Source organism: Myotis daubentonii, chromosome 5, assembly GCF_963259705.1.
Source record: "Myotis daubentonii chromosome 5, mMyoDau2.1, whole genome shotgun sequence".
Lineage (NCBI taxonomy): Eukaryota > Metazoa > Chordata > Mammalia > Chiroptera > Vespertilionidae > Myotis > Myotis daubentonii.
The window spans coordinates 26,524,597-26,592,499 of NC_081844.1; the positions used below are offsets into that span (position 1 = coordinate 26,524,597).

General features: G+C 52.6%; 5 protein-coding genes across 17 annotated transcripts in view; 4 read left to right on the forward strand and 1 right to left on the reverse strand.

Moving 5' to 3' along the window:
* Positions 1-715: 715 nt before the first annotated feature.
* Positions 716-4,487, forward strand: ACP5 (acid phosphatase 5, tartrate resistant). 5 transcript variants are annotated; one of them, XM_059696708.1, is made up of 6 exons: positions 718-1,043; positions 2,039-2,129; positions 2,366-2,626; positions 2,827-2,954; positions 3,079-3,424; positions 3,809-4,487. In XM_059696708.1, the coding sequence occupies exons 3-6, from the start codon at positions 2,366-2,368 to the stop codon at positions 4,058-4,060; spliced, it is 987 nt and encodes a 328-aa protein (XP_059552691.1). In that variant the 5' UTR covers positions 718-1,043; positions 2,039-2,129; the 3' UTR covers positions 4,061-4,487. The 5 variants fall into 5 exon arrangements, with proteins under 5 accessions (XP_059552693.1, XP_059552691.1, XP_059552690.1 ...); XM_059696707.1 differs by lacking the exon at positions 718-1,043 and adding an exon at positions 1,093-1,258; XM_059696709.1 differs by lacking the exon at positions 718-1,043 and adding an exon at positions 1,844-1,867.
* A 6,541-nt stretch (positions 4,488-11,028) lies between these two features.
* ELOF1 (elongation factor 1) lies at positions 11,029-16,969 on the forward strand. 6 transcript variants are annotated; one of them, XM_059696714.1, is made up of 5 exons: positions 11,065-11,122; positions 11,741-11,782; positions 15,748-15,881; positions 16,007-16,077; positions 16,330-16,969. In XM_059696714.1, the coding sequence occupies exons 3-5, from the start codon at positions 15,766-15,768 to the stop codon at positions 16,392-16,394; spliced, it is 252 nt and encodes an 83-aa protein (XP_059552697.1). In that variant the 5' UTR covers positions 11,065-11,122; positions 11,741-11,782; positions 15,748-15,765; the 3' UTR covers positions 16,395-16,969. The 6 variants fall into 6 exon arrangements, with proteins under 6 accessions (XP_059552696.1, XP_059552697.1, XP_059552699.1 ...); XM_059696716.1 differs by having other exon boundaries at positions 11,741-11,778; XM_059696713.1 differs by lacking the exon at positions 11,741-11,782 and having other exon boundaries at positions 11,029-11,122.
* A 3,531-nt stretch (positions 16,970-20,500) lies between these two features.
* CNN1 (calponin 1) lies at positions 20,501-27,199 on the reverse strand. Its single transcript, XM_059696718.1, has 7 exons — positions 27,036-27,199; positions 24,937-25,058; positions 22,418-22,484; positions 22,184-22,321; positions 21,915-22,025; positions 21,338-21,484; positions 20,501-21,257 (listed from the first exon to the last, which is right to left on the reverse strand). The coding sequence occupies exons 1-7, from the start codon at positions 27,096-27,098 to the stop codon at positions 21,012-21,014; spliced, it is 894 nt and encodes a 297-aa protein (XP_059552701.1). The 5' UTR covers positions 27,099-27,199; the 3' UTR covers positions 20,501-21,011.
* A 12,202-nt stretch (positions 27,200-39,401) lies between these two features.
* ECSIT (ECSIT signaling integrator) lies at positions 39,402-57,121 on the forward strand. Of its 4 annotated transcripts, none has more exons than XM_059696723.1 (9): positions 39,402-39,529; positions 40,118-40,257; positions 46,350-46,468; positions 50,871-51,288; positions 51,651-51,874; positions 55,790-55,847; positions 55,956-56,104; positions 56,258-56,363; positions 56,780-57,121. In XM_059696723.1, exons 3-9 carry the CDS (start codon positions 46,373-46,375, stop codon positions 57,028-57,030), a joined length of 1,302 nt encoding a protein of 433 aa, XP_059552706.1. In that variant the 5' UTR covers positions 39,402-39,529; positions 40,118-40,257; positions 46,350-46,372; the 3' UTR covers positions 57,031-57,121. The 4 variants fall into 4 exon arrangements, with proteins under 4 accessions (XP_059552706.1, XP_059552707.1, XP_059552705.1 ...); XM_059696722.1 differs by lacking the exon at positions 39,402-39,529 and adding an exon at positions 39,804-39,906 and having other exon boundaries at positions 40,118-40,292; XM_059696721.1 differs by lacking the exon at positions 39,402-39,529 and adding an exon at positions 39,805-39,906.
* A 139-nt stretch (positions 57,122-57,260) lies between these two features.
* Positions 57,261-67,903, forward strand: part of ZNF653 (zinc finger protein 653) — a 16,705-nt gene continuing 6,062 nt past the window's right edge. Inside the window, exons 1-3 of the mRNA XM_059696720.1 lie at positions 57,261-57,874; positions 63,190-63,233; positions 65,262-65,477. Of these exons, the coding sequence (XP_059552703.1) occupies positions 57,582-57,874; positions 63,190-63,233; positions 65,262-65,477 (553 nt within the window). The 5' untranslated portion in view covers positions 57,261-57,581. The remainder of the gene's footprint in view (positions 57,875-63,189; positions 63,234-65,261; positions 65,478-67,903) is intronic.

Here is a 67,903-nt window from a genome sequence, read left to right on the forward strand (position 1 = left end):
GATGAGAGTCAATAACTTTTGAGCCCTGTCCACACTCGAAAGGAGGCTGGGCCCTAGCTGGTTTGGCTCAGTGGATAGAGCATCAGACTTTGGACTGAAGGGTCCGGAGTCCCATTCTGGTCAAGAGCACATGCCCGGGTTGCCGCCTGGCTCTCCCCTGGGGGGGGGGGGGAGGAGCGGGGGGAGGGGGGGGGAAGAAGGTGCATAAGGCAGCCGATCAATGATTCTCATCATTGATGTTTCTATCTCTCCCTCTCCCTTCCTCTCTGAAATCAATAAAAATATTTTAAAAAAAGAAAAGAGGCTGGGCCCTGGCAGGTTTGGTTCAGTGGATAGAGCAACGGCCTACAGACTGAAGGGTCCCAGGTTCCATTCCAGCCAAGGGCACATGCCTGGGTTGGGGCTCGATCCCCAGTGGGGGGCGCGCAGGAGGCAGCCGATCAAGGATTCTCTCTCCTCATTGATGTTTCTATCTCTCTCTCCCTCTCCGTTCCTCTCTGAAATCAATAAAAATATATTTTAAACAAAAGGAGGCTGGAAGGACTGAGTTCTGGCTCCCGGAGGGGCCTTTGACTGACATGACCAGGAATTCTTTCTAAGGAAGATTTGACTCATTTGCCCTCACGCCCATTTTAAAGACCAGAAGACTGAGGGTGGAGACTTCCTTACTAGACGGTGGCCCAGCCCAGGCCGAGGCCCCACCCAGCGCTATGGCGCCCCAAGTGTGAAGGCAGGTGGGGGAGCGGGGAGGAAGCCGGCCCGCAGCCGCCGTCCGGCCCCCATCGTGTTTGCGCTGCCGGCGCCGTGCGGCGGGGCGGGCGGGGCGGCCGGGCAGGATTCCGGACGGGGCTCACCCGGCCAGGTGCGTGCGCGGGGCCCCAGACGACACCTGGGCCCGCCCGGGGCCGCGGGCCGGGTGGCCGGGAGGCTGGGCCGCCGCCCCCTGAACGCGGGGCAGCCCCCCACGGCGAGCGCCCCCACTTCTGCAGCGCGGCTCCCCCGGCGCCTGGCGTTGACCTTGACCCGGGCTCAGCCAACCACAGGTGAGACCCGCCCTGCAGGTGTGGACCTGCGGGCCGACTCCCTTGGGAGGGGTCTCCCCGGGTCCTGGTGACCCACTTCCTGTTGCCCTGGGCTGCGGCGGGGACGGCCAGCCGCGCGGGGTGACCCAGGGGCCCTGTGCACCCTGCGGGGCTGCAAGCAGCAGCCCGAGTGTGCAGGTACAGATCCGGCCAGAAGAGGGAGGCCGGGAGTGAGGGTAAGTCAGCCCGGCCACACGTGCAGGGGCCCCGGCGCCTGTCCCAGGGGCTGGAGTTGCTGGGAGAGCCTCCCCGCCCGGCCCGGCTGCGGGGGTGAGGGTTAGGAGCCCGAGGTCACATGCAGCGCCATCAGCTGCCTGCGCCTGGGTTCCTCCTGCAGGAATGGGGGCGGGAGGGGAGGGGAGGGGAGGGGAGGAAGGTGTGGGCAGGACTTCCTGGAAAAGGGCAACCCTGCTGTTGGGGGGCAAAGGGGGGTGGCCCTGGGACACACACTCAGATGTTATCAAACACACCACACACACCACACACACAACTCACGTTAGAGACAGTGCAGGCACACACCACCACCCAGGCACAAAACAGGGACTCCCAAGCCATCCCGCCACAGCTTCTGGCACCTCACAGACACCTGGGCCTCGCCTGCTGGGGGACACGGGACTCCCAGGCACACGGCAGACGTGTGACCTCGGCAGCTCAGACACACCCAGACAGGGCAGGACGCGGACACCCAGACACGGGCAGGACGCGGACACCCAGAGGTGTCTGGCTGGGGCACACACAGCGGGCAGTAGCGGCACCTCGGGCCCGCAGCACAGACAAGCTCCCGGGTCAGAGGCCGTGACGGCGGTGGTAGGTGGGGCTACACTGTGTGCCAGACCCCCACCCATCCACCGCCCGTGGCTGGGGAACTCCAATGCTCACATGACCCAAGGGGAGGGCTTCTGGAACAGCCCTGGAGAAACTGCCTCATCCTCACGAATGATCCATTTCCGCCCCAGAGAATAAAGGCTCGGTGGCCTGGCCAGTCCTGCCCTGTAACGCAACTGCCCCTTGGACTGTGCCAAGTGGCTGGCCAGTGCCTCCGCCAGGGTGAGTGCTGGGTCCCGGATGAGGGAGGGCAGAATGGGCCTGCTTGGCCACCCCTCCTGGCCCCTGGCCGGATGCCACCTACCCGCTCACCCTCCCAGCCAACTTTGCCCTGAAGTCCAGGGAACTAGGGCACCCGGGGGGGTTCCCGCTGGGCCACAGCAGGGCAAGGGGGTGTCTCAAGAGCCTACTGCCCACGCCTCAGCCAGGTCCCCAGACACCTGTCTCTCGCCTCCCAGATGGACACAAGGACGGTGCTGCTCATCCTGCAAGCCTTGCTGGTGCTGCCCCTGGCTGATGGCACTGCCCCCATCCTGCGCTTTGTGGCTGTGGGTGACTGGGGCGGGGTCCCCAATGCCCCATTCTACACAGCCCGGGAAACGGCCAACGCCAAGGAGATTGCCAGGACGGCGAAGATCCTAGGCACAGACTTCATCCTGTCGCTGGGGGACAATTTCTACTTCACCGGCGTGCATGATGCCTACGACAAGCGGTTCCAGGTGTGTGGCACTGGAGTGGGGGCGGGGGGCACGTGGAGAAGCCGTGGTCAACTTTTCGACTCTGAAGGAGGCAGAGGGAAGCCGACACCTGTGGGGACCTAGGGCTCTCGGGGTCTCTCTTGTCCTCGGCTCCTGAGTTGGTGGGGGCATTGGGGTGGCTGCTTGACCCTGGAGTGGGGGTGCCTTTCTGTCTGCTGCAGGAGACCTTTGAGGATGTGTTCTCTGACCCCTCCCTCCGCAATGTGCCCTGGTACGTGCTGGCTGGCAACCATGACCATCTGGGCAACGTCTCGGCACAAATCGCCTACTCCAGGATCTCCAAGCGCTGGTGAGCCTGCTCCCCACCCATCCCCCAAGCCTCGCTCAGGGGCACGGAGGGGCCCACTGGCCTGAGCGGACCCTGGGGCCTCTCCACCCGACGTGTGTGCGCCCCACCCCTGTGCCCTCCGCAGGAACTTCCCCAGCCCTTACTACCGCCTGCGCTTCAAGATCCCACAGTCCAATGTGACCGTGGCCATCTTCATGCTGGACACCGTGACGCTGTGCGGCAACTCGGACGACTTCCTCAGCCAGCAGCCGCAGAGGCCCCGCGACCCACAGATGGCCCGCACGCAGCTGTCCTGGCTCAAGAAGCAGCTGGCGGCGGCCAAGGAGGACTACGTGCTGGTGGCCGGCCACTACCCGGTCTGGTCCATTGCTGAGCACGGGCCCACCCACTGCCTGGTCCGCCAGCTGCAGCCACTGCTGGCCACGTACAAGGTCACCGCCTACCTGAGTGGCCACGACCACAACCTACAGGTGAGGGGCCTGCAGGTGGGGTCGGGTGGGGAGCCAGGTCAGGGGCCACCTCCCCAGTGGATGTGCCATTGGGACCCTCCTGCTGATTGGGGTTCTCCCAAATGTCACTCGCCCTCAAACTCTATGGTCTTTAACCAGGGAAACAGCCCACAGTTCCCCAAAGGCTATCATAATAGCTACCAGTTGCCAGTCGCTTACTCAGTGCAGACTTGTGAAGTAAGATCAGTACACTCCTACAGGCGGGGAAACTGAGGCCCACGGGGGGTTATGTTGCTTGCCCAAAGTGACTGGAGACCCTGGACTCAAGAGCGGTGGGCACAAAGCCCGTGGTCGGCCTCACTGAGGGGCTGGGGGCTCCCCTGACCCCGAGTCCTCCATCCACAGTACCTTGAGGATGAGAACGGCATCGGCTACATACTGAGCGGGGCTGGCAACTTCATGGACCCCTCGAAGAGGCACTTTCGCAAGGTTCCCAGCGGCTACCTGCGCTTCCACTACGGGGTGGAGGACTCCCTGGGTGGCTTCACCTACGTGGAGATCAGCCCCAAAGAGATGAGCATCACCTACATCGAGGCCTCGGGCAAGTCCCTCTTCAAGACCAAACTGCCCAGGCAAGCCCGGCTCGAGCACTCGTGAGGGGCCGGAGGCAGAGAGACCTCCCTGCCCGGGGGGTGGCGGGCCCCCCTGAGACCCCCGCCCCTGGGCAGGACTTCTCAGGGGCCTGTGGTTCTGCTGAGTGGGAACCACGCTCTTGAACCTGACATCCTTCCGTTGCTGCCAAATATTCAATAAAAGAATAGACGTGCCCTGGCCGGTGTGGCTCAGTTGGTTGAGCGTCGTCTCATGCACCAAAAGGTCGCCAGCTCCGTTCCTGGTTAGGGCCCATGCTGGGGGTTGCCTGTCCCGGTGGGGGAGCATGCAGGAGGCAGCCGATGAATGTTTATCTCTCATCAATGTTTCCTTCTCTGTCACTTCCTTCCCCCCACTCCCTTCCTCTTCCTTCCTCTTTCTCTAAAAAAAAAAAAAAAAAAATTGTTACCAATAAAAACATTAAAAACAAAAATAGATGGAAGACTGCAAATGTCCCATTCCTGACCCTGGCGAGTTGCATCACCTGGGTTCTAGAGTGTCTGCTCCCCACCCCTTGCTGGCCTGTAACTCCATCTCTCAACCCCATCCACAGCCAGCTGGCCCCCTACATGGATATGATTTTAAGGAAGGCCTGAACAGGGTGCACCATTCCCTTCCTCCTCTTCTCCACAGATACGCTTCTCCTAAACTCTAAGGGACCCCACAGGACTTGCAACCAGGGGAGCAACTAGCAGCAGCTCGTCCCAGGCTAACCCCCTGCACCTGTCTCAGTCCCCTTTTCTCTGCCTTCCCAGTGAGCCTTGCAAAAGTGCCTCCTCCAGCCCTTCCTTGTTTCACTGTCTTGGGTGTGCTTTTGCTGCGGTCAATAAATTCTTACTTGCTTTGCTGCACACAAAAAAAAAAAGACCAAACGGGGAAAAAAATGGTACAAAACAAGCCTTCCTCTCCCAGCCACCTCCCTAGGGACAGCCACCCCCGTCACTGGTGCCTCCACCAGCAAAATATCCCTCTTTATGCAAGACAACACCGTGCCCACACAGTTCTGCACTGCTTTCTAGTTAACCATGACTCTTCTTTCTACTTAACCACAATTCAACTGTCCGTAACAGAACACTCATTTTGTTCATTTCAACATGAAACTGCTGATAAGGTCATATGCCTCTAAAACCTAAAGTGTATAGCAAGGAGAAGTCGCCCGCCCTCCTCCCTGTCTTTCCTGCCCCCTCTCCTAAAAAGAAACAACTTTTTATAAAGGTTTTGTTTCCTTCCGTATGTCTCTATGCAAATAAAGGCAAATGTGAATGTTTTTGTCTCCCTTCTCACTGATCTGCACCTGGCTGTTTTGTGTGTGTGTTGTTTTTTTTTTAAACCAACTTTATTTAGGTGGAATTGACGCATTTAAAAGCATACAGTTCCAGTAGGGCTGGTGTAGCTCAGTGGTTAAGCATCCGCCCAAGAAATAAAGAGGTTATCGGTTTCCGAGTCAGGGCACATGCCTGGGTTTGGGGCTTGATCCCCAGTAGGGGGCCTGCAGGAGGCAGGATCTCATCGATATTTCTGTCTCTCTATCCCTCTCCCTTCCTCTCTCTAAAAAAAATAAATTAAAGCATACAATACCATAAACACCTACCACAATTTAGATACAGGAATAAGCATGTCCCATATCCCAAAGGTTTTCTCTGCACTTTCCTGTCCCTGCCTGTTACACCTGGAGATCTGCCTATCTGCTCTCCGTGGCTTCCGGCTCTTTCTGCGGCTACGGAGGCCCAACTGTGTGCCTGATCCACTGCCTATCTGACCAGTCATCTCCTGAGCTAAGGGTTGCCAGGATCACATCCAGTTGCTCTCCTCGAACAACGCAATGACCCTGCCCCTGTTTCCTGCATGAGCAGATGTGTTTGTAGAATAAACAAGACACATTCCGAAGAGCAGGGCTGCTGTTCTTTTTTGGTTTGTTCTTGTTCTTTTTCTGCTGCTGTTCCTTTTAACAGGCATGGAGCTTCCACCTAGGTCACCGGTTCCTTGCTGGGGCCCCGGTGAAATCTCCAATCTTTTCCTTTTACCAACCTAGCTGTGGAACTGTATGCATTCCTCGACCCGGGCTTTTGCACATCTGTGCAAATATATATGTAAAAAAAAAGTTTAGAAGTGGAATTGTTTGAGGGCCTGTTTCTTTTTCTTTTTAAAGAGGATTTAAAAAGCATTTTTGATTGATTGATTGATTGATTGGTTTTAGGGAGAGGGAGAGAGAGTGGAAGGGAAGGAAGGAGAGAGAAACATCAATTTGTTGTTCCAGTCATCTATGCAGTCGCTGGTTGCTTCTTGTATGCCCTGCCCTGAGATCGAACCCACAACACTGGTGTATTAGGACGACCCTAGCCATTGAGCTACCCGGCAGGGCTCAGGCCTGTTTCTTATGGTGAGTGCTGAAAGCCGAAGGCTGCAGAGAAGCCCAGTTCCCCTTTGGGGAGAGTTGAGTAACAGCCACCCAGAGACAGCCGGAGCCATCCAGCTCCAGGCCAGTCACCGAAACTGCTTTGGTCCGCCCCCAACTGCTGCTTCAGCTACTGCAGGGCAGGGACGCCAACAGCCTCCAGCGGCTCTCAGCCTTCTGGCCCTTTAAATACAGCTCCTCATGTTGTGACCCAACCATACAATTATTTTCGTTGCTACTTCATAACTGTAATGTTGCTACTGTTATGAATCGTCATGTAAATATCTGATATGCAGGATGGTCTTAGGCGACCCCTGTGAAAGGGTCGTTTGACCGCCAAAGGGGTCTCGACCCACAGGTTGAGAACCGCTGGCCCTAGAAAAAAGGTAACTGAGGTCACTGCTGGGAGAGGACCTCGGGGAAGGGGCACCTCCCATGGGCTACTTAAGAGTTGTCCATAGTGTTGAATTTGTTACAAGATACACGTGTTACTGATAAAATTAAGCAAAGCGACCTTACCCAAAGACCAGCCCTAAGTACTTCCCAACTGAGTTTACCCAGCTGGCATTATTACCAGACAAGCTTTATGCCAAAAAAAAAAAAAAATCACTTCCAATCCTGACCCGCGAGGGAAGGGCCATAATCAACCTTGCTTCTCAGAGGACCTTACAGAAACTGAACGGATTACATGCCCAAGGTCATGCCTAGGAGTTGGCAGACTCTCAATCTTAACCGCGACTGTCCCAGCGGCTCACAGCCACCCTGCCTCTTCCACTGACTCAGAGGCTCTGGGCAGGAAGGGGTCTGAATCAGAGGTCAGCCCAGTGTCCTGTTGGCAGGGCCTGAAGCGTGGAATTAGCCCGATGTCCTGGTTCACAGGGCCCAGAGCTTGGAAAGGAGAAGTGACACATCAAAGCTGACACAGGGAGTGAGTGGCAGGGGTGCGGGTGCCCCCTCCTCCACAACAGCCAAGTACTTCTACCGAGCACCAAGACCAAGCCCTCTGCAGAGAGCCGGGGACGGGGGGCACCCAAAAGAACAAGGCAGGGCAGACAGTCACGCTCAGGGAGCTTCCGTCCGGCTCCGGGAACAATGCCAATCAGCACACAGCCATGGTTAGAAAGATGCCTTCTCATCTGCAAGGGTTAAGATGACAGAGCTCCAAGGGCAGTTACAGAAACTACTCTTTTCAGTCTTCTTAAGAAACCACTTCTGCCGAAACCGGTTTGGCTCAGTGGATAGAGCATCGGCCTGCGGACTGAAAGGTCCCAGGTTCGATTCCGGTCAAGGGCATGTACCTGGGTTGCGGGCACATCCCCAGTAGGAGATGTGCAGGAGGCAGCTGATCAATGTTTCTCTCTCATCGATGTTTCTAACTTTCTATCTCTCTCCCTTCCTCTCTGTAAAATATCAATAAAATATATTAAAAAAAAAAAAAAAAGAAAGAAACCACTTCTGACTCAATCATCCCGGATGTTATCAGGCCCCTCTCCACGCTGCACGCAGAGTGCCAGGACGGGCTCCATCACCCTCAAGCAGCAACAGGTTGTCTCCAGAGAGCCAGGCCACACCCACCCCCTCACCAGCTTCCAACAATCATGAATCAGAAGGTGAGAGACCTGCCTGACCACACAGCAAAACGTACCGTCATCAAAACAGCACAACGCTGCCCTGCCTAAATTAAGCACAGCTCTCAGGTGGTGTGGCTCAGAAGCTGAGTGTTGACCCAGAAACCAGGAGTTTACCAGTTCAATTGGTTTGATTCCAGGTCAGGGCACATGCCCGGGTTTCGGGCTCAATCCCCAGCAAGGGTATGTGCAGGAGGCAGTCGATCAATGATGTTCCTCTCTCCCTCTCCCTCTCTCTCTAAAACTAAAAAATATATATTTTAAAAATATTAAAAAATATAAAAACCAGCATGACATTGGCTTCAGGAAAATGTCCAGAGGGAATCCAGAAATTCCAAGAACACACAAGAAGGTGGTATTGCTACTTTACAGAAAATGTATAATTTGCCTTGTTGATTTGCCCGGAAGACAGAGCCTGAACCCTACTTCCAACCATATACTAGAATAAATGCCAGAGGGATCACATATTTCAGTGTAAAAATAAAAGAGTAGAAGATGAAAATGAGTATTCCCACAAAGATCTGAATGAGACGATTCATAGTAGTTCTATTCATCATTGTCCCAAAATTGGAAACATCCCAAATGTCCAGCAGTAGTTGAAAGGATAAACAGGCTGGTATCCTATATAATAAAGAGATAATATGCAAATTCACCGTCACACTCTCACACAAGGTGGCCACCCCCATGTGGTCACAAGATGGCTGCCCTCATGTCATCACAAGATGGCCATCAGGGGAGGGCAGTTGGGGGCAATTGGGCCAGCAGGGGAGGGCAGTTGGGGGTGATCGGGCTAGCAGGGGAGCACTTAGGCGTCGATCAGGCTGATAGGGGAGTGGTTAGGGGGCGATCAGGCAGGCAGGCAGGCGAGCGGGTGGGAGCCAGCAGTCCTGGATTGTGAGAGGGATGTCCGACATCCCCCGAGGGGTCGCAGATTGGAGAGGGTGCAGGCTGGGCTGAGGGACAACCCCCGCCCCCAGTGCAAGAATTTCGTGCACCAGGCCTCTAGTATCTTCATAAGGGAATACAACTCAACGTAGAAAGGAACAAACTGCTGATAGATACAACATAGACTCGAAGGTAGTAAACTGAGTAAAAGAAGCCAAATCAAAAGGCTACGTATTGTATTATTCTGTTTATGTGACTTTCTGAAAAAACATAAAGCTATAGGAAATAAAAACAGATCAGTTGGTGCCAGGGGCTAGGGCAGCCGTGGGCAAACTACGGCCCGCGGGCCGGATCCGGCCCATTTGAAATGAATAAAACTAAAAAAAAAAAAAGACCGTACCCTTTTATGTAATGATGTTTACTTTGAATTTATATTAGTTCACACAAACACTCCATCCATGCTTTTGTTCCGGCCCTCCGGTCCAGTTTAAGAACCCATTGTGGCCCTCAAGTCAAAAAGTTTGCCCACCCCTGGGCTAGGGGCAGGGAAGGAACTGACTACAAGGAAACAGGAGGAAACTTCTTGGGGTGATAGAAACGTTCACTATCTTTTTTAAAAATATATATTTTATTGATTTTTTACAGAGAGGAAGAGAGAGGGACAGAGAGTGAGAAACATCGATCAGCCGCTTCCTGCACACCTCCTACTGGGGATGTGCCCGCAACCAAGGTACATGCCCTTGACCAGAATCGAACCTGGGACCTTTTAGTCCGCAGGCCAACGCTCTATCCACTGAGCCAAACCAGTTAGGGCTCACTATCTTGATTGTATAGTTTCACGTGTATATGCATATGTCAAGACATAAAATGTCAGTTTAAATACATGCAGCTTATGGTCTGTCGATTATCTTAAATAATAAAAGGCTAATATGCAAATTGTCCCCTCCATGGGGAGTTCGGCCAGGGGGCAGGGCCAGCCAGCCAACTGCCTGCAGCCTCTCCCCCCAGCCAGCTCTGCTCCAGATCAGCCCCCCACCCACCCCATAGGGGCTGGCAGGCCAACCTCCCATGCCCTCCCGCCCCCAGCCCCATCCACCTGACCCCACCTGTGCACGAATCCGTGCACCGGGCCTCTAGTATCTCAATAAAGCTGTGAAGGAAGGGAAGGAGGCAGGGAAAAACTACCCTTCCGCAAATAGAGCATTGTCCATATGCCATGGCAGAGTGGCACCACGAATTATGTAGCTACTGAAAACAAGCGCTATTTGTATGTGTACTGACCATTCAGTGGAAATAGCAAGTTGCAAGGCAGCGGGTCGTTGTACGACCCCACCTGTGTGTGTTCAGGTTTGTAACCTGCACTGAGAAGGGGGCTTCCAGAAAGGCACTTCCCGGGGTAACACTGCCCCCTCGTGGAAACCTTGGAGATAGGTCCATTTGACATACATATTGCAAGTTATTTTCCTGAACACTCCAATGAAACAGTCCTTATCAAGGTCACCGATGATCAAACATCAAACGCAGAACTGTAGCAAGATCCAAAGGTTCTTGTTAAAGTTGGAGAACAGCGTCTTACAAGCTCCCCCCTCCCCCTGATCCAGCCATGCCAGTGTTTGCAATCCCTTAGCTCCGGGATATTTTATTTTGTTTTATTTTTTATAGCAAAGGTGGAAATTGATTGAAGAAAAGCATAGACTCCCACGTGGGGAGGGGGAAAGAGTCCCCAGCACCGGGATAGTTTACTGTGTCCCACGTGGGGAGAGCTGGGTGGGCTGCGAGGGGCTGGGGCTTGAATCTGAAAGGCAAGTGAACCAACCCCAGGAAGATACTGCGACCGAGGACAGGAGACCTTTCCAGCTCAGGGCCGGCCGGGCCCAACGCCCCCGAAACGCGGGAAATGCAGAGAAGTAGTACTCGCTCGCGCTCGAACCCACGCGCAGGCGCACTGCGGACCTCCCGTGGGTTCCCCTCCCCTCCCCTCCCCATGAGAGTACGCATGCGCACAGAGATGTTGGAGGAGGAGGCGGGTCCTGCTTATTGGGCTATCCCGCTGCGGGTGGGCGGGACGTGAGGGGAGAAGAGGTTCCGCTTCCGCTCAGAGACGGAAGTCACTGTCTCCCGGGTGAACGAGGCTGTCGCAAGGAGGGAAGGCTCGTGCAGGTGACGGTTCTCGCGGGAGGGCGTTGGAGTCGGGCGGGCAGGGTGCTCTTCGACTCGGGGCCGCTCACGGGGTACCGGAGGAGGCGCCGAGGGCCCGGGGGTGGGAGCGTGGCCCGTCAGGGTGCTTGAGTCCCCCGGGTCCTAGCCGGCTGAGCGCGCTGCTCGGAGGCGCCGCCAAAGCCTGGGTAAGCCTGGAGGGACCGCCCACCCTCCGCCTCTAGAGTCTCGGCGGGATCGGAGGCCGACCCCCCACCCCATCCCTCCGTCGGCGCGTTTGGTCGTCGTCACCGAAGGACCGGCCGAGACCCCTGGGGCTCTGGCAGTTCAGCCCCCTGTCCTGTGGTGGGGTGGGTGGGTTACTGTAGTCACCGGGTAAAATGAGATGCGGGGGGGTCGGGGGGCGGGGGAACATCTGTAGCTTCTGGTTCGGAGACTCATTTATTCATCCAACACGTAGTTACTGAGCGCTTAATGCGCACCGGTCACTGCGCCTGCTGGGCTTCAGCAGCGGGCAGATTACGGCCCGGCCCCCCCAGAACTGACATCCCAGCGCGGGTGGATCTGGGCGAGGCCCAGAAACCAGCCTTTTCTGAGGGCGCCCGGGTGGTTCTGTTGCAGGTGGTACCCAGGGCTGGACTTTGGGGGAAACTGCCCTGGTAGGTGAGAGCATGGGCTGCAGAACCGACCGCACCTTCCTGAAGTCTGCAGGGCCTCGTGGGGTCTGGCTGCTGCTCTTCCGCTTCTGTCGCATCTCATACCCATCTCCCCGCATCTCATACCCATCTCCCCGCTGTCCGCCGAGCTTCAGCTGTACCAGCCTGTCTCTCTCTCTCGCTCTCTCGGCGTCTGCCTCGCAGCCTTTGCAGTTGCTGCTCCCTCTGCCTGGACTGCCTTGCGTGGTGCCTTCTGGTCATCCAGGTCTCATCGGAAGTGACCTACCAGCGGGTCCTTCCCGTTCTGCCCTCATCTGAAGCAGCCCCCTTTCCGGGAGTGTTTCACCTGCCCTGGGGTTAACCTTGCAGGGCTTAGCAATATTTGGAGTCATTTCCCTCATTAGTTAACTTGTTCAGGGTCTGTCTTCGTCCACGACCATAAAAGTTCCACACGAGCAGAAACCTTGCCTGCCTTGATTGCAGCGTTGTGTGGTGTGGTGTGGTGTGGTGTCGGGCCTGGCATTCGTTTGTTCACTCATTGGCTCAGTAAGTATCTGTTGAGCGCCAGCTCTGTGCCATGAACCGTTCGCAGCTCTGAGGATACGAAGAAAAGCCGAAAGTCCCTGCCCTCCTGGGATTTGCATGTGGAGATGCAGGGAGACCAGTGAGGAGGCTGTTGTGATCATCCAGGCCACAGGTGACCGGGACTCTGGACTCAGACCAGGACGGTGGCCCTGGAGGTGGTGAGAGGTGGTCAGGTTCTGAATGTGTTTTAGAGGAGCAGCAGCAACAGGATCAGATAAGAGCTGGGTGTAAGAGAGAGAGAGAGGGATCGAGGATGAGTCCGGGGTTTTTGGAAAGATGGATTTGCTGTCTGCGGAGATGGGGAAGACCGGGAGAGAGCAGGTTGAGGTGTTGGGAGCTCAGTTTTCGACAGGTTGCCTTTAAATGTTTGTTAGCATCAGATGGAGGTGTGACCAAGACAGATAGAGGGGCGAGTCTGTGGGTCAAAGGACACAGCAAGGCCAGAGAGGCAGGTGGCATCCGTGTAGAAGGGGCATCTGAAGCCTTGAGGCTGGGTGAGATCGGCATGGAGGTGACTGTCGGCAGAGGGAGTGGCCCAAAGATGGAGCTGGTGGGCTCCTCATTAGAGAATTGGGGTCGAGGGAGGTCAGTGAAAGGAACTGTCAGGGAATCAGGGGTGTAAGAGTGCAGGTCTGAGGGTCCCACGGGAAGGGCAGGAAGAGAAAACCAGTTTGTCCAGTGCCCTGAGGGGTGGGGACTGCCCCAGCGTGAGGCAGGTGGTAGAGAGAGAATGGGAGGGAGACAGACAGCTCTACTAGAAACGCCCGCAGAGAAGGAGGTGTTTTGTTTTGTGGTGGTTTGTTTGTTTTTTAATGATGGGAGTGTGTTTGTTAATGATCTAGTAGAGACACAAATTGTTTTTTTGTGGACCTGGGACATTCGGACATTCGTCCAAGGCAAAGGAGGGAAGCCGCATGGGTGGTCCTGGGGACTTGCTGGTGTTCTCTGCCAGCTGTTTTTGTTTACTCAGTCACTTGGACGCATCCTCAGTTAAGATTGAGGATGTTGCCACAGCGTGGATGGACCTAGAGCAGCAGTTCTCAACCTGTGGGTCGCGACCCCTTTGGGGGTTGAACAACCCTTTCATGGGGTTGCCTAAGACCATCGGAAAACACATATATTACATATTGTTTTTGTGATTAATCACTATGCTTTAATGATGTTCAATTTGTAACAATGAAAATACATTTTGCATGTCAGATATTTACGATTCATAACAGTAGCAAAATTACAGTTATGAAGTAGCAACGAAAATAATTTTATGGTTGGGGGTCACCACAACATGAGGAACTGTATTAAAGGATCGCAGCATTAGGAAGGTTGAGAACCACTGACCTAGAGGGTATTATACCAAGTGAAATAAGTCAGAGAAAGACAAATACCATATGATTTTACTTATATGTGGAATATAAAGAACAAGATAAACAAGCAAACAAAACAGAAACAGACTCATAAATGCAGAGGACAGACTGATGGTTGCCAGAGGGGAGGGGGATTGGGGCTCGGTGAAAAAGGTGAAGGAATTGAGAAATATAAATTGGGAGTTACCAAATACTCGTGGGGATGTAAAGTACAGCCTAGGAAATACAGTCAGTAATACTGTGTGGTGCCAGGTGGGTACTGGAATATCAGGGGAAGACTTTGTAGAGTATATGATTGTCTCACCACTATATTGTACACCTGAAACTAATACAAAATGTTGAATGTAAACTGTAATGAAAAGTTAAAAAAAATGTTTAAAGTATATTTTTATTGATTTCAGAGAGGAAGGGAGAGGGAGAGATAGAGACATCAGTGATGAGAAAGAATCACTGATTGTCTGCCTCCTGCACCCTGGGCATGTGCCCTGACCAGGAATCGAGCAGTGACCTCCTGATGCATAGGTTGACACTCAACCACTGAGCCACGCTGGCCAGGCTTTAAACATTTTTTTAAATGAATGAGGACGTGCCCTAACCATTTTTGGCTCAGTGGATAGAGCATCAGCCTGCTGACTGAAGAGTCCCAGGTTCGATTCTGGTCAAGGGCATGTACCTTGGTTGCGGGCACATCCCCAGTAGGGAGTGTGCAGGAGAGGCAGCTGATCGATGTTTCTCTCTCATTGATGTTTCTAACTCTCTGTCCCTCTCTGTAAAAAATCAATAAAATATATATTTTTAAAAATGGAGAGGATGTTACATAGAAAGTGATTGCTAAACATGAATGAGACTCTGGTCTTTCTTCTGGCAGATTGCCGACCTCCCCTGTCACAGAGGAATGATCCTAGAACCAGCAGTGGAGAGAGAGAGAAAGAGTGTGATTGGGAGGGAGGGGGAGCTCCTTGGAAGGCTCAGGAATGGTGAATGCGGAGCCCTGAGCCCAGCGCCTGGCATGGAGATTCATTCAGTGGTCTCTGCCTCCAAGACGTATGTCCCAGTGGCACCTGACTCATTTTTAACACTGTTCTTTTGTGTGCGACACAGCCCCGCCCATCACTACCTTGGAGGTCCTTCTGGACTGTCTCTCGCATACCCACTCATTCCACTGATTTGTCTCTTCAGTCTTGCCAGCTGCTCTCTCCTCCCCAAACAGTCCTGTCCCAGTTCTGACTTCCATCTTTGTCCAGACTTTTGACCCGTATTCCTCAGTCCCTTAAAAGCACAGGGTGAGGTTGTTTCTCTCCCTGGCGGTCAGGATCCAGCTAAACACTTGAAACTTTCCCGTCTGTTCCCGCCTCAGCCTGCCCCTCCCCCACTTGCCTGGTCCCCAGCCGCTAGCCCAGCACTCAGATACCTGCCCCTCAGCCTCCTACATGGCATTTCTCCGCTTGAAACACTTCTCTGTCCAGTAGCCCCTCTTCTGTGGGTAGACTTCTCTGTCCAGTAGCTCCCTCTTCTGCCCAGGGAGCCTGTCGGAGGCTCTGTCAAATCCCCTGAGTGCCATTCCTCCTGGGCGGTCCTTGCATGTCCTTTGATAAGAGGAGCAGCGGCTCCTAAAATCATGGGCTCCAGAGCACTTCAGCTCTGCCCAGCCCTGGACAACTGGCCTGTCAGTCACTCGTGTTACCCTCACCGGGAACAGTGGCCTCCTGTGTAGGTGCCAACGATGGATGGGCCACATACAGTGTAGTCTGTGAGCCCCTCTGAGGAAGCAACCTCATCTCCATCTTATAAATAAGGAAACTGAGGCACAGGGAGATTAAGTAACCTACTTGAGGTCATGTAGTAAGTGGGGTTGGGGCAGGGTTAGAATCTAGAAGCTGCTCTCACCCCCTCTACCCAGAGTGCCCTGGAATTGTCTGATGTCCTCAGAGAGAGCCATTGTGCGAGTCCTCCTTTCACTGTGGGCCAGCCACTGCGGGGCCTCCTGGGTCCTGTGGGTCGTTGACATCTGTCCTCCCCCCCACAGGTTCACCCTCCTGCAGACATGGGGCGCAGAAAGTCAAAACGAAAGCCACCCCCCAAGAAGAAGATGACAGGCACTCTAGAGACCCAGTTCACCTGCCCCTTCTGCAACCACGAGAAATCTTGCGACGTGAAAATGTGAGCGTGGGGTGGGGGCCAGGAATCCTGCCTCACGGCGCCTCCCCCGCCCTCAGGTGGGAATTGGCTCCCCCTTAGATACAGGCCTCTTTGCTTATCAGTCCCCCCATCTCCTCCCATTCCAGGGACCGTGCCCGTAACACCGGAGTCATCTCTTGTACCGTGTGCCTAGAGGAATTCCAGACTCCCATCACGTGTATCCTTGGGAAACTGGGCTTTATCCAGGGGGTGGGGATGGGGTGGTCAGGGCTGCCCTTGCATCTCGGGCCTTGTTGTGTATCCTGTGCAGGGCCTTGGCCACCCAGAGGAATGGGTGCTACCTGCTTGCTTAAGCGGGTGATAGTGCGCAGGGTAGGGGTCTAGCTGACATCCGCGTGAGCAGCAGAGGTGTATACGGGAAAGGGGAGGTGTCGGATGCCGGCAGTTGCCCTTGACTCCAACGGCTTAGATCTATCAGAACCAGTGGACGTGTACAGTGATTGGATAGATGCCTGTGAGGCCGCCAATCAGTAGCAAAACAGAGGACCCACCCCCTTTGCAGACTCGCTGCCGAGGACCGGCCCGCCGGGTACCAATCCAGAGACATTCCTGAGGTCCAGGGTGTGGGTCCAGGGCCTTCGCAGCCCCTGCCTGTGTACGGAGTGCATGTGGATGTGGATGTGAATGTGTGACTGCAAGTGTGGCCACGGGGTGTGCTCATGGGCAGGGGGCTCCGGGGGTCTGAACTGCCTCCCTTGGCTCCAAAAGCCCTTTGACTTGCTCCCTCTTTTGGCCCCTGACCGCCTGGCTCTGGAGCCCTGGCTTCTCCGGGGGCCAATGTCCTGACATCCTGGGTGAGAGCAAGCCCAGCAGAGACAGCCTCAGGACTCTCCGCCTCCTCACCCACCTCCCCAGCACCTTGCCCGTGTGAACTGGACCGCACGCCTCCTCTGCCTTCCAAGGACTGTGGCCTGGGATTCAGCACCACTGGCCCCTGGCTGGGCCCTGGCAGGGGGCCCCGGTTCATGTGTAGTTGCTTTTATAGAGGAGGGAGGGGCTGGGTTGGGGACTGTTAGTCACCAGTCCTTAAATAAAGCAGCCGACGCAGACTCCTGTCTGATTTCTTGGGTTCTGGTCAGGCCCCCGGGCCTAGTGAGGGGGGAGAGGGAGGCCTGGCACGTCATTGGAAATGGGGTATGGTCAGTCCTTCCAACTGTCCAACATTTGTCCACCAGACAAGCATCCAGGGTAAAACCAAGGCAGTGCTGGGCGCAGGAACTCCGATGACCCCATAGACGCAGGCAAGAATTTAGTTCAGTGAGAAATAGGGCAACAGAGCTGGGGTGCGTGGAGCAGGGGGTCAGGGAAGGCTTCTTGGCTGACGGAGGTAACTCAAGAGCCACCCTCTGCAGTGGCTTCTCTCAGGCTTGCCTGCCTCACCCCCTTGTCCCAACAGCCACCCTGTGAGGCAGGTGCCCCAGGCTTGCAGGTGAGGAAACGGGCCAGAGATGGGAGGTCACTGGCCCAAGGTCCCACAGCCAGAAAGCAGCACAGTGGTCCTTAAACTCAGGACACCTGGCTTCACCACCCAGGGTGCAGGCTGAGAGGACAGCTCGTGGTTTTGTGGGGCTGGGGAGCTCTGGGGAAGAGTAAGGGTCCTAAAGGGAGCCTTGTCCCAGGCTGGTGAGGAGTCTCAAAGGCTGGAGGTACCAGCCAGATGCACGGGTGTGGTCCAATATGTATTGATCTTTGTCCCTGTTCACGGCTCAGAGCTACTAAAACTCTTGGAATTTCCAGTGCGATCACCCAAGATGGGGCTGGTCACCAGAAAGATCGGGTGATTACTGAGGGGAACTCCCAGCCACCTCTGGGAAGGGTCAGGGAGAGACTACAGGTTAAGCTCTCTAAATCTTCAATAAGATTTGGTGAACAGTTGAAACATATAATTTTTTTTTTATTTTTATTTTTTATTGCTTAAAGTATTACAAGGGGTATTACATATGTCTCCTTTTTCCCCCCCGCCCTTGACAATCCCCTGACCTCCCCTACCCCCCAGTGTCTTATGTTCATTGGTTATGCTTATATGCATGCATATAAGTCCTTCGGTTGATCTCTTTAATTTTTTTTTAATATATTTTATTGATTTTTTATAGAGAGGAAGGGAGAGAGATAGAAAGTTAGAAACATCGATGAGCGAGAAACATCGATCAGCTGCCTCCTGCACATCTCCTGCTGGGGATATGCCCGCAACCCAGCACATGCCCTTGACCAGAATCGAACCTGGGACCCTTCAGTCCGCAGGTCGACGCTCTATCCACTGAGCCAAACCGGTTTGGGCTCTTTAATTTTTTTAAATATATTTTTTATTGATTTCAGAGAGGTAGAGAGAGAGAGAAACATCGATGATGAGAGGGAATCATTGATTGGCTTCTTCCTGCACTTTGGACTAAGCCCATGACCCAGGAATGTGCCCTTGACCGGAATTGAACCTGGGACCCTTTGGTCCACAGGCCAACGCTCTATCCACTGAGCCAAACTGGCTATGGGGAAACCTATGTAATTTTATCAACCAATAAATTCAATTTAAAAATTTAAATAAAAAGGTTTGATGAGCTTCCAGGTTGGTGAACTGGGGAGGTGCTGGGAAGGTGGGCGTGGAGCGCATGGCAGCTCCGCTCTCCTTCCCCAGCCTTGCCCTGTGCAGCTCTTCCATCAGGCTGTTCCTGGCTTATGCCCTTTTATAATAAACCTGTAAGCGACCTGTTACTCTGAGGACTGAACGATCTATAGCCAGTTGGTCACAAGCACCTGGACTTGCAATTGGCAGCTGAAGTGGGAGAGGACCAGCTTGTAGGACCGAGCCCTTATTCTATGGGATCTGATCCTATCTCCAGGCAGTGTCGGAACGGAGTTCCCTGCTTGGTGGTGTTGGGAAAGCACACATCTTAGCGTGGCTGATGGTGAGCACCTGGGCACTGCACAATGCCCTCGGATGGCCTCCGGTTGTGAGGTCCTGACTCAGTAGCCTGCGGCAGGTCAGCTCTGCCTCCTGAGCCTGAGCAGCAGGGCCCTGTGCTTTGGATTCCTCATTGGTGCAATGGGAAGGATGATGGAGCCTTCCTCCAGGGGCCACACTGGATGGAGGTGCCTCGTTTGGTTTGAGCCACTAGAATCCACCCTGGATGTTGAGGGGTGTGAACAGTCAAATGCTGAGCTGGCAGGAAGCCCTGACCACCCAGGCCCAGCTACTGGGTCTGGCATGTGCCCCCGGAAGTCCACCCTGCCCTGAGATGCTCCTTCCTGGTGCGCCCACCTCCCCGCCAAGGCCCCAGGGAAGGTTTGGTCCAGACAGGAGACAGTGGTCCTGGGCCAAGTGGTGGACGGGCCTGGGTGGGATTGCTTCTGGGGTCCAGGGAAGGGGGGCTCAGTCCTCTGGCATCCAGGGCCCGCCCACCCCAGTCTCACAGACCAAGTGCTAATATGGTGCTGTTTTCCACAGGAGGCAGGGCCCAGAGCCAGGCGTGGATCCTCAGCGTAGCTTCTAGAGCTGGCCCTCGGGGAGCAGGACTCACAGTAGCCAGGCCAAGAGTGCCTGGAATCCAGTTTACAAGGCCCCAAGGGCTAAATCATCTGCATGTAGGTCTTCTGATGTCTGTCTGCAGATCCCCCACGTTCCAGCCTCACCCCCTGCCCTGGGGAGGGGAGGAGAGAAGGCTGCACTGTGACCCCTGCATGGCTGCGTCCTCTCCTTGGAACCCTGACAGTTGGTGGCTTGCAAGAGGGATGACTGGCGCCGACATCACAGAACAGGATCCCCTCTGAAACAGGGAGGTTGGGGCCTGGCCACAGACTTCTAAGGTCCTGGAATGGCAGGCGAGACTGGGGGATCAGCCGTAAGAAGAGGGCAGAGTGAGCCTGGCGCAGAAGACAGCCATGCCCTCAGTCAGCTACTCAACTGCTCTGCCAGTCAGTAAAGGACCATTGCCCTGGGCCCACAAAATGCCCATCCTCGCCCACTGCCCTGTCCCCTCACCCTCCACACACTGCAATCCAGGACTAACGGGGTCCCCCTGCCCACAGGGGCCTCCAGGACCCAGCTTGTCCATTGGTCGGTGCCAAACATCCTATTTGGTGTAGTCATTTCAGCTTCCCCATGAGCCTTGTGTCCCCATTTTCCTGATGGAAAAACAGACCTGAAGAGGGGAAGTGACTTGCCCAAGGTCACCTGTCCCATCTAGCCCATCCCAGCACTTGGGTTTTTCCTCACAACTCACAGGCCCCCTGGCAAAGTACATGGGTACTGAGCATGTGTGTGTGGGTATTGTGTGCATATGTGAGAGGGTGCGTTGTGACGTGTCTTTTTATATAGGAGTGTGTACTGCATGTGTGAGTATCTGTAGGTGCCTCTAAGGCTCAGCAAGCGTGTACACACACCATACCCACCAAGAGGTGTGTGTGTGAGTACATGTCCGTGTGTCCGGGTCCAGCCGAGTGGCTGTGAGCCTGTGTGTATAGAGTGTGTGAGAATATGTGTGCCTGTGCAGAAGTGTGTTTGGTCAATGCAGGATACCTGAGCAAGGCTGTTTGTGCATGTGCAAGAGCCATACAGGCTCCAGGACAGAGCAACCTGAGTCTTCAGATGATTTTATAGCCATTTATTGTGCTCCAGTGAAATAGAAAAAGAAAGTGCTCGCATTACAAACACCGCTGTCACATCCACATACGCCAGTCGCTGCAAACCAAACCGCGTGTGTCCGCTGGGTCTCTGGGCATGCAGTTGGCTCCCATTGTGGGAATGGGGTGGAGGCAGGCTGAGCCTGGGCTCTGGGGGCTTTGCTTGGGGGGCTTCTTGTCCTGGGGGGAACCCACCTGTGAGGGAGTGGGGGGCAGCTGGGGTAGCTTTGCTCAGTGCGTCCTTTGGATGCTGTTGGGAACACCTGGCTCGATGTTGGACCCTGCAGTGCTCCAGGGAGGAGAGCCCCCTCCCCCCCACAGACCCCCCAGTCTGCTCCTCCCCCCAATGCTAACCCTGTAGGCAGGTGCCAGGGGCTGGAGGGCGCCATGCAGGGGGCAGGGGTTAGCGGGGCCGGGCTAGGCCCTGCCGAGCAGCAGCCAGCCTCCCTGGGGGGGGAGGCGGGGGGGCCCAGGGCCCTAGGCAGAATTGTAGTAGTTGTGTGGGTGGTGGTTGTGGGCAGGCTCGCCCAGTTCGGGGTAATCGGTCGTCAGGCAGTACTTGGGGTCGTAAACCTGGCGCGGCAGCCCATACACCGTCATGCCCCGCTGCGAGGCCCCCTTATTGCTGCCCATCTGCAGGCTGACGTTGAGACTGTCGCAGTGCTCCATGCCCAGCCCCGGCTCGAAGATCTGCCGCTTGGTCCCCGGAGCCGTCATGCCGGCCTGCGGAGGCAGCGCAGTCAGGCCGTGGGCATGGCGGAGGGCAGGAGCCCCACCAGCCCACCCCATGGCCCCCCGCACACCTGGCTGGCTCCCTTGTTGGTGCCCATCTGCAGGCTGATGGTGGCCTGGTCCAGGGGTTGGTCCGTGCCCAGCTTGGGGTCGTAGAGGTGGCGCCGGGTACCATAGGCCGTCATGCCCTGCTGGCTGGCAAACTTGTTGGTGCCCATCTAAGGATCCAGAAGGAGAGGCACTTCAAGGTTACAGAGCCTCACCACGGGTGCCCGTGGACACTCAGGGCCTCTAACCAGGCACCGTTTCCACTCGGGCTACAGACAGGAAGCCAAGGCCCAGAGAGAGTGTCACAGCTCAGTGAGTGGCTCAGAGCACCCGGGCCTGACTGACAGCTTCAAGTCCCAGCGTGGCCACTCGTCACCTGGGAGAGCCTGAGGGCTGGGCCAGCTCCTCCAGGCCTGTTTCCATATAAACGGTCTGACGGTAACCGCCTGCCTTCTAGAGCTGCTGCGGGCGGGCGTGGGTCAGGTGCAGAGTTAGAGCATCAGGGCCAAATACGCTGTCCCCAAAGCCCGCAGGGACCAGGATGCCTTCCCGCCTCCGCCTCCAGCCGGGCAGTGCGCCTCGGGTGGGCAAGGGCAGTACCTGCAGCCCAATGATGTTCCGCCCCTCTCGAAGCTTCTCCGGCTCAAACTTCCGCTCCTGCTTCTCCGCATACTTCACACCCACATTCACCTTGTTCCCTTTCGTCTTGGCCTGGGGAAGGGGGGGGGCAGGGACTGAGGAGGGGGCCTCGGGGCGCACGGTCCCCTCCCACCCACGCTGGGCTCAGGGACGTGAGTGGCCCCACCTGAATTCCAGCCCAGACCGCCCACAGCCCCTCCGGCCCATGCCCACCTTGGAGCCACACTCACCATGCTGGCCAGGGCCAGGAGGGTGGACTGCACCTGGGTGTAGTTGGTGTTCTCGAACAGGTCATTGGCCTCAAAGATGTCGTGGGGCCTCACCCCGTACTTGGTGATGGCTTTGATGAAGTTGCCTATGTTCTCCAGCTGGAGAGGCAGGGGGCAGTCAAGCCAGGGGCGGGGCAGAGGGTGGTGCTGAGGGGCGGTGGCGAGGGGTTGAAAGCGTTAAGAGTCTGGGCTCACCTGGTGCCAATTTTGTGTCGATTCATTGACCTTCTTCACGGAGCCTGGCTGGAGCTTATTGATGAACCTACAAGGAGTAGGGGAGAGGAGTGACAAGGTGACCCCTGCTGCCCCACCCATGCCCAACCCAACAGGACAAGGGGCAGGATGACAGTCCGTAGGCGACATCTATGTTGCTGTTTCCCACTGCAGTCGCTCTCACCAAAATACACCCCAAAACACAGGCAGGACCAAGGTGGGAAACCAGCCTGGCTGGTGTTGCTCAGTGGTTGAGCATCGACCTGTGAACCAGGAGGTCGGGGTTTGGTTCCTGGTCAGGGCACATGCCCGGGTTGTGGGCTCGATCCCCAGTGTGGGGTGTGCGGAGGCAGCCGATAATGAATCTCATTATTGATGTTTCTATCTCTTCCCCCTCTTCCTTTCTGAAATCAATAAAAATATTGGGGGAAGGGGGAAAAAGACGGGAAACCAAGCGCAGGAGCAGACTGTCCGTCAGTCTCCTTGTCGAAGGTGGGGGTCCCCTGGTGCGCCCCACCCCTGGAGTCCGTGCAGTCTCCTTCACTCCTGTACTCCGAGAGCCTGCAGCTCAGGCCTCACCTTCTCTGCAACACTCACCCCTTGACCTCATCCAGTCTCTTGACTTCAAATGCCACTGACATGCCAGCCACTCCCCAGCATCTCCCTGGGGCCCCGGCCTCCTCCTCTCCACCCCAGCTCCATACACGGATGTGTCAAATCAACGCACCCACCCCGGACCCCTGACACCCGCCTCTCCCCACAGAACTTTCTCCTTCCCAGTTCAGGAAACCCACCCTCCCAGGGCACAGGCAACACCCTCAGACTTGTCCTTGACTCTCCTCTGCCTTCTGTCACCCCACACCCAGCCCCTCAGCAAGGCTCTGGTTCTGCCTTCCCAAGGCCACAGCTTCCCACCGCCCTGCACGGAGTCCCCAGCGGCTCCCTGTGGGCTCCCAGCTTCCACCTCATTCCCTACAGACCCTTCCTCTGGCAGCTAGAATGGCCTTTTAAAAACAATACCAGTTACTCCCCACCTCAAGATGCTCCTAGGGTTTCCTAACTCCTTAGCATAACTACCAGGCCCCATGTCACCCGGCCCCCGACCGACCCCCTCCGCTCCCCCAATCCTCCTGTGCCAGCCACTCCCCGCAGGGCCTTTGCACTGGCTGCCCCCTTGCCTGGCCCACTCTTCCCTCAGACACCCGCCTGGTCTCCTCCCTCGCTTCACCCGGGGTTCTGCGCAATGTTACCTCTCAAAGACCTCCCAGACCGTTCTGCACAAAGCAGCTGCCACACCCGCCCCGGCCCCCATCCTCCCCTCGACTCTTCCCACGTCACTTCCCACCATGAGCAAGTACGTGGTTGTCCCATGGATTGTGGAACCCATGTCCCCGCTAGGACTAAAGCTCCCTCTGAGCTCGAGGCCGCCTTGTTCACCGTCCCAGGGCCTAGACCTGACACATAGCGGAGGCTCCATCAATGCCGGTGAGCGGGGACCGAGTGGGTGAGTGGCTCTGCACTTTGTTTGTTTGTTTGTTAGTCCTCACCTGAGGATATTTTCTCCATTGATTTTTAGAAAGAGGGAAGGGAGGGAAGGAGGGGAGAGGAGAGAGAAACATCAATGTGACAGAGACACATCGATGGTTTGCCTCCCGCATGCCTCCCATCCGGGGCCGGGGAATCAAACCTGCAACCCAGTTGCATGCCTTGGACCTGGAATTGAACCCCAATCCTTCCGTCCAAGGGCTGATGCTCTAACCATGTAGCCACACCAGCCAGGATGGCTCTGCACTCGTTAAGGCCCAGCAGCCCTGACTGAGCTGGGACACCAGGCCATCTCCCTACTCCTTGTCCCCAGTGGATATTGTAGCGTGAGAGACTCCTGTCTGCCCCCTTTTCAGCACTAGGGCTGGGTCGGGAACATTCCCACGGGCACACGCTGGTCCTCACAGTCACCTGCCCTGGGTCAGACTCAGAGATACAGACAGGACCGCCCAGCATTGGAGCTGTTGAATCTGGAATCAGCTTGAGAGCTGTGAGGGCTTGCATCTTTTTTTTTTTTTTTTAAGGTTTGCATCTTTCTCAGTGATTTGAGTTCTGAGAAGGGTAGAAAATCAGAGCCCACTTAAATTACTGTGGCACATCCCTCTGTCACCAAGCCAGCGATGTTGCCTGTTGTCTTTTAGCTGTGACCTCTCTTTCTTGGGACGCTGGAGGCCATAGCTGGGCCTGTGCACGTGGTGGTTGAGATGCTAGAATCTGGAGTCATTTCCGTTGGAGATGCATGGGACTGTGGGTGAGGTTTTACCTGACTCAGCCTGTTTTCTTTCCTGTTCAATGGGCACAATGACTATTTGCCATCTAAGAGGAGGGCTGTTTCAAGGTCTGAGATAGAAAGTGCTCAACCCAGCTCATGGTTGGTGAAGGGGTTGAGGCAGAGAAATGAATACCGGTTGGGGGTGAGCCCGAGGCAGAGTCTGGGCCAACAGCGCCCCACTTACTCGCAAAGAATGATGCCATCTTTGAGGCCGTCCATGAAGTTGGGGCCTATGCGGCGTCCTGTCACCCCCTCAATCCACTCTCGAAGCTCCTGTTCCCGCTGGAGGTCGTACTTCTGGGCCAGCTGGGGGTGGGGGGCACGGAGATGATGGTGAGGATTTGGGGGGGCAGGCTTGGCTCCCTAAGCCTGATCTCCTTCCCCATCCCTTCCCAACTAAGGCAATTCTGCCAGTGTCCATGGGTGGGGGTGGGGGGTGCCTTAGGGGGCGGAGGGCCAGGGCTGAGGTGGCACCTGCCCAGGGGGCCATTCCGGGCATTCTGAGGTTTGGCACCAAGAATTCAAACGGGTGGGTGGAGAGGGGGATACTCTGAGTTGGGGGTGGTGCCTGGCCTCCCGGTTTCCCCTCCAGGCCAAACTTGGGGCTTTGCTTTCCCTGGCCCTGCCTCCTCTCCGTCACCCGCTCCCTCCTAGCCCCCCCCCCCCCTTCCTGGAAGACTGGGAGCCTCTGGCGAAGGGGGAGGAGCCCTGAGGAGGTGCCCTGAATGCTGCCTTGCAGGGGACTGCTCTGTCTTGCATCTCTGTCTGTCTCCAGGTCGTCATCTGGGGCTCCAGCTCTGGCAGAGGGTCGGGCCTCGTCTCGGTCTTGCTTCTGGCTCTGAGCGCGCGCTGCGCCGTGTCTGTTTCTCTGTCTCTCTCCCACTCCCGGGGTCCTGCGTCTCTCCCCAGCTGTGTCTGTCTTTACTTGGCCCTGTAGCCTGTCCCCATCTCTCCTAGTCTGGCTGGGGGTGGGGCCCACCATCCATCTGTGGATCACTCTCCATTTCGGACTTCAGGTTCCCTGCCTCTGGTGGGGGTGGGGCTCATCTGTCTCGCCGCTCTACCCCTCCATCCCAGTCTCAGTCTTATCTCACCCCTGGCTCGCCCTCCCCCATCTGTCTCTCTCCTGTCTCAGGCTCCCGGAATCTCCATTTCTCTAGAATCCTCGGCCTCCGGCCCAGACAGGCTCCCAGCCCCTGGGGGACCTGACTGCCCCTTCTCCTGGGGGCGGGGGCGGGGGAAGAGAGTGGACCCCTCACCTGGCCCAGGCCCGGCCACCCCCCTCCCCACCAGCCTGGCTTTATAAAGCAAATCGGCCCTTATATAGCACGGCCCTGGGGCTGGGCTCCCTGAGGCCTCCTTATATGGCGTGGCGGCTCCTCTGGGCTCCTGGGCCGGCACTGGAAGGGGGGGCAGAGGCGGGGAGCACTGGGATGTGTCTCCCGCATGAGCACCCGCCCCCCCACCTGCTTCCTTCTCCAGCCACGAGGATCCCCAACCGAGATTCCAATACTAGCTCCACACTTCCTCGCTCCCTGGCAAAAGCCGTCCTGCGCCTCAGTGTTCCCCTCTGTGGAATGGGGCTGGGACTCCTCCCCTGGCAGGCCTCATGGGGGCATTCCAGTGGGCTGGAGACTTCAAGTTCGCTCCCTTGGAGAAGCTGACCCCATCCTGGTGTAGAAGGGAGGCGAGGCCAAGGGCATAGCTCTGCACCTCCCTTTTGTAGGACCCTAGCTACTTGCCTCTCCACTCGGAACCTCAGTTTACCCATCCATAGCGTGAAGGTCATGTCTCAATGCCTTCCTAATGCCGAAATTAGGAGACCCCTGCCCTGTGTCTCATGCCCACTCTGCCCTTCTCAGCTGCCTCCTCTCCCTTCACTTTCTAGACTTCACCTCCCAGGAACCCCAGCTCTCAAGTGCTCCCCAACTTCTTTGTCAGCCTGGGGGAGTGGGGACGATCAACAAGTCTCCCCCAGCCCCCCAGGAAAACAAAGGGTTCATGGGGGACTCTGATGAAGTGGGGTCTTCACAGTGGAATGGCCGCTCTGTTTGCCTACGGTTCCTGCGTGCCCCCCACTCCCCCCTCCCCCCAGCAGCAGCTGTGGGCTCTGGGATGCTCAAGAGGGGGAGGAAGGCAACCTCTATGGTATACTTGTCCCTCTTCCCTCTCAGGTTCCAAGTCACATGGGACAGGCAGGAGGGCGTCCAGGGAACCCCAAGAGCGGGCCCTCTGGCCTGGCAGGGTGTGTAGGCCAGACCAGGGGCGGCCCTTTAGCCCTACCTTGTTCTTGACCTCGGCTGACAGCCCATAGGCGGGGCCTCGGTTGAAATGGGCAGAGGACATGCTGGCCGGTGGTGCTGGTGGCGGCAGTGGCTCTGAGGACGCTGCAGCAGCTGAGGCTCGATCTGCACCCTCTTCCCTCCTCACACGTTTTTGAAGCTACGGAGGCGGCCCGGGCCTCTTCCAAGGCCCTCCCATTGGCCACAGGGGCCTGCCGAGGGGCGGGGCGCCCCCCACCTTGGCCACCCCCCTTTCGTGATGTCAGGGCCTTGGTATTGGGAGCTGATTGTGTCATTGTTTCCACCTAGGGGGGCGGCCTGGGTTATTCTTTTGTGGGGGGCTTAGCCAGACAGAGGCCAACCTTACCCCACTCCTCCCCAACCCCCACTGTTCACCGGGCCTCTGGCTGGGTCTCCCAGTCCCTGTGTCTGTCTCAGAGGCTGTTGGCATCTCTGACGCCATCTCTCCCTGTCTCTCTCCAGTCCTGAGGCAGAACTGCCACTCGTGGTAGTTAAACCGCCCTCGGTTTAACTCCAGAAACCAACAGCCCTTAACTATAGACAACTCCCTTCTCTCTGAGCCTCTGTTATCACATCTGTAAAATGGGCGAATGGTAATGCCTGCCTTGTGAGAATCAGCAGAAGCAAGGCCTCTGCCGTGACCAGTGCAGTGCCTGGCATGGGGAGAGCTCAAGGAATGGCAGTCCTTTCTGCTGAGAATCTGGCAGCCCACCTCTGTCTCCTGCAGCCCCTCATAAGACCCTGGGGGGAGCAAGAGCCTGGATCTCACCCTCCCCACCTGGGTTGAATGTGTTAGCAGGTTTCCGGCCATGGAAATCCCCATACATCCCTCTCCCAGCCACGATGACCTGGAGGGAATTCCTGCAAGCAGCCCCAGCTAGCCAGCTCTCACCCCTGGACCACAGGGTGACATGCCCACAGCATGCCACGTATGTCAAGGCCAGATTAGTGACACCTGACTGACATGCCAGCAATGTACCATGTTAAGGACATCCCATTGGCTGGCCATATGCTAAAGGCACAGCTGTGATATACTAATATGACAACAGTCCTTATGTCAGGCCCTGTTGCACACACTGTACATGTGTCAACTCAATGCTCACAACACCCTCAGAGTGGGCATTGTTATTATACACAATCTAAAGATGGGGAAACTGAGGCACAGAGTGTGGAATCACTTCCCCAGTGTCACACAGCTTGCCAATGGCAGAGCAGGATTTGAACCCAGGTCCCTGCCCTTAATGCTAAGAGGCAAAGGCTGGTTTCTCAACCTCGGCGGGCACTGTTGTCATCAGGCTGGATAATTCTTCCTGGTGGCGCGCGTCCTGGGCAGCATCCCGGGTTTCTGCTACCAGATACCAGTAACACTCCCTTAGTCTTGACAAACAGCAATGTCTCCAGACATGGACACATGATCCTGGGGGAGGGAGGACAGATCTGCCCCGTTTGAGAACGGCTGGGCTAAGGCAACTAGGGACCGGTCGTGGCATGTGGGAGGTACACTAACATACATGAATGAACTAACAATTAACTCCTGGTACGTACTAAGTGCATTGGATCTGTTAACTCATTCCTCACAACAGCCTGACGAAGTGGGGTCGAGAGGAGGCACCGAGAAGAGAAGCCGACGGCCCGGGGCACCCAGCACGAGGTGGCAGAGCCAGGATTCGAACAGGCCACGCCGGGATCCCGCCGGCGCAGAGCGGCCCTCGGCCGGCCACAGGTCGCTACTGCGCATGCGAGGACCCGCGCCCCGCGGCGCTGGCGGCCGGCGCCCCCTGGCGGCCGGGACGGACGGGGCGAGCCTGGCAGGGACGCGGCGGTGACGCGCGCGCTGACTCACCGCCCGCCCCCGGCGCGGCCGCCTGGCCATTTATAGCCTCGGCGCCGGCCCTGAGGTCACGGCCCAGGCACGGCGGGGGCGGGGCGGGGGCCTCGGCGCAGCCGACGGGGCAGCCCGGGTGTCCCCGCGGGCGGCCTTTCCGGGCCGGCCCTGTCCTCCGAACCCGGCCCGCGTCTCTGTGTCTTCCTTTCTGTCTCCAGGTCGTTCCTCGTCCGTCCGCGCCGCCCGGCCTTCCTGTCTCGCTGGGGTCTGCGCGTTCGCCTGCCTCTGTCTCTGTCCTCGTGTCCTCTCTCCTCTCTCCGTCCCTGTGTCTCTGGGTCACGCTGTCTCCGCTCCCTCCCTCCACGCCGCCGCCCGGTCGGTGGGAGTAGAGGGACGGGGTCCGAGCCTGCCCCCCCCCCCCCCGGGACTCCCCATCACTCCGCTCCCCGGGAGCTTTCCCGACCCGGCCTCGGTGCCTCCGTTTCCCATCGAATGAGAAGATGCGATCGTGTAAGGAACAGGGTTTCCCAAAGGGTTCATTCAGGTCAAAGCCCTGGCACTTCTCATGCCGAGGGAGCCACAAACCTTCACCTTCCGACCCTCAGCGCGCGCGCACACTCACACACACACGCACACTCACACTCAACACACGCACGCACACACTCACGCACACTCACACACACGCACTCACACACTCAACACACACACGCACTCAACACACACACATACACACACACACACACACACTCACACTCACACCCTCTGCACTCGCCTGTCTCCAGATTCCCCCCAAAGCTCCTGTCCCCCTTTAACCGCCTATCCTGGCAGCCCCACTTGGCCAGCCCCCCCCTCACCAGCGTTCCCTCCTGAAAACAGGAAGAGGCTGTTGTCCATCATGGCTATTGTTTTGGGGGGCTCACTCCATGCCAGGCACAACCTCCTTTAATCCTCACCACCACCCTCTGAGGGTGGAAACTCTTAGACCCCATTTATAGATAAGGAAACTGGAGGTTCAGAGAGGCCAGGCCACTACCCCACCGACGGATGCTCCTACAGCTCTCCGTCCTCCCGCACGTCTCCCTTCAGTGCCCAAGCGAGCTCCCACCTCAGGACCTTTGCGCTGGCAGTCCCTTCCGCTTGGACACATGTCCACAAGAAGCCTACGTGGCCTTTCCTCGCTTCCTCTGCTCTAACGCCACCTTTTCCGAGAGGCCCTCCCTGACCACTTGCTCTAAAATAACAGCATCCCCTGCCACCAGACCGACTGTGAGAGGGTGGCCACCGGGGAGGGGAGCTCTTCACTTTAAGTGTTTGCACCTGGCTTAAAATGTCTACCTCCATAAAAACTTTTATTTTACCAAGTGATCTTAAAGCACCTCCCCCCTGTAGCTCCTTTCCTTGCTTCCTTTTCCTTATCGTCTCCTATTTGCTTATCTCATCCAGCAAGAAACTCCGTGGGGCGGGACTCTGCTTGTTCACTGCTCTATCCCCAGTGCCTGGTACAGTGCCTGTCCATAGCAGGTGCTCAAAAAATGCTCAGTGTGCAAATAGAGTTAAAGTGAGTGAGCCAGGTCCCTCAAACCCATGTCTGTCTGAAATGTTGCTACTTAACTACACACAAAGAACTGGCACAGATTTATATATATTGATTTCAGAGAAGGAGAGAGAGAAACATCAGTGATGAGAGAATCATTGATCAGCTGCTTCCTGCACACCCCACACTGGGATGGAGCCCGCAATCCAGGCATGTGTCCTGACCGGGAATCGAACCCTGACCTCCTGGTTCATAGGTCGACACTCCACCACTGAGCCACGTCAGCCGGGCAAGGGCGGGCACAATTTCCCAGTACCTCCTGGATGTAGGACAGTTGAGGTGGGGTCGTCTTTGTGTTTGCATTCTAACCCTCCTGAGAAGACCAATTGGAGGGCAGGGAGGAGGTTGGTTCACAGGCTATAGCTTCAGTTATTCCAGGCCATTCTACAGCTGCCCATTCTCTGGTCCAGCCTTGAACTTTGCAAGAAGTTTTGCAGGAAGAGCATCTAGATCAAGAGAACTTTTTTAAAACAGTGGGTAGATGATAAGACTGGCAAAAATCGGAATACTTGACCACAGTGCCTGGAAGGCTGTGGGAACGTTGTGGATGAGAGAGGGCAAAATGACAAGTATCCTTATCTTTTCTGATGGTTAATTTATGTGTCAACTTGGCTGGCTAAACAGGGTGTCCAGGTATTTGGTCAAACATTATTCTGGGTGTTTTGGGATGAGATTAACATTCAAATTGGCAGACTTAGGAAAGCAGGCTGCCCTCCTCAATATGCCCTCCTCTTCCAATTCAAGTTGGCGGCCTGAATAGAACAAAACGACTGAGCCCCAGGGAGAAAGAATGCCTCCTGCCTGAGTGCCTTCGGTGGGACACTGGCCTTCTCCGCCTTCACACCAGAACTGAAACGTCAGTGCCTGGGTCTCAGGCCTGTGCCAGCTTCCAGACCAGAGCTTATACCGTTGGCTCTCCTAGGCCTTTAGCTTGTCAGCTGCAGATCTTGGACTTCTCAGCCTCCATAATCATGTGACTCAATTCCTTAGAATAAGTCATTGTTATAATAAATATATTTTGTTATAATCATATATAATAAATCATATATATTCTATATGATATATAAACTAGAGGCCTAGTGCACAAAATTTGTGCACTTGCGGGGGGCGGGGGGCCCTCAGCCCGGCCTGCACCCTCTCACAGTCCAGGAGCCCTCGGGGGATGTCTGACTAAGCCCGCAGTTGGACATCCTTAGCGCTGCCACAGAGGTGGGAGAGGCTCCCACCACCACTGCACTTGCCAGCCATGAGCCCAGCTTCTGGCTGAGTGGTGCTCCCCCTGTGAAAATGCACTGACCACCAGGAGGCAGCTCCTGCGTTGAGCACCTGCCCCCTGGTGGTCAGTGTGTGTCATAGCGACCAGTCGTGGGGTTTTTTTTTGCCATTAGGTCAATTTGCATATTAGCCTTTTATGATATAGGATCATATATACAGGATAGGGCAAAAGTAAGTTTACAGTTGTTCATATGGGAAATATGGTAACTCATAAGTAATAATACAAGAATAAACTTTCTCATACTCACAGCTGTAAACCTACTTTTGCCCTATGATATATATACACATATATATACACACACACATGTATGTGTGTGTATGTATACGTGTGTGTGTGTGTGTGTGTGTGTGTGTATAGAACCTGGGACCCTTCAGTCAGCAAGCCGATGCTCTAGCCACTGGGCCAAACCAGCTAGGGCAAGTCTGTAGTTTATTAATAGTATCATGCCAAGGGTCCCAGGTTATATATTTATATACATATTTAGTCCCATTTCTCTGGAGAACCCTGTCTATTTAGTACACTTTCTGAACCAGCTTTTTTTTTTTTTTTTTTAGAATAGTCCTTAGAAGTAAAGTGTAGGGATGAAGAATGAGCTAGGTGCAAGAACACTGATTTCAGTGGCCTTTTTAATAACAAGTCACCCTATAGCTCTGTCAAGGAACAAGTGAGATAGACAAAGATGAAGGCAGAATACGCAGTGTTTTATTTAATTTAAATAAAGGCACTGTGGTGCTGTGGTTAAGGGTAGGGGCTCTGGATCCATATTCCATGGGTTTGAGACATACCCTGCTGCTTCCTGGCTGTGTGATCCTGTACAGGTGGCTTAACCTCTCTGTGCCTCATGTTCTCCTCTGGAAAATGGGCATATTAATAGTACCTGCTTCATAGTTTTATTTATTTATTATATTATTACTTTTTATTTTGAGATAAGACTTACACACCCAGCCAGCACAGCTCAGTGGTTGAACATTGACCTATGAACCAGGAGGTCATGGCTCAATTCCCGGTCAGGGCATATGCCCGGGTTGCAGGCTTGATCCCCAGTAGGGGGTGTGCAGGGGGCAGCTGATCAATGATTCTCTCTCATCATTGATGTTTCTGTCTCTCCCTCTCCCTTCCTCTCTGAAATCAATAAAAAAAATGTTTTTATGTCTTACAGAAAAGGTGCAAAATAGCATAAAGAGTTCTAATATACCCTTACCCAGTTACCCCTACTGTTAACATCTTATATAACCATAGTAAATTTATTAAAACTAAGAAATTTACCTTGGCACAATACTATTAATAAACTACAGACTTGCCCTAGCTGGTTTGGCCCAGTGGCTAGAGTGACGGCCTGCTGACTGTGGGACCCAGGTTCGATTCTGGTCAAGGGCATATGCCCACCTTGTGAGCGTCATCCCCAGTAAGGGGTGTGCAGGAGGCAGCCGGTCAGTGATTCTCTCTCATTGATGTTTCTCTTTCTCCTTCTTCCTTCCTCTCTGAAATCAATACAAATATACTAAATAAGATAAAATAAAAAATAAATAAACTACAGACTTGATTCAGATTTCTTGTTTTCCTATCCTTGTTCTCTTTCTGTTCCAGGATGCAATCCAAGGTCCCTCATCACATTTAGTCATGTCTCCTTAGACTCCTCCAGTCTGTGACAGTCCCTCAATCTCTCATGACCTTGACACTTCTGTGAAGTACTGGTCAGTAATGGTGTACATTGTCTCTCAGTTTGGTTTGTCTTGATTAGGTTGAGGTTTTGGTATGACTGGGAAGGATCCCAGGATACCAGAGAGGTGATGTTCTCGTGCGGGGGGAGGGGGTGGGGTTATGATGTTACTATGACTCATCGCGGGTGATGTTAACCTCGGTCCCTTTGATAGGTGGTGTCTGCCAGGCCCCTCCACGGTGAAGCTGCTGTTTTCCCTAGGGTTGTTTTGAGGACTGCGTGCTAAAGAGTCTGCATAGTTTACACATACCACTGTGCTCTGTGTTAATAAATACAGAAAACTATGTAAATGCCTGTGTTTGTACTTCTGCAAAGTAAATAACATGGCTCTGTGGTTGAGCGTTGACCTATGAACTGGGAGGTCCCTGTTCAATTCCAGGTCAGGGCATGTGCCCAGGTTGTGGGCTTCCTGCGTGGGGCGTGCGGGAGGCGGCCGATGGGTGATTCTGTCTCATCACTGATGTTTCTCTCTCTCTCTCTTTCTCTCCCTTCCTCTATGAAATCAATAAAAACATATTTAAAAAGGAAAAGAAAACAAGAGCTGTAACTGCCTCAAGAGGGAAATGGGCACTGGGAGCTCTGAAGCCAGGTTTTCAGATCAGCTGCCCCATCACTGCCCACATGTGCCCTCACCCACGTCCCAGCTGAGCAGAGCTAACTGTGCCTGCAGCTTAGCGAGGGGTGCCCAGGAGAGGGCAGTAGTGTCCCCAGCAGCTGCCCAAATGGCTATCAACGTGCTGGGGAGGGGGTGTGCAAGCCATCCTGGACCAGTAGCTGATTGGCTGCAGTGCTTCTCAGATCGGCCAATCACAGGAAGCTTGATGGGACAGATCTGCTGTGGCTGCAGAGTCTGTGAAGCATCCCAAGGGTGGCTGCGTCTCCTTGTCAGCACCCTGCGTCATGGAGGCCAAGGGACTGCAGAAATGGCTTTATGGGGGAAATAACCATCCTCGCCTGGAGCCATTTCCAAGTCCCCATTTTATGCAATAACCCACTCAGGTTATTAACAGCTTATTTGGGGAGCTCAGGAGCCCCCCTCCAATCTAACCTTATCTTTTTTTAGGAGACTTAAAAAATTGTAGTAAAATATATAACATAAAATTTACCATTTTAAATGTATAGGTTTGTGCCCCACCAGCATGGCTCAGTGGATAGAGCATCAGCCGCGGACTGAAGGGTCCCAGGTTTGATTCCAGTCAAGGGCACATGCCTGGGTTGCAGGCTCAATCCCCAGTGTAGGGTGTGCAGGAGGCAGCCAATCAATGATTCTCTCTCTTCATTGATGTCTCTCTTCATTGATGTTTCTATCTCTCTCTCCCTTCCCCTTCCTCTCTGAAATCAATAAAAAAATATTTTTAAAGAAAAAGAAAAAAAAACTACTCAAAAATCTATCTATATATATAAAAGCCTAAGCAACCGTTATGGCAAAACAACTGGAATGACCGGTTACTATGATGCGCACTAACCACCAGGGGGCAGACGCTTAACGCAGGAGCTGCCCCCTGGTGGTCAGTGCGCTCCCACAGGGGAGTGCCGCTTAGCCAGAAGCCAGGCTCATGGCTGGTGAGCACAGCTGCCATGGTGTCAGGAGCCTTTCCCAATGCCACAGCAGCCCTACTGAGTGGTGGCAGCAGGCACAACGGGCCGGATGAGCATGAGTGGCACAGCACCCGGCCTCAATTCAGGCTCCTCCCTGCTGCTTGGCTCACTGCTACATCCCCCGAAGGGTCCTGGACTGTGAGAGGGATGTCTGACTGCCAGCTTAGGCCCAATCCCTGAGGGGTACCTAAGCCAGTAGTCAGACATCCCCTGAGGGGTCATGGACTGTGAGAGGGTGCAGGCCAGGCTGAGGAACCTCCCCCAGTGCACGAATTTCGTGCACCGGGCCTCTAGTAAATAAAATATTTGTGGTATGAAGTACAATTATGTTGTTGTATACCACCATCCACCTCCAGGACTTTTTTCATCCTTTAAGGCCAAAACTGTCACTATTTTTTTTTTAAATATATTTTATTGATTTTTTTACAGAGAGGAAGGGAGAGAGATGGAGAGCTAGAAACATCGATGAGAGAGAAACATCGATCAGCTGCCTCTTGCACATCTCCTACTGGGGATGTGCCCGCAACCCAGGTACATGCCCTTGACCGGAATCGAACCCGGGACCCTTCAGTCCACAGGCCGACGCTCTATCCACTGAGCCAAACCGGTTTTGGCCAAAACTGTCACTATTAAACACTAATTCCCCATCCCCTCTCCCTCAGTCCCTGGCACCCACCATTCTATTTTGTTTGTGACTATTCTAGGGTCCTCATGTAAGTATAATCATACAGTATTTGTCCTTCTGTGATTGGCTTATTCACAAAATGATAGAATTTCCTTCCTTTCTAAGGCTGAATAACATTCCATTGTATGTACATACCACATGTTGTGTATTAGTTCATCTGTCAATGGACACTTGAGTTGCTTTCACAATTGTGAATCACGCTGCTGTGAATATGGTGGGTAACTATCTGATTGAGTCCCTGCTTTCAGTTTTTCTGGGTAAATACCCGGAAATGGAATTGCTGAATCATATGGTAGCTCTATTTCTATTTTTATTTTTTTGAGAAGCCACTATACTGTTTTAAACGGTGGCTGCACCATTTTACATTTTCACCAACAGTATACAAGAGTTTCACTTTCTTCACACCCTCGTTAGCACTTGTTAGGTTCTGTTTGTTTTTCATAATCGCCATCCTAATGGGTGTGAAGTATTTAAACAGGCTTTTAAAGTATATCATGCATACAGAAAAGTATACAAATTACAGATCAGTGAATCAATTATCACTTTTTAAAACTTTTAAGTTGCGATATTAAAGTAAAATGCACAACTATTAATAGATAGCTGAATGAATTTTTACATATATATGCACATGTAATTGCCACACAGCTCAAGCTATAAAACATTTACTTTTTAAAAACTATTCTAGCCGAAACCGGTTTGGCTCAGTGGATAGAGTGTCGGCCTGCGGACTGAAAGGTCCCAGGTTCGATTCCGGTCAAGGGCATGTACCTCGGTTGTGGGCACATCCCCAGTGGGAGATGTGCAGGAGGTGGCTGATCGATGTTTCTCTCCCATCGATGTTTCTAACTCTCTATCTCTCACTCCCTTCCTCTCTGTAAAAAATCAATAAAATATATATTTTTTTAAAAAGAGCAATACAGTAAGAAAGTACTTAAAAAAATAAAAACTCCTATTCTATTAATATCAACCATCTTGTTAATCACATGTAGCATTTTACATTTCTTTTCGAATATATTTTTACTGAGAGGAAGGGAGAGGAAGAGGGAGATAGAAACATCATTGATGAGAATCACTGATCAGCTGCTTCCTGCATATCCTGACAGGGGATGGAGCCCACAACCAGGGTATGTGCCCTGACCTGGAACTGAACTGTGACCTCCTGGTTCATAGGTCAAAGCTCGACCACTGAGCTACACCAGCTGGTCACATTTTACATGTTCACTTCATGAATTTGAAAACAAATTCTAAGCACTTGAAGAACTTAAATTTATTTTCCTGTTTCAAGTTAATTTTATACTTCCGTTTGGATCTAGCATAAAACCCGTATTTGTTTTAAAATATGTATAAATATTTGTTGAATTAATGAATGTATTTTGATGTTTTGTTTGAGAAGGCAGGATGACAGAAGACATAAATAAAATCCCTAAATTAATACACAGAACACAGAGAATCAAGCTCTACACAAAAGGGACTAAAAAATGTTATTAATTACAGAAAGTAATATGTTCAATGTTCAAAAGTAGATTAAGGTTAACAAGATGACAAACAGTTTTACCGTTGCACTTAAGTTTTTATAAGCTACAAATAGTTGTAAAATATTTCTATTGAACTTGGGTCTTTGTCTGCCCCACTAGAATGCCAGCTACCCAAGGTCAGGAATCTTTTTTTGCTCACTGCTGTTTCTCCAGGGTTAGAACAGTGACTGGTACAAAGGAGGCACTCAATAAATGGTTGCTGAGCCCTAGCTGGTTTTGCTCAGTGGATAGAGTGTCGGCCTGCGGACTGAAGGGTCCCAGGTTCAATTCTGGTCAAGGGCACATGCCCGGCTTGCAGGCTCGATCCCCAGTGGCGGCTGTGCAGGAGACAGTCAATCAATGATTCTCTCTCATCTTAGATGTTTCTATCTCTCTCTTCCTTTTCCTTCCTCTCTAAAACCAATAAGAAAATATATATTTTTTAAATGCTTGTTGAGTGAATATGAGCCTTCTGGTTGTGCGATGGGCACAGCCTCAGGCTCCTCTGCACAACCTCCACCACTTTGGGCCTGAGTCCAAGTCTGCAGCAGGGTTTAGGGGAGCTCTTCCACATCTCTTCAATCCCTTCCCACCGGCTCTGGGGCGTGAGGCTCCCCCACCTCACGCCCTGGACAGCGTGACACGGTACACCCATAGAATGTTGAGGATGTCCAGGTCCAGCAGAGCCAAAGCCAAAACCCCCCAAACTTTAAAACAGCGTCACAGTGATGCCAGCTGTACAACTACAACCATGGGCACACCACTCAGGAAGGCCACTAACAAGTTTCAGGGGCAGCTTGCTTACTCAGCAACCAATTTTGGAGAGGAGAGGGGGAGTCAGGGTGAGGGAGGAAAAGGAGAATTGCAGGAAGACGCTCACATGTCTCCAGACCCAAGCACCCAAAATTGGCAAAGGGCTGAGAGCAGACACAAACTGGCATAGAGGTCTTCAGGTAGCAGTGCAGCCTACCCTGGGACTGGGGAAAGATTGGGGGTGGGGGGGGGGGCAAAGGTAGGGTAATTAGTCAGGTGTGTGGAAGGCAGTCACATGAGGCCGTCACAAGGGACAGTTTCTAGGGTTTAAATATTGGGATGAGCATCAGGAACATTCATTCGTTCATACATTCATTCATTCATTTTGTAACTAACATTTATTGATCACCTACCAGGCCCAGTCCCCAATGCTAGCGACAATATATACAACAAACAAAATCTTCCTCTCCTCATGGAGCTAATATTAACAGCGCACAGGAGATGTTCAATACATGGTGGGGAGGGGGAGAGAGGTAGCGTCCCAGGGATCTGAGGGAGGTGATGAAAGCTAAAGAGAAACTGTATGTTAACCCAGGAACAAATGATGTCACCAGGTGCGGAGGGAGGTGGGCAGGGGATTGAGTGAATGTGACCCAGGACCCACCCAGCTGAACCCCATCTACCATGGAGCAGGTTACCAGAGGCATCAGCCACAGTCTGTGGGTCGAAGGGAGCATGGAGCCCACTGACCACCCCCACACTTCCGGACCGCCCTGTACAGGGTAGCTGGGGGCCTGGCATGGAGGGGTCAAGGCCCTGGGTCACCTTCTGCCCGGGGCTGGGGTGAGGAGAGAAAGCAGGCTGGCCCAGGAGGCTCCTTAGCTGTGCCATCCTTACTCAGAGAGTCTTCCCGGAGGGGCTCCTTACTCACCTGAAGTCCTTCAGCAGTGTCCACCCCCTTCCCCATGTTACCGGCTCCGTCCCCGCCCCCACAGGAGCTCAGAGGAGGGTGAGAGTGAAGTGGAGAATATCCACCTGGGCCCAGCTGACTCACGGAGTGAGGCTGACGTTTAGTCTCCACCGAGAGCAGGTGGTACCGCCCGAGGGCGCTGATGGCCAGCGAGAGGAGGATGGACAGGCACCAGGAGAGGGGGTGGGGTCTGAATGAGGGCAGAGGGGCTACCCCGCCCCCGCACTACCTGGAAGCCTAGGCGTGAGTGCAAGGCGCCCCGAGGCCGGCTCGAGGCTGTGGAGCGCGCGCTGGATGAGCGCCAGAAGCGGGCACAAGACGAAGTCTGGAGGCAGAACCGCGGGAGGGGGCACCACGGGGACCAGCAGGGAGCGTCATTGCTCTGTAGCCATGTCCCCGCCCCAGGTACCTCCTCTGTCCGACTGCCCAGCTCCTGCAGCCGTCGGGGTGGATGCCAGCTGCACCCTCTCTGCTGTCGCCATGCCCGGAGGCAAAGGAATGATCCCGGGATCATGAACCTGCCGCGCAGAAGGGAAAGGTACGAATCCAGGGACCCGGACACTGCATTTCTCACACTGGGAGGACGTCCACCTTTACTACTTCATTCCCACCTGGATCAACAGGCTCCCAGCCCAGGGACGACCCCGCCGCTCCTCCCCGGGCCATTCCCAACCCCCAGGTCCGGGATGCGGTTTGCCTGACACGGGGCGAGGGGCTGGCTCATTATGAGGCAGCGCCCATGCCGTCCTCGCTTTCTATTGGTGCTCCTCCCTTTGGGGCGGGACCTCTCTAAACCCGCGTTCTTGATAGGCTATCTCCCTGGCGGCCCGTGACCCGGAAGCTCTCTGGGCAACATGGCGGCGCCCAGCGGCCAGATGGCCGTGGCTCGGAGTCGGCGGCCGCCCGCGTTCGTAGGTAGGTTGTGGGTGGGGAGGCGAGCGCGAGCTGCGGGGCTCCGGAGCGGCCCGTTCTGGGCCGACGGCGCGGGAGGGCGGCGCCAGCGGGACCCGGCGGCTGGGCCAGGGCACCGTGACCTCTGCGAGGCGGGGCGGGCGGAGACGCGCCGGGGAAGGCCGCTCGCTCTCCGTGCGCTGCCTGCTCAGGTCTTGAATTTTCCGTTTTGCAGATGAGACAGCCGAGGCTCCGAGAGGGTGAGGTGTCTCCAGCGCGCACGCCGCAGGTGGGCCGCTCGGCCGGAACTCGAGCCCGCGTGCGCCTGTGTCTCCCAGCGACCCCGGGCCCCCGGCGGCCCGCCGCAGAGCTGCTGTAGGTACACCCCGCCGCGGGCTTCAGGCGTATAGGTTAGAGTTTGTGGAAACTTGGTTCTGTCCGTTCCGGTGGCCTTGTTAGGCACCTGCCGTAGACCAGGTGGTGTCCCGGGTGCTGGAGCCGCAGCAATGAGGAAGGCAGGACACATCCTCCATCTCCTGGGGAGCAGGGTTGTTTCCGATGCCAGTAGTTGCTAAAAATGCATTCACCGGGGTGCGCGGGGGCTTCGAACAGGGAGTGAGGCTGCTGTCGGGACAGGCCTTTCTTTCCTTAGAACATAGGCCTGAATGACCGCAGCGAGCTGTGGCCTGACCTGGGGGAAGAAATGTCCAAACAGAAGGAAAAGCAAGCGCGAAGGTTCTGAGACCAGGATACATTTACCTTGTCTAAGAAACAGTGTAGCTGGGGTTGTAAGAGTGGAGTTTGGAGGAGTGGTCCCTGGCAGATTTTATCATTACGTGTGATGTATCATTAATTTTAGGCAGAGAACACTGAAGTCAGTTCACGTTTTATTTTATTTACTTTTTATTTTTTTAATAGTTTTTATTGATTTTAGAGAGGAAGGGAGAGAAAGATATAGAAACATCAATGATGAGAGAGAATCATTGATCAGCTGCCTCCTGCTCGCCCCACACTGGGGATCGAGGCCACAACCCGGGCGTGTGCCCTGACCGGGAATGGAACTGTGACCTCCTGGTTCACAGGTCGATACTAGGCCACTGACCTACCCTGGCCAGGCTAGTTCACATTTTTTAAAGCTCCCTATGGTCAAGGTGGGGAGAACTGACTGGGGGCGCATAAGGGAAGACATGGGAGGCTGGGAGAGAGGTCGTGGGGGTGCTGGCCTGCAGATGGAGGGAAATGTATGCACTTGGGGTCGGTGTGGAAGTAGTCACCAGAATTACCTAAGGGATTAAATGGGGGCATGAAGGGTACAGTGGATTCAGCAGTGACTCCTAGGTTTTAGGCCTGAATGACTAGGAATTGGTGGTGTCATTGGCCAGGAATGGGGAGGAAACAAGTTTAAGCAGGGATATGAGTTTGGCGCAAATTAAGTTTGAGACAGCTGGGTATATGCCAGAGTGGCAGGAATGAAAGCTGGAGCTTAGGCGATAAACATTTGGATCCATCAGCACGTAGATCATCATTTCTCAGAATTTAACACACAAAGAAACCTGGACACTGGTTAAATGCAGATTCTGATTCAGTAGGTCTGGGTTAGGGCTGAGATTCTGCATTTCTAGTAAACTCCCAGATGATGATACCAATGCAGCTGATCCCTAAAACACACTTTGAGTGGCCAACGTGTATATTAGGTTCTTGCCCTGGCTGGTTTAGCTCAGTGGATAGAGCGTCGGCCTGAAGGGTCCTGGGTTCAATTCTGGTCAAGGGCATGTGCCCGGATTGTGGGCTCGATCCCCAGTGTGGGGCTTGCAGGAGGCAACCGATCAATGATTCTCTCTCATCATTGATGTTTCTATCTCTCTCTCCCTCTCCCTTCCTCTCTGAAATCAATAAAAATATATTTAATAAAATAAAATAATAAATTAGGGTCTTAATCTTAGCTGCGTGTGAGAGTCATTGGAATGTGCTAAAATGCTGGCGCCTAGGCCCTGCCTCTAGGTGTTCTGATTTAATCTATCTGGGCATGGGGATTTTTAAAAGCTTCCTAGATGACTCTAACGTGGACAAAGTTTGAGAACCATTAGAGCTACCTACAGGAATACAAAGACGCGGAGAGGAGCAAGCTGAATGACACCTCAGGGTAGTAGACAGACAAATCCGGAATGTGGGATTCTGCAGCCCGGTTACTCAAAGTGTGGTGTCCAGACCGGCAGCACCAGGCTCTCTGGGGAAGCTTGTTAGATAAGCAGCCGGAGTCTGGCTCCACCCCAGAGCTGCTGATTCAGGATCTGCCTTTAACAAGATCCCAGTGATTTGTCTGCCCAGTCACGTTTTCAGACATTGCAAACTTTAGAGAAGGAAGTGGGTCTTGCTGACTAAGTGAGAAACAGGCCTGGGTGCTAGGAAGAAAATCAGCAGTGTCAAGCAGGTGGGAGGAGGGTCTCACCAGTGCCACATGCTTCTGAGAAGTCATCACTGGCTTTGGTAAGTATAAACCATCAAGGGTGGGGTTAGTGGAGTGGGGGGCAGCGGCCAGGTTGGAATAAGTGGAGTATAGTATGTAGACACCTCTCAGGATAAAACATTTTTGTAAAGGGAGCAGAGATGTGAAACAGAGGCTGGAGGGAGACTTCAGGTCAAGATGGGAGATGCTAGAGAAAGTTTAATGCTGAGGATGATCTAATACTTCCCAGTTCATTTTATGGGGCCAGCATTGCCTGATACCAAACCAAACAAGCACGAAAAGAAAACTACAGACCAGTATTTTTTATGAATATGGACACAAAAATCCTCAACAGAATACTAACAAACCAAATTTTGGTAACATATAAAAAGAATTATATATGGAATTTATCCCAGAAATGCAAGGTTAATTTAAAATCTGAAAATCAGTTAATGTATAAAAGACAAAAGTCACACGATTATTTTAATAGATGCAACAAAAAGCATTTGACAAAATCCAATACCCTTTCTGATAATAACATTCAATATTTCCTCAACCTGATAGAGGACATCTATGAAAAACCCACAGCTCACATTGATGAGAGACTGGATGCTTTTCCCCTGAAATCAAGAGAAGCACATGGAAGCGGCTCTTGGCACTTCTATTCAACATTGTACTGAAGGTTCCAGCAAGGGCACTTGGGCAGGAAAAGGAAATAAAAGACATCCAGATTAGAAAGAAAGAAGTAAATCTATTTCTATTTTCAGAAGACATGATATTGTATATAGAAAATCCTAAGGAATCCAATAGAAAGCTATTAGAGCTAATAAGTGAGTTGTGCAAAGTTGCAGTATACAAGATCAAAGTAAAAGTAAATTTTATTTCCCCCTAGTTGGTTTTGCCTAGTATACAGAGCATCAGCCCTTGGAGTGAAGAGTCTCAGGTTTGATTCCGATCAAGGGCACGAACCACAGTTGCAGGCTTGATACCAGGCTCTGGTCTGGGAGCATGCAGGAGGCAACCATTCCATGTATCTCTCACATAGATATTTCTCTCTCTCTCTCCCCCTCCCTTCCACTCTCTAAAAATCAATGGTAAAAAATATCCTCGGGTGAGGATTAACAAAAATAAATAAATTCTATTTCTATATATTAGCAATGAACAGTACAGAAACAAAATTAAGCCCAGCCGGTGTGACTTAGAAGTTGAGTGGTGACCTGTGAACCAAGAGGTCACTGGTTCCATTCCAGTCAGGGCCCATGCCCAGGTTTGATCCCCAGTAGGGGGTGTGCAGGAGGCAGCTGATGTGTCACTCTCGCATCCATGTTTTCTAAAAATAAAAAAATACATATTTTAAAAAATGAATGAAATACAAATAAATTTAACAAAAGAAATAAAAGACTGAAAACTATAAAACATTGTTGAAATTAAAGATCTAAATAAATGGTGATAATAAATAAATAAATAAATGGAGACATAGCCCATGTGTGTGGATCAGGAGACTTCACATTATTATTCAGATACAATAGTCCCCAAATCAATCTACAGAGTCAGTACATCCCTATCAGAATCCCTCTGCTTTTTACAGAAATTGGCAGCTGATTCTAAAACCAGGAATAGCCAAAACAATCTTATAAAAGAAGGACAAAGTTGGACTTACAGTTCCTGAGTTAGAAAACAATAATAATCAAAACTGTGTAGTACTGGTATACGGTTCAACATGGATCAATGGAATAGAATTGAGAGCCCAGAAATAAACCCTTACCTTTATGGTCAATTGATTTTCACCAAGAGTGCTAAGACAATAAACTGAAGAAAAAATAGTCTCTTCAACAAACAGGCCTAGGACAACTGGGTATCCACATGGAGTGAACCCTTTTGTCACACAATACACACAAATTCAAAGTGGATCATAGACCTACATGTAAGATCTAAAAGTCTTAGAAGAAAGAGAGAGGTAAATCTTTATAACCTTGGGCTTGGCATGTTATTTTAGATACAACATCAAAAGCAGAGCTATAAAAGAAAAGCATTAATTGGACTTTATCACAGTTTAAAACTTGTGCTGCAATGATAACAAGTGCAAAGAAAACCCAAAGAATAGGAGAAATTATTTTTAAATCATAAGGGTCCGTTATCCAGGATATTTAAAGAACTCTTACAACTCAATAATGAAAAAGAGAACCCTTTTTTTAAAAAAATATATTTTATTGATTTTTTACAGAGAGGAAGGGAGAGAGATAGAGAATTAGAAACATCGATGAGAGAGAAACATTGATCAGCTGCCTCCTGCACACTCCCTACTGGAGATGTGCCCGCAACCAAGGTACATGCCCTTGACCGGAATCGAACCCGGGACCTTTCAGTCCGCAGGCCGACGCTCTATCCACTGAGCCAAACCGGTTACGGTGAGAACCCATTTTTTAAAAATGGACAAAGCATTTAAATAGACATTTCTCCAACGAAGATACACAATGGCCAATAAGCACATGAAAAGATGCTCAACATCATTAATCATTAGGGAAATGCAAATCCAAACCCCAAGGAGCTACCACTTCACACTCACCAGGATGTCTAGTCCAAAAGACAGACAGTGTTGGCAAGGACGTGAAGACATTGGGACCCTTACACAGTGCTGGTGGGAATGTAAAATGGAGCTACTTTGGAAAAGTTTCAGGGGCTCCTCAAAATGTTAAATAGAGTTACCATATATCCCAGCAATATGACTTCTAAGTGTAGACCCAAGAGAAGTGTAAACACATATTCACACGAAAGCTTCTACATGGGTGTTCATAGCAGCATTAGTTATAGTAAAAGAGTGGGACCCACCCAAATGTCCATCCGTTGATGAAGGGATAAATAAAACATCTAGACAATGGAAATTTTTTGGTAACTAAAAGGGATGAAGTCGGATACATGTTACAACATGGATAAACCTTGGACACATGCTAAATGAAAGGTGCTAGCCACAAAAGAACACATATATCGTATGATTCCATTTATATGACATGCCCAGAGTAGGCAAATTTATAGAGATGGTAGATTATTGGTTGTCTAGGGTTGAGGATGAAAGGAAATCAAAGTGATAGTTAATGTTTTTGTTTTCATTAGGTTTTGTTTTCAGGGTGACAAAAATGTTCTAAAATTACAGTGCTGGTTGCACAACTCTGAATAAACTAAAAAAAATAATAAAATAAAATAAAAAAAAAGATGCCGAACTGGTTTGGCTCAGTGGATAGAGCGTCGGCCTGCGGACTAAAAGGTCCCAGGTTCGATTCCGGTCAAGGGCATGTACCTCGGTTGCAGGCACATCCCTACTGGGGGGCGTGCAGGAGGCAGCTGATCGATGTTTCTCTCATCGATGTTTCTAACTCTCTATCCCTCTCTCTTCTCTGTAAAAAATCAATAAAATATATTTTTTTAAAAAAGATTGAACTTTATACTTTTTTAAAAATTAAAACTTTACTGTTGAAAGTTTTACATATGTTCCCCTTTTCCCCCCGGAACTTTATATTTTAAAAGGGTGGACTGTATGGTATGTGACTAAAGTTAAGAAATGACCTCATAGGGCCTTTCCCTGATGGCTCAGTTGGTTTAAGCACTGTCCAGTACACCAAAGGTTGTGGGTTCGATTCTGAGCAGGGCACATACCTAGATTGCAGGTTCGATCCCCAGTTGGGACATGTACAAGAGGCAACCGATCAATGTTTCTCCTACATCAATGTTTTTCTCCCTCTCTAAAATCAATAAAAACATATCCTCTGAAGAGGATTAAAAAAAATAAAATTAATAAAAAAGATCTGGGAGGGAGGGTGGGGAACCATTGCAGCAAATTTCTCTAGATAGTGAAGCAAGGACCCTTGATTGTAACAGTCATTTAAGCTCCATCCTGTGGATGAGGAAGCAGTGGGGCTGGTGAGTCAGCTATGCAGTCTGGAATGTGGCCTCTGCCAAGAGTGAGGTCTCATCTCCATTAGCAGGTGGGGTGCCAAGCTGATGCTGTCTCTTCTCCCTTGTCCAGGTGGCTGTCCAACCAGCAGAGGCATGAGCTGGGCCCAAGCCATCATGCTGGCTCGGGGCCTCTCTCGGGGCTGGAGAGGCATCTGTGGTGCTGCCTTCACAGGAGCCCCCTTCTCTCAGGTAACTGCCAACCAAGCAGTCATCAGGGTGGAGGGAGGGAGGGAGGGAGGCAGGCAGGCCTAGGATTTGCTCTCAAGCCCTTCAGAATCCACCCAATGAAGCCACCTGGGGGGGGGGGGGGCGGGGCGGGAGGGTGTGTGTGTGTGTGTGTGTGTGTGTGTCTGGGCTGGCCTGTCTGCTCTGAGGGCCAATTGAATGTTTCTTATTTATTTTAAAAAGTGCTGGTGCCCACAGGTATGAGGGGGAATTTGAAAATAAGGATGTATGAGCCAACCAGATTTGAGTGGTGACTCTGGATACCTCCTACATCCACCTATAAAGATGTGGGCAGAAAATTGAACTTCCATCCCTTATCCAAAGTGATGACCCAAGGCAGTCAATGGCCATAGACTGAAACAACAATGGTGATGGTGGTGATACTGTTAAAAGCTCTGTTACTGAGCCCTTTCTCTGTGCCAGGCCCTTTGCTATGCATTTAATTTAGATGATTTCCTTTGCGGTTACACTTCTTTGGGTATTCTAGAGCTTCCTTTTCGATTTTTTCCTTATGCACATACCACTTGTAGTATTATTTTCCTGCACTTTCACTTTAAATGAATGTCTGTTTATTTGTTTTACATCACCTTATGTAAGCAAGACTTCAGGATGGCTGTGGGGGCAGCAGAGAAGAGACTCCAGGCCCAGCTCTGCTGCTCGGCAGCTGTGTGACAGCAGGCTTCCCACTTCCCCCCACTGGGCCTCAGTTTCTTCATCTGTAAAAGGGTGCAGCCAGTACTCAACAATGCCTGGAACATAAGAATTCTCAGTAAACATTCAGTTCAAATAAAAATAAGAAATTTGTTGTTTATCATCTAAAGCAGGGTTCAGCACAATTTTTTGTAAAGGGTGATAAATATTTTTGGCTTTGCAGGACACAGAAGCTTCATCACAGCTATTCAACTCTGTCACAAGCCAGACGTAATGAATGAGCATGGCTGTGTTCCAATAAAACTTTACTGACAAATGTAGGCAGCTGTCCACTGTTGAATCCCTGTAAATTATTCTTTATTTCAGTTAATGTATGCTTAATTTCTGACTGGTCCTTTTCCATGTCTTTGACATTCTCACTAAGATCCTTGAAAGTTTCACCAAGTCCCTTGAAGGTTTCATGAAGATCCTTGAGTAACCTTATAACCATGGTTTTGAACCAGTAGTTTGCTTTCTTCCATTTCTTTCATTTGTGACATGTTTCTTTGTCTCTCATTTTGGAGAGCTGCTATGTCTCCTGGAGTTGGTAGAATGGCCTTGTGTAGTGGGTGTCCTATAGGACCCAGTGGCTTAGCCTCCCCAGTGACCTGATCTGGTCATCTAGGTGTGCCCGTGTGGGCTGTGTGTATAGCCTTGTTGTAGTTGAGCCTTGATTCCTGTTGGCATCACTGGGAGGAGTTGACCTCCAGGCCAATTGGCTGTGGGGACCAGCTGCGACTTCAGTGGGAGAGCTGCTGTGCAGGAGACACCCCTGTGGAGCAGGACTTGCTTCAGTGGGGCTTTGGTGCTCCCTGAGTCTGCCCCTGGAGTGTGTCGCTTATGGATGTGTAGAGTTGTAATCTGTATGGTCAGAGCTGTCTACTGGGTGCACTGGCTTTGGGGCCTCCCAGGAGGTCAGCCACTGCCTGGGGCCACCTGGCAGGAGCTAGAGAGAGATCTGCAGATTCCTCCTATTTGTTTTGGGTTTACAAGAGCCCAGGCAAGGCCCAGCTGTGAAGCAAGGCAGACTGGTGCTGGTGCTGAGGCTTGGGCCTTTTATTGATAGGTATGGGGCACTCTGACACCAGCTGTGGCTTGTTTGAGATATTTCAGCAGAGTTTAAGCTTGAGCCAGGACAGGCCATTCATGTGGAAAAGCTGCTGCCAACGGCTTGGGTAGGGCTGCCAATTGGATGGGGCCAGGTCCCAGGGAATCATCAGGGTGAAGCAAACAGTGTTGGGGACTCAGATATGGTTACCAGTCAGCCCTGGGACGGGGGAGGTCTTGGCATAGGAATAATGACCCCTGTGAGCACCTCCGTCTGATAGAAGATGCCAGACAATCCAGTTCCTCCCCATATATATCTGGGTCCCCCAAAGCCTCCTGGCACTGGAGCTCAGAGGTATCGAGTCCAAGTAAGTTCATGCCCGGCCCTTTAAGAGGGACATCTGGGTCTCTGGCAGCCTCCGTGTCCCTCAGCCACAATCCCTGCTGGTTTTTACAGCTCAAAGTTACAGGGACTTCTCTCCCGAGCTCTGGGACCCTGAGTCGGGGGGTGTGGTGTTGAGCAGGGACCCTTTGCTCCTCACCGCGGCCTCTGCAGGGATGATCTCCCTCTGGATTAAAAAAAAGCCACATGTGGGTGTTGGACCAGCCCATTCCACACCTCCACCCCTCCTACCAGTCTCAACGTGCTTTCTTCTTTACTCTCTAGTTGTAGGACTTCCATTCAACCAGCTTTAAGGCGGTTCTGAATGATGGTTCTGTATTTTAGTTGTAATTTTGATGTGGTTGTGGGAGGCAGTGAGTACCAGCATTTACCTTTGCCGCCATCTTGGTTCCTCCCAAAATTCTAAAAGTTCTGAGGCTGCATCACGACAAGGGTCTGTCTTCCTGTCTGGCCACCACTTAGCTCTAGAGCAGCGGTTCTCAACCTGTGGGTCGCGACCCCTTGGGGGGTCGAACGACCCTTTCACAGGGGTCGCCTAAGACCATCGGAAAACACATATATAATTACATATTGTTTTTGTGATTAATCACTATGCTTTAATTATGTTCAATTTGTAACAATGAAAATACATCCTGCATATCAGATATTTACATGACGATTCATAACAGTAGCAAAATTACAATTATGAAGTAGCAACAAAAATAATTTTATGGTTGGGGGTCACCACAACATGAGGAACTGTATTAAAGGGTAGCGGCATCAGGAAGGTTGAGAACCACTGCTCTAGGGGCAAGAGATTTCACGTGTTTATTATATTTCCTCCCAAACATATTTCATAGATGCAAAGTATGTATATCCATTTAGTTACTTCTCATTACTCACAGTATTATGGTCTATAAAATTGCTGCATACATTGAATTAGCGATTACTAAAACTTTGCTCCCAGGTGAAGTATGAGGTAGGGTTCCTGTGAGCCTCTTGTCACATTTTCCTCAACCAATCATTACGTAACCTTATTGTATGCATATTTCTGTTTAAAGGGACCTTATTTAATATATATTGTTGATTAATTAACATTGAACTCACAATCAACAGCACTATAACTTATGCCTAAATGAAGCTTATCTACCACATGTGTTTTTTCTGTAAGCAACAGCAAAGCCTTCTTGTATGTAGGAGCGCTAAGCAGCACTCTGTGCCACGTTTGGGGACCATTTTCAGTAGCAAAATCACCAACAAAAAGATGTGAGAAACATGCACTAAGTAAGCCTCTGAAAGGACTCGTGACAGTGTGAGAGCCAAGACAAGAAGGCAGAGCATCATCTTGTTCAACCTCAGCCACATGTGTCCACGAAAGACCAGGAAAGTGCCGTGAGGGAGTACTGACTTGGGGATTACACATCAATTTTAGCAAGTAGGCAAATTCGGAAATATGGAATCCACAAATAATGATGATCTACTGTATGTAAGTTTGGGGATTTTTTTAAATATATATTTTTATTGATTTTAGAGAGGAAGGGAGAGGGATAGAGAGATAGAAACATCAATGATGAGAGAGAATCATTGATAGGCTGCATCCTGCATGTCCCCTACTGGGGATCAAGCCCGCAACCCAGGCATGTGCCCTTGGCCAGAATGGAACCTGGGACCCTTCAGTCCGCAGGCCAACGCTCTATCTTAGCCAAACTGGCTAGGGCAGGGATTCTTTTTTTTTTTTTTTTAATGCATATGGGAACCTACTCTAAAACAGTTTCATACTCTGCTTTTTTTAATTTAATGATATACCTTGAAGATCACCCAAGTCACACAAGACCTCCTCAGTGTGTCTTAGAGCAGCAGATGTGCTTCTTGTCCAAGTTCATAGCCATTTGCTTTAACATTTCCTTGCTGTTGCACACTGGGGCCATTTCCACTGACATGGCGGACGCACAGTCATGTGGTGCAGGTGTGTTTAGAGATGTCAGATTTAAACAGCAGGTGCAGGATTGCTGTGACAGAAGGGGTGTGTTTGTCCTCGTGAATACTGTCAAATTGTCTCCGAGGAGGTTTTCCCATTGTGTTCTCATAGTCTGTGATGGTGGTTGATCTTGGATTTGGAACCACAGCTTACCTCCTCAGAAGCTTTTAGGGATGCCCACTGGCATCTTCCCCAGGAAAGAGCAAGCCTGGCATTCCCCAAGGGGCACTGGGAGGTAGCAGATTCCAGCAGTGGTTCTCTGTCCCCAGGTACCCTCCCAGGTCCCTCGAGGCCTCCACTGCAGTGTAGCCACCCACAGCTCTGACTCATCTCTGGTCCCGAGGCCACCTGAGCCCCTGCGGCAGCCTGCCAAGCCCCTGTCACCCCACGAAGAGCTGTTTAGGCCGGCGCCAGATGGGGCCCGGGACAAAGCCAGCTTTGTGCGAGCTGTGCAGAACTTTGGGCAGCACAACGTGCACAAGCGGGGCCACGTCGACTTCATCTACCTTGCCCTGCGCAAGATGCGGGACTACGGCGTTGAAAAGGACCTGGCTGTCTACAACCTGCTGCTTGACGTCTTCCCCAAGGAGGTCTTCCGGCCTCGCAACGTCTTCCAGAAAATCTTCGTCCACTACCCACGGCAGCAGGAGTGCGGGCTTGCTGTCCTGGAGCAGATGGAGAACCACGGTGAGGCCAACAGGCCCAGGGTGGGGGAGTGGCTGCCTCCCGCTGCTGGGTGTGGGCCCCTACATCCCTCTGTGGCTCTGATGTGTGTCCTGTCTGCCTGCCTGCTCCCCTCTCCCGTCTCTCTCAAATCTCTCTTTGGCTCTCATCCCTTTCCTCTCTCCCTCTGACTTTTCCTTTAAATTCTCTCGGATTCTGTCCTCTGGCATCAATTCCCTGACGTCTATTCTCCCTATTTCTTGCTCTTTCCATCTGGTCCTTGCCATAATTTCCTCTTGGTCCCGGGCTCCTCCACTGGCCTCTGTCTCCCATGTCTCCCCTCTCTGCCCTCTCCCTGAGGCTCTGCTGCCATCCACCTGGCACAGGGGTGATGCCCAACAAGGAGACCGAGTTCCTGCTGATTCAGATATTTGGGCGCAAAAGCTACCCCATGCTCAAGTTCGTGCGCATGAAGCTGTGGTTCTCCCGCTTCAAGAACATCAACCCCTTCCCTGTGCCCCGGGACCTGCCCAAGGACCCTGTGGACCTGGCCATGTTGGGCCTGCGACACATAGAGCCTGACCTCAGCGCCAGGGTCACCGTCTACCAGGTATTCACCCCTGTCCATTCCACCCTGGGCTGGGCTCCCCCTTTACTCACTCCTTACCGCAGCTTGACTCTGACCTCTGCTCCTCCTCCCCTCCCCACATGCACTATAATCCAGGCCTTCCTTTCTGTTCCTTGAGCAACCTGCCTGTTCCCTCCTTGGGTCTGTACACTTTACACTCGCTGTTTGCTCGGTCAGGAACACTCTTCCCTGGGGACTTCACATTCTTCCCGTCTCAACAGCACCGTCTCTTCCTCGGGGTCCCCTTCCTGACCACCGTGTCGTACTGAGTTTGGCTGCTCAATCGCTGACTCAGTTTCCCCTGTGTCTCCCAAGGTCCAGCCCAGGGTCTGTCACAAAGCTCAGCAGTTGTTTGTTGAATGACTGAATGAAATATTCTATATCCCCACCCATGTCCCGAGGGCCCCACTCATGCTAGGTCACATGGGACCCAAAGAGAGCCCCTCACAGCATTGGTCTGGTCATGGAGGCCAACCCTGGATAACAGCTTCCCTCAGAGCCACTGGTTCTAAGATAGAGAAACCCTGGGGGCCATGGTAGCCCAGAAGGGGCAGGGAACCAGGAGGGCTTCTTGGAGGAGGTGAAGGTGAGCTTGGCTTAGGCAGGACAGGAGAGGCGAGAGTATTCCAGGCAGAGGGAGCAGCATGGGGCAGGCTTTAAGGTCAGGGAGATGCTGAAAGGTCTTCCTTTGGTGCAGAGGCTCTGGGTTGGGGAGAAGAGGCCAGGAGGACGATGGGTTAAAGAGCTTGTTTTTGAACCTGTTGGTGAGGAGAGAGCCTGGAGGAGGGATGGTGTGGATGTCATGTTTCTGGAAGGAGTTGCAATTTCAAAAGTGCCCTCTAGTAGCCATGTGGATGGAATTGGGTAGTGGGGGGAGAAGACAAAGGGAGTAGGATAGTGGGTGATGCAGCATCCAAGTGAGAGAGGACAGAGGTAGTTTTTAACTCGTTTCTTAATTTTTTAAACAGCCAAACAGTAAACAAGAACACAGTGAAGAGATCCCTCCTTTCCTGCTCTTTAGCCCGTCTCCCCCAGAGGAATTAACTTCCATGCCCCTTCCAGAGAGATCCTGTGTGTTTGCAAGCAGATATATCTTTTTGCATAAACTGTGTACATAAATATCCCATTTCCCCCTGCCTCATTATGAAAAATACATACAGAAAGGTGGAAAGCATGATAAAATCACTGACACTACCCAGATTTAGAATGGAAACAATCCAAGTATCCATTAAGAGCAAATTGTGCATGCAGACTGTGGCACCTCAGTCAAAGATTTGGGAAAAAGGCAAAATGAAAGGATGAAGCATGCACAGTGGTATAGTCAGCTATCTTCAGTGAGAGAGGGGATATGAAAGTGCATATACCTATTTGCCCATTTTCACAAAGATAAGTCAGAAATGGGTAGAAATGATCATCTCTGGGCAGGCGAGGAGATGGGGTAGAGAGAACTGGAATGGAAGAGAGACGTGGATCTATTTAATATGGATTGGCTTTTTACCTATGCAAATGTGTAAAAATAAAATTTAAAAAGGGGGGAAAACTACCAAAATTTGAAACAAAAATGGATATAGCTAAATATCTAATTGATAGCATAACTTAAGAAGAGAAAAAAAATCTTCTCAGTCACTGTCATCTGACTGTCCATCTTTAGTGGCATGTATTCTAAGAAACAAGATCAGCAGAGAAATCCTGAACTTGATCCCATAGCATTATGGTAGTAGTGTCAAAACTATTTATGTAAAAAAACAAAACACACTATATATTGATGGGCAAGTCAAATAAGTGCATGTATTACTGCTGATAGGAACCAAGATTTTTAGCATGAGAGAAAAAGATATATAATCAAATGTTATTTTTAAAAAACTCCATGGTGTTAAATTTTGAAAACTTTTTTTTATTGATTTTAGAGGAAGGGAGGGAAAAAGAGAGAGAAACATCTATTTGCTGTTCCACTTATTTATGCATTCATTGGTTGAGTCTTATATATGCTCGCACCGAGAATCAAACCCCCTTACCTTGGCGTATTGAGACAGCTCTAACTAACTGAGCTACCTGGCCAGGCATGATGTTAAATTTAAAATGAAAAATCAGTATAAATACAGTCAAACCTTGTTTCTTGTATGTCTCCCATCTTGAACAATTTGATTCTCAATCTAGTTGTTCATAGAATAAAAGTCTCGATTTTTGAACGAAACTTCGAACCAAACTTTGGTTTTTGACCTGACAGTCCCTTCATGCTATTACCTCATCATGACAAAAAGCATCTCTTGGCAACAAACAAAGGAGAGAATGCAACAATTTTAGCACAATTTCAAAACATAAGAGGCCATCAAGAGAGCTAATGTTGCTAAGGGTGCGAAAGAAACAAGGATCACAGGCAACTGAAGAGATAGGAAAACTTGATTTGGATAACCAAAAAGCAATTAGCCAGTCACCGCACTTCAGAGGCCGTGATGTATGAACAAGCAAAGATGCTGCATGCTGACTACTTAAAAGACACCCCTGGAACACGTGCTGAAAGTGACTCCTTTAAACCTAGTAGGGAGTGGTTCGATAAGTTTAAGAAAAGTAGTGTTTATTTATAGATTAAACAGTACGTTAGACATGTACTGTATACAAGAAAGGTTAAAACGGAATCATTTAGGGGTCTGGAACAGATTAATTCAATTTTCAAACAACAGCTTCTCAAACAGCCTTCTGGAATGAATTCAGTTCTAGAACCAAGGTCCCACTGTATGTTGTCCAGTAAGAGGGCCCAAGAGTAAAACATTTACTTTTTCCACCCCCAAAAAACACTTTTAAAAGCATTTCTCCTGCCCAGGAGTATAGCTCAGTTGGTTGAGCATCGACCCATGCACCAAGAGGTTGCTGGTTCAGTTTCCAGTCAGGGCACATATCTGATTTGCAGGCTCAGTTCCCAGGCAGCCAATGTTTCTCTCCCCGACTCCCTCTAAAACTAAAAACTAAAAATAAATAAAATAAACTTTAAAAAAATTTCTCCTAAAGGGGGTCAAATATATGGTGACAAAAGATTGGACTTTGGGTAGTAAACAGATGATGTATCACAGAATTGTACACTTGAAACCTATATAATTTTATCAATGTCACTCGATAAATAAAATAAAAAAAGAAAGTGTTTCTCCAGTGGCAGAGCATTACACACTTTCTGCATCTTGCCTTTTGCCCATTTCACTTAATAATACGCTCGGTGGTTCTATGTTTGTGCCCACGGATCCAATGAGTTTTTAACCTGAAAGGATGGATGATGTGTGCCAACAGTTGTCTCTTCTCAGATACTTTAGTCAAAGCATATGTGCCCTTTTTTTGGTTTGTTTATCGTCACCTGAGGATATTTTTCCATTGATATTTTAAAGTGAAAGAGGGGGGAAAGACAGAGAGAAACATTGATGTCAGAGACACACATTGATTGGTTGCCTCCTGCACACTCCTGACCAGGGCCTCGGCTGGGGAGGAGTTTGCAACCAAGGTACGTGCCCTTGACCAGAATCGAACCGGGACCCTTAGGAAGGCAGGCTAATGCTCAATCCACTGAGCCAAACCAGTTAGGGCTGCTCTTGGCATTTTAGAACCATCTGAAGTGAGTGCTGTTATTACCCCAATTTGAATGGGAGAAACTAAGGCACAGGTACAGCAAGTTGGCCATGGTCACAGCCCGTGGCAGAGCCCAGATTTTAATGCAGGTGGGTGGCCTCCAGGGTTCCGGCTGTGTGAGCATCTGAAATGTTAGTGGCTGAATTGGATACAAGTGAGGAGGGGTTAGGCTTGAGTGAGATGTAGGAGGCCCAGAATTCACTGGGGACTCCCCTTCCCCATTTCTCCCCCGTTCCTCTGTAGGGGCTGGAGCCCAAAAGCTTCCACTCCTATTCTTTTTTGCAGACGGCTTCATCCAAAGACTCCACAGGTACAGCAGATCCCTCCGAGCAGCATATTGTAGGTAAGGCCCTGCGTGTCGAGCAGCTGGGTTCTCACTGGGCCTGCGGGGGGGCTCCCTGGGCCTTTGGACTCAGCCAAGGCCCCTTGGGTATGCGTGTTGCCACACCAGGTATCCAGAGTCCCGATCAGCAGGCTGCCCTGGCCCGCCACAACCCCGCCCGGCCTATCTTCGTCGAGGGCCCCTTCTCCCTGTGGCTTCGCGACAAATGTGTCTACTACCACATCCTCAGGGCAGACTTGGTGCCCCCTGAGGAGAGGGTAAGGGCCCAGATGGTGAGGGTAAGGGCCCTGAGGGCTAGTGAGGGCTCACAGATTGGGGTGGGAGTGACAGTTTCTGCTGATGGTAGGGGGAAGGCTGCAAGATCCTGAGCCTCTGACTCTGTCTGTACCCCCCGCCCCTTCCTGGGGTAGGAAGTAGAGGAGATTCCAGAGGAATGGAACCTCTACTACCCAATACAGCTGGACTTGAAGTATGGGAGAGGCGGCTGGGATGACTACGAGTTTGACATCGATGAAGGTAAAAACTGGGATGAGCAGGACTCCAGATACAGCATGGGATGAGGTGTGGCCTATGGGGTTGAGGCAGACCTAGCAGGTGCCCAAATACACACACACCTGAGGGGCTCCGGGCCTGTCATTTCTCCATCATGGTTACCCAGTGTGACCAGGGCAGGGCCAGAGGGGCAACAGGCAAGTTATATTCTGGGGAGGAGCAGGTGGGAAGCGGGAGGACTTTCTGGTGGAATCTTGAAGAACCAGGAGGCATCACACAGGTGAAGCATGGGATGGGCGGTTGAGGCAGAGCGCATGTCCTGTGCGGAGACTTGGATAAACAGAATACCAACAGGGAGCTTCCAGTCCCTGCCCTTGGCCTGGAAGGGGTGTGGGCTACAGTCCCCCCTGCACAAACTGAGGGCCCGTCTCTCCCAACAGTGGAAGAAGGCCCTGTCTTCGCCATGTGTATGGCAGGTGCCCATGACCAGGCTACACTGGCCAAGTGGATCCAGGGCCTGCAGGAGACCAACCCCGCCCTGGCCCAGATCCCCGTGATCTTCCGCCTGACAGGGTCCACTGGGGAGCTCCTGGCGTCCTCCCCAGGACTGGAGGAGCCCTCCCCGCTACCACCCCAAGAGCAGGAAGAAGAGGAAGACCATACGCAGCGACAGCAGCAGGGCCAGAGCTGAGGCCTGAGCGGGCTCCGGGGCACGGGCCTGGACTGGTGTGGAAGCATGAGATGACCTTTGAATGTACAGCAAATAAAAGTTTCCTGGTTGAGGGCTGCCTTCCCTCCTATCCGGCGGTGGGGCATCCCTGCCCTTTTAGTGCCTAGTGGCAGGGCTTCTCAAGGGCTCTCCGGGTCCAGGACTGACAGGTCAGATCCCTGGCCTCCCCTCTGCCTTCACCTGAAACTCGCGCCCTCACCTGTCATCACCGGCAGGCGTTCAGGATCAAGACGCAGAAGCCCCATCCCCAAGGTCTACAGGGTCATCAGCCTCTTTCTTACGGGGCTGCCTTCAAACCTTCAGCTCCTCCCTCCATCTATGAAGTGAGAAGTTGAACAGAAAGAGATTAGGTTGTCGCGCATGCTTGTTGGGCGCATGCGCAATTTCCTCCGTCTCTCTTTGGCGCTGCGGGGCGGTGAGTCCAAGAGAAATTTCCCGGCGGCGCGGAAGATGCGCGCCACTTCCGGCCGGGCTCCTAACAACGGGGGAGGCTGGTAACCAGGGAGGGGGGGATGGCGGAGCGGGCGCCCGAGGCGGAGGCGGAGGCTGAGGCGGGCGCAGGCGGGGAGGCAGCGGCCGAGGAGGGCGCGGCGGGCCGCAAGGCGCGGGGCCGGCCGCGACTCACGGAGTCGGACCGGGCCCGGCGGCGACTCGAGTCCCGGAAGAAGTACGACGTGAGGCGCGTGTACCTGGGCGAGGCGCACGGGCCCTGGGTGGACCTGCGGCGCCGCAGCGGCTGGAGCGACGCCAAGCTCGCCGCCTACCTCATCTCGCTGGAGCGCGGCCAGCGGAGCGGTCGGCACGGGTGAGGGGCCTCAGCCCGAGGGTGAGAGGGCGGGAGGGAGGGAGACGCCCCCACCCCCGCTGAGCCTGGTCCCGCCCCCTCCGCCCAGGCTCTGCCCCTGGCACCTCCGAGCTCCGCCCAGCGGCCCGGCCTGGGTCTCCGACTACCGGTCCTGGGACGTGCCTCGCTCGCGGCCCCGCCTCCCGTCGCTCTGACCGCCCAATCCTAGGATGCGTCCAGCCTCAACCCGCCTCCTGGGCGTTTGGCCCCGCCCTCTAAGCGCTGGCTGACCAATCCTGGTACGGGCTCCACCTCCAAGCGTTCTAACTGTGCAGTCCCTAGAGGGGCGGCCCCGCCTCCTGAGCCTCAATGGCCAGAGGTCCCGACTGTCCCTGGTGTTTCCCAGGCCCCGCCCCCTACAAGGTAGCCTGAGACTGGACTGCGTGACTGCACACCCTGGGCCACCCGCCCTGCCTGTCATGAGGCTCCGACGCCCCAGCTGGGACAGAGTGGTGCCATCCCACAATCCTAGACCCCACCTACCTTGAGGACCCTCACAATCCAGATCGCATTCCCCTAAAGCTCTTGGCTCCTAAGGAGCAGTCAGCCCAGGGAGACTCAGGTGAAGAGGAAGCCCTGAGTTGGCCACACAGGTGCAGGCAGGGCCTTTGCAGTCTCAATTTTGAGGTGAGCAGTGTTAGTGGAATTTGTCGCTTCCAGCCTTATAGGTTGATGTGATGATTAAATGAGTTAAACTACAGCAAAGGCCTTAAGACAGTGCCGGCACTTAGCGTTCCAGGTATTACCTGTTAGGATGATGTTTGTTCTGCATTACAAGCAGTTCTGTGACAAAATCCTTGTTCTGCCCAGTGTTTATTTGCACGCGTTTGCATGTTTCTCCTGGGGAGGCAAGATTCTGAGGGTCAAGAAACAACCTGCCTCCTGCTGAAATTGTACCCACCCCTTCTTAGGGTGGCAGGCTGGTTTATGTGTCCGAGAGCAAGGCAGGAAATGCTGGGTGCTTAAAAAATCTCAAGCCAGTGTTTCACTATTGGAATTTCTGATTCAGTTAGTCTGATTCCACTATTGGAATTTCTGATTCAGTCAGTCTGATGGAGCTGCGGACCCTGTGTTTTTTATGCAAAGCTTCCAAGGAGACTTGATGTGCAGCTGGAGAACCACTGGCCAGAGGGAGCCCTAAGCTGAAAGTGGTATTTGCGAAAATTGGTTTGGCTGAGCAGGAGCTGTGTGTGCAGGACTAGGGCAGGGGCACTGAGACAACCCGGGCAGTGTGTGGCAAAAACTTGGCCCAGGGCCCATGGGTAGTTGGGAAAATACACTAACCTGGGTGAAGGATATCCTATAGGGAATAGCCATGACCAGAAGTAGGAGGTCAAATTATTTCAGTTGTTCAATTATTTATAACCTATCTTGTACCTGGAAGGATTTCAGTTCAAGGGATGTGAAACATGAACACGAAAGCAGAAGTTAAAATCAGGGTGAAAAGAGAAAGAAAAATGAGTGGCACAGTGAGGCCATGATCAGTGCTGTTGGATTGAAGCATTAAGTCACAGGGGACATGACAAGGGCAGTTTTGTGGCGTGATGAGATAGAAATCTGACCAGAGGGGTTCAAGAGGCATGAAGTGGGAATGGTGAATAGAATTTGCCTTGGTGCTTTCTAGCAGCTAGTGGGAAAAGGGAAACAATGGTCAGAGTGGAATTTTAAGTGTTTCTTCATTTGTTTAAGGAACATTTAATGAGCACCTACTATGTGCCAGGTGCTCATTAAATGCCAGGGTACAGCAATGAACAAAACAAAGATAACTGCCTCATGGAGTTGACATAAAGGGCAGAGGGTAGAGGCTTTTCTAGTGTGTAAAGGTTTGTCTACTGCAGATAAGAAACAATAAATTATGGAGCATGTGAGAGATTGATAGAAGCTATGGAAAAAAACAAAAGTGAAATAAGGGAAGAGGAATCAGGAGTGTGAGCTGGAAGTTTAAATAGGGTATTAGGGTGGAGCCACCTTGAGAAAATAGCATTTAAGTATACAGCTGAAGGAGGCCAGGGCGAGCCGTGTGGATATTCAGGGGAAGAGTGTTGGAAGAAGAAGGAATAGCAAGTGCAAAGGCCCTGCCTGGTGCCCTGATATGTACATGGTATGGTGAGGGGAGCGTGTGGCTGCAGCACAATGAGGAGTGGGAGAAGACGCAGGCAGGGAGGTGCAAGGAGGACTGATTTTTTTCTTCTAGTGAAAAAAATCTAGTGGGAGCTCTGGTGGGATTTATTTTTGCCTTTGTTAAGTGCAGAATTTGAGTTCCCTTTATAAGTGCAGAGAAGTCATGTATCCGGCTTAGATGTTTAAAGGAGCACTCCTCAGGGTGTGTGTGGTGGGAGGAATGGGTGGGGTATGAGTTGAAAGAAGGTTGGCCAAGAGTTGACAGTTATTAAAGCTGGTGATGGGTTCAAGGAAGTTCACTCTCCTCTTCTCTCTAGCTTTGTATGTGTTTGCATTTTTCTTTTCACATCTTAAACTCCTACCAAGAAAATCAAAAGAATCATCCTGACTCCTATGTTGAGACTGTGGGAGGGGAGGGCAGGAGGAAGAAGATGACTCCACTGGTCCAGGTGAGCCAAGATGGGGCTGGCCCCAAGCAGGGTCATAGGGAAGTGGAGAGAAATGGTTGAACTTGGGACCAGCAATGTTCTCTGATGGGTGTGGATATGAAAGATGCCCCGGGTTTGAGCCTGAGCACCTGGAAAGTTGCAGTTGCTGTTAACTGAGAAGGGCTTTGTTGGGGGACAAAATGACAGCTTGCACGTGAGACCCCTACATGGGGTGTCAGGAAGGCGGTGGAGGTGCTGTTGTGGTGGGGAGAGAGCCAATCAGGAGATGCAAATGTGGGAGTCACCAGGGTGGTGATGGATGCACATGGACCGAGCACACAGGTCTGAGCCCACTGCCATTTTCTGTGCTTCCGGAAGCCAGGGAGATGAGGAAGAAGCAGCAGCCTGGGAGGCAGGTGTAGGAACAGGTGGGGTGGTGTCCTGGAGGCTAAGGGTCCAACACTGGGGGGCTGAGTGAGGCGCCATCCCTGGTGGGGAAAACGCTGACCGAGGGCTCATGGAAGATGAAGGAGCAGACATGGAAACCAAGAGTGTAGACAACTCAGTCGAAGAGTGGTCAAGGAATGGGGCAGAAGTTGGTAGTGAAGGGGCTCAAGGTCATTTTAACCCAGGATGTTAGAAATACCAGCTTGTTTGGATGCTGGCAGGAATATCAAGTCAAAAGTGAAATCAAAGGGCAGAGGAGAGCAAGGGACTGTTGTTGCTGGCCACCGTTTGGTTGTGGCCCCTGAGAGGAAAGTACAGCCAGTCCCTGCAAAGTCTCAACAACTGTTGTCCTCAAGTGCAGGTGGTGGCCACTGCAGGGAGTCACGAAGATGGTAGAACTTGGAGAAGCAGGCAGTGGGGGAACGTAGTTTGGGTTGAAGGAGAAAGCGCTGTGTTAAGGTCAGAATGTGGCCTGACTTCCTGTAATCCTCACAGCAACTCTGTGTGGGAGGCACTGCTGTTGTCCCACTTCACAGATTGAGAAACTGAGGCTCAGAGGGGATGGCACTGCTTGGGATTACACAGCCAGTCAATAACAGAGATGCAACTTGAACTGGGATCTGACCAATGCCAAGCCTGTTCCCACCACAAACACTTGGCATTCTCAGCACCCCAGTCATGGCAAGGCCTTGAGTGATTGTAGGTGGCATGGTTGTTTGGACTTGGGTTTGGGGAAGGATCTGGCAGCCTGGCCCCTTAGAGGGGGTAGAGGCTCCTCGGATGGGACAGAGAGGAGCAGATCCCAGGGCAGAGGTCAGAGCCTGGGGCAGGAAGGACAAAGGAGCCCTGAGGAGCTGTCCTGGGACCAAACTTGAGGTGTGGGGGCTGAGAATTGTTATCAAGCTGGATAGGGGACTGAGGGGATGGGCAGTGGAGCTGAGGAGAGACCCTGGGTTGGTTGTCAGGATATTTGTGGTAAGAGCAAGGCGGTCAGTGTTCCAGGGCCTGGTCTGTGATAATATTAATAATCATAATGATCATTGCCACCATTTGCTGAATGATTACTAATTGCCAGAGCTGCACCAAGCTTTTTACAATGCATATAACCTCATACCCACCTCACGAGGAAGTTGCTGTTATGATTCCATGCTCCAGATGGGGAAACTGAGGCATGGGGCAGCAAGGTCACTCACCCAGGGTCACCAAGCTTACTGCTGCAGTTTAGAAGAAGAACAAGGAAACAGCCAGGGTGAAGGGGGCAGACCTGGAAGCCTGGGGGCAGGAAGGCAGAAGGAAGCCCCTACCAGGTCTGAGAGAGATGGCGCCAATGGACCTGCCCTCAGTCTGGGTCAAGCCGGTGCTGGGCCATAGCCACGCGGCCCGAGTGGAGTCAGGAACCCACCCAGCAATCTGATGGCCGTCCCGGTGTGGGAGGCCAGGAGAGCCTGGGCTTTGGGCCTGGCCCTGCCAAGGCATTAGGGGTGAGCTAATTAAATGTTTGACCAAATATAGCAGGCTAATTTTTAAGTTGATAATTGTGTATGGCCTGTGAGTGATGTTATAAATATCCAAATGGCCTTTGGCAGATAAAAGGTTCCCCACTCCCGATCTAGAGGTTCAACTAGGGAAAGGTCTCCCAGACTCCCTCAATGTTGGCAGAAGCCACATGCTCGTGGTTGTAGGACTGGGGTCCCTGCAGCTCTGCTGGCTGTCGCAGGACTGCTCTCAGCTCCCGGAGGCCATTTGTTCTCAGGTCCTTGCTACACAGCCCCTCATAGTCCCCCTCACATCCTCAGCCTCTGATTTTTGATATCAGCTGGGTCTTTGCAAGGGCTCTCTGATTAAATCAGGCCCACCTCAGTAAGTTCCCTCTTAATTAATTCAGTCACCTAGTCATGGGAATGGTATCCCTTCATATTCATATGCGTGCCCTACTGGTGGGGAGAGGGTTATACTGGGTGTGTGATCCTAGCGGGTGGGATCATGGGGCCATGAGAGGTCAGAACGAGGTACTGACTTTATACCCTCTTCTGACCTCTCCACTCCCTGGCCACTGGACCCTGGGCTTGTGGTCTCACCTCTCTGAGCCTCAGTTTCCCACTCTGTGAGGTGGGTGAGGATACTAGACTCCCCTCTAAGGGCTGTTGTCCATGTGGGAGAGAACCCAAGTGAAGGGCCATGAGAACAGACTCAGGAACCAGAAGCAGGATGCAGGATAGCTGTCATTATCTCACCATCAGTCAGGCACTGCGTCACTCCCCCTGCCTCTCTCTGTTACAGGAAGCCTTGGGAGCAGGTCCCCAAAAAGCCAAAGAGGAAGAAAAGTAAGTGGGGCTGCAGCCAGGGGGGAGGGGTGGGTGTTGGGAGTTCCTGGCTTTGTTGTTCCCTCCCTTCCTGCCTCCCTCGCTCCCTCATTCTCTGAGGCCATTTATGGAGAGCCTGCATGTGCCAGGCACTGTGTGGAACAGGGCAGACCCCGCCCTGCCCTCACAGAGCCCACAGTCTCCTGGGAAACACAAGGGACAGGCTGAGCAGGGCTGTGACAGAAGGGGGAGGTGGATTAGGGCACTGGGGCCCAGAGGAGGGGCCCCACCCAGCCCGGGGTGGGACCCACCGAAGGAATCTGTGCTGTGCCCAGCAGGGGTGCCCTCATCATCTCTCATCATCCCCATCTTACACATATAGAATCCAGGAAGACCTAGCCACTGCCCCAGGCTGCACAGCTGGCAAGTGGCAGGGCCAGGCTGCAAGCTCAGGTCCTCATGTCTCCAAAGTAGTCCCCTTAGCTCCTCTGCTCTCCTGCTGGTGTGTGGGAGTCAGCCAGGGAAGAGCCAGGCAGAGCAGAGGGAACAGCTTGTGCCAGGGCCTAGAGGGCATATCGTGTGCCAGGCTCAAGGGGAGCTGGGCGTGGGCAGTCAGAGCATGTCCCTCCTGCCCCTGAGCACTGGGCTGTGGGTCTCGAGCCCTGTCCAACAGGGTGAGAGCCAGCTGTCCAGGTACAGCCTCCTGGTGGCAGTGAGCCCCGCCCACTGTCAATTCTCAGGCACCATATGAGCTAAGACTGTGACCCCAAATCCCAGAGGGGTGGGGATGAAGATAAGGAGGCAAGTGCTAGGCTAAGGAGGTGGCTTGCTGGTAGTGTCCTCATGGTTGTCACTGTGTTGGAAGCCCAAGGACCTTCCCCGGCCACTCCTCATCTAGCCTGGAAGGTCAGAGGCTCACCTTCTTCCCACTGGCTTGAGGGGCCAGGATCATCACACATATCGCTGGTACCAATTCTTAGGCACTCACAGCCCCTTTCTGTGCCCTGTCAAGGTCTTCACTTTCTAACCTCCTCCCTGTCAGCCTTCAGAAAATGGGGACCCTTATTCTCCCCTGACCAGAGGGGTCAACTGAGGTTCAGAGAAGCCAAGTCACTTGCCCAGAGCCCCTGGGAGTGGTAGAGACAGGATTTGAACCCTGGTGGTTTGGCTCCACTATCCCCGCCCCCCCCCCCCCCCCCCCACACACACACACAATATGCGCTCACCTAGCACCTACTACTATATGTAGGTGCTGAATATGCAGAAGGAAGCACACAGAGAAGTGGCCCTGTCCTTAGGGAGCTGACATCTGGTGTGGGAGATGAGCAAGAAACATGAAAACAAATAAGCATAGATAGTATCTAAGTGCTACCTGGAGAGAAAGGAAGCAGGTCAGGTCCGCTAGAGGGACAGGGAAGAGAGGATGGCTGACCAAGGGAAGACCTGAGTGAAGGTGGAGGTGGCAGGGCAGTTATCTGGTGGCAGAGGACACAGCCAATGCAAGGGCTCTGCGGCTGGACCAGGGAGAAGGCCCTGAGGCTGGAGGGGAGTGAGCAAGAGGAAGCGTGTGAGGAGGTGAGGACAGGCGACTGGGCAGAATGTGTAAACCTCTGGGAGGAGTGTGACTTCACCCAGTGAGGTGGGTGCTATGGAAAATTCTGAGCAGAGGAGGGATGTGACCTGACTCAAGTGTTGACAGGCGTCCACTGGTGCCTCTGGAAGGAAGAGACCATAGGAGGCCAGGGTGGGCGCAGGGGCAGGCGGGGGACTGAGTGTGACAATAAGAAGCAGCTAACAATGACTGCACCTTCTATGGCCACGCCCCACTGTTGACATGACTGTTCATCCAGTGAGGACAGTCTCTGTTATCTCCAGGGTGTCTCATCTCTGAGCCTCAATTTCTTTACCTATAAACGGGACAGGCCTGGACAGGGTTCAGGACGTTGTCTCAGCCCCCAAGAGCCAGAAGGCCTGGGTGGTTGTAGGGGCCACACTGCTCTGAGTGGCCCAGCCATACTCCTCATGCCTGACCCGGCCCTGTGTGCACAGGGCGTCGGCGCAACGTGAACTGCCTGAAGAATGTGGTGATCTGGTACGAGGACCACAAGCACCGCTGTCCGTATGAGCCGCACCTGGCCGAGCTGGACCCCACCTTCGGCCTCTACACCACAGCCGTGTGGCAGTGTGAAGCCGGCCACCGCTACTTTCAAGACCTGCACTCACCCCTGAAGCCACTCAGCGACTCAGACCCCGACAGTGACAAAGGTGGGTCCGCAGAGTGAGGGCATGTGGTGGCATCCGGTGCCTGGGGGTTCACAGCTCCTCAGTGGGGAGATCGCCCTGGACTGCCCGCCCTCCTGGGTCTTGCTAGCCTTAGGCCAGTATCATAAACTTCTCAGCAACTAGATGGCATGGGTGCTGGCTTCAGGGACAGAGCGCAGACTCAGTGCAGCCTGCAAGCTCGGAGTCCTTACAGATCCCGAGACAGTTCCCGCTTTACGGAGACACCTGTGCCCAAGGCCAGGCTCAGGCAGGGCTGGACGTGGGGTCCAGGAAACCGGGCTCAGTAGTGGGAGGGAGGGATGGGTGCTGGGCCTCAGACTCCCCAGGGCGGCTCTTCTCTCCTGGCCTCTTCCTCCTCCTTTATTTTCTCCAATCCTTTCTCGGGTTCAAGGCCTGTCTCTACCAGTCTCATCCTCTTTCCCTCTCTCCATCCTGCTCTCCTTCTCCTCACTTCCTGTTCTTTGCTCTCTGTCCCTCTCATCCTGTCCCTGTTTTGTCCTCTCTCTCTCTTGCTCTGTCTTCAGTTTCCTTCCTTTCCCTGCCTCCCCGCATTGTCTCTCTCTGTCTCCCCTCCATCTCACACCCTTTGCATCTCTCATTCTCTACCCTCTGTTGCCCTGCCTTTCCCATCTCTGTCCCTGCTCCTCTCCTGCCATTCCACATTGGTCACACCCAGGGGCTGGCTGCCAGCTCAGGACTGGGAGGGACTCAGTTACGAAGGTCCAAGAAGACCTGGTGGAGGAGCAAGGGTATGCTCTGGGTGGTGAGAAGGAGTGTGAGGCCCGTGGACAGGCGCCCTGCCAGGGCTGAGGGTGAGGTCAGTCACCAGGGCTGAGTCCGAGCTGGCAGGCATTTGGAGCAGATGGCATCCCAGCTGGTGAGGGGAAGCCGTGGGCGAGAGGTGTTCCAGGTGGGCACCCTGGCCAATGGCCATCCCGTTGTGTGTCAGTCAGGTTCCCAGTGTGAACCTGCCCCTCAGCCACCCTGTCCTGTACTCAGCTCCAGGCTCACCCCAAAACTCCCCGAGTCCTCCCCACAGTCCTGTCATTAGTCCCACTGAGAAGTCGAGGAAACTAGGGTTTTGGGAGTAACGTGACTGGCCCATCTGGTGATGGATCCAGCTTGGATGGGGTGACACCCAGAGGAGGTCCCTTGCACCCCAACGTAAGTAACTTTTACACTAGCAGCTTCTGGGGCTGGGCCCTTGGGAATGAACAACGGGATCAGTTCCCGGTCTGCTGTGGTTGCTGGGGGCCGGCGAGAGAGTGCTATGCCCCAGGCCTGCCCTCTTCCCTCAAGCAGCACTCTTACCTGCTCTGCGCCTGGGCAGCCTGCCACCTCTCACTCAGTAAAAAGACCCCCCCGCCCCCAAGGGATTGTGGGAAGCCAGGCGTGCACGGTCATTTCTGTTGTGAATGTTGTTATCGTCTTGAGCAAGATCCAGTGTCAGCCTTAGCAGCCAGTGCTGCACTCAGGGACCCAGACACCCAGCTACGCTCCCAGCTCATTAGGTGGTTGCCCCTCCTTCAGGGTGCAGCCAGGGCTCATCCCATGACAGGGTGTCGGAAGGAGGGGCTGATCCCCTACTGTTCCTGTTGCCATCCCAGGGCCTGCGTCATGGACGGGGCAATTGGGTATTAAAGATAGTGGAAAACATTGGTAGGGCGCTTTCTCCAAGCCTGGTACTGTCCTAAGTCCTTTACATGTATTTACTCATTAAATACCCAGAGTACTCCCTGAGGTAGGTGCCAAGGTATCTCCAGGCCCAGATGGGTTGCATAAGGCGCCTATGACCGCACAGCTGGAAGAGCAGCACTGAGACCCCTCCCCCTGCTGCCGTCTGGCTCCAGAGCCTGCACGCTCCCTGTGACCCTCTCGGGGTAGAGAATGGGTGGTTCCCAGACAGCGTGCCCCAACGGTCACAAGTGTGTAATCTAAGGGACAATCACTCATTTTTCCTGTCCCCAGCTTCTCCCTGTGTGGGTACATTAGCACCAAATGCTTGAGTAAGATGTTATCCCCCTTGGCCTTCATCACAGCCTTGGGCTGAGAGTCATTCATTTTGCAAACGTGTGCTCATTGTGTACCATATAGCCTCTGGGCACTGGGGACTGTGCACAGGGACCCATGTCCTTGTGGAGTTTACGTCTAGAGGGGAAGCAGACAGTAAACTAGGTAGACAAGTAAAATCCAGAGCACACTGGAATATGGGAAGTATTTGGGGGGGAAATAGAGAAAAGGGTGCTATTTGAGATAAGGTGGTCAGAGGCCCCCCCTGAGAAAAACACCATTGATGAAGGATCTGATGAAGATAAGGAAGGGAGCCCGTACAGGTGTCTGAGGGAACAGGGTTCAGGTAGGAAGTGGCAAGTGCAAAGGCCCTGAGGCAGAAACCTGTCTAGTGTCTC

What these genes read in the sequence shown, in the direction of transcription:
- ELOF1 (XM_059696713.1), top strand. Translation starts at nt 15,766, where the DNA reads ATGGGGCGCAGAAAGTCAAAACGAAAGCCACCCCCCAAGAAGAAGATG. An exon ending in AAATCTTGCGACGTGAAAAT is followed by an intron (nt 15,882 to 16,006) that starts GTGAGCGTGGGG and finishes CTCCCATTCCAG; the next exon opens with GGACCGTGCCCGTAACACCG. An exon ending in ATTCCAGACTCCCATCACGT is followed by an intron (nt 16,078 to 16,329) that starts GTATCCTTGGGA and finishes CCAACGGCTTAG; the next exon opens with ATCTATCAGAACCAGTGGAC.
- ACP5 (XM_059696710.1), top strand. Translation starts at nt 2,366, where the DNA reads ATGGACACAAGGACGGTGCTGCTCATCCTGCAAGCCTTGCTGGTGCTG. An exon ending in CCTACGACAAGCGGTTCCAG is followed by an intron (nt 2,627 to 2,826) that starts GTGTGTGGCACT and finishes TGTCTGCTGCAG; the next exon opens with GAGACCTTTGAGGATGTGTT. An exon ending in TCCAGGATCTCCAAGCGCTG is followed by an intron (nt 2,955 to 3,078) that starts GTGAGCCTGCTC and finishes TGCCCTCCGCAG; the next exon opens with GAACTTCCCCAGCCCTTACT.
- CNN1 (XM_059696718.1), bottom strand. Translation starts at nt 27,098, where the DNA reads ATGTCCTCTGCCCATTTCAACCGAGGCCCCGCCTATGGGCTGTCAGCC. An exon ending in GATGGCATCATTCTTTGCGA is followed by an intron (nt 22,485 to 24,936) that starts GTAAGTGGGGCG and finishes TACTCCTTGTAG; the next exon opens with GTTCATCAATAAGCTCCAGC. An exon ending in GGAACATCATTGGGCTGCAG is followed by an intron (nt 21,485 to 21,914) that starts GTACTGCCCTTG and finishes CTGGATCCTTAG; the next exon opens with ATGGGCACCAACAAGTTTGC.
- ECSIT (XM_059696723.1), top strand. Translation starts at nt 46,373, where the DNA reads ATGAGCTGGGCCCAAGCCATCATGCTGGCTCGGGGCCTCTCTCGGGGC. An exon ending in CAGGAGCCCCCTTCTCTCAG is followed by an intron (nt 46,469 to 50,870) that starts GTAACTGCCAAC and finishes CTCTGTCCCCAG; the next exon opens with GTACCCTCCCAGGTCCCTCG. An exon ending in TGGTGCCCCCTGAGGAGAGG is followed by an intron (nt 56,105 to 56,257) that starts GTAAGGGCCCAG and finishes TTCCTGGGGTAG; the next exon opens with GAAGTAGAGGAGATTCCAGA.